The sequence below is a fragment of the Sardina pilchardus genome, chromosome 17, assembly GCF_963854185.1.
Source record: "Sardina pilchardus chromosome 17, fSarPil1.1, whole genome shotgun sequence".
Taxonomy (NCBI): Eukaryota; Metazoa; Chordata; class Actinopteri; order Clupeiformes; family Clupeidae; genus Sardina; species Sardina pilchardus.
The window spans coordinates 28,885,456-28,954,964 of NC_085010.1; the positions used below are offsets into that span (position 1 = coordinate 28,885,456).

A 69,509-nucleotide genomic window follows, 5' to 3' on the forward strand; every position below is an offset into this window, starting at 1 on the left:
ACACCTTTAAATATCTGTAAATTATTTCAGGCCTTTCTCCAATCTTCCTCAAGTCAGCCTCGAACTGGAAACTGTTGCCTGGCGGGGGCGGTAGGACGACAGACTCCTGGTGGCTTGAGGTGGCGGCGGCCTGTTCTGAGGCGTCTGGGAGCCTCTCTACTGGCTTACTCCTTGAGGCTTTTGAACCATCACCCTCAGGTCCCCTGACGCAGAGTAAAACAGGAAAACATGGTTTTTAAGAGTATGTTAATTATCTGTTTAGCATCCATCCTATTAAGAAGTGTATTGCTTAATTATCAATTTACTTACATAGTGTTATGTGTCCTTTCAACATGAACATTTAGGACAGTGCAAGTATCAGCGCGCAAGTTCCTACATTAGGAGGCGAGTAAATCCCTTTACTGAGTTTCATAGTAACTACAGTAACACGCTACAGCAACACGTTTCAGTAACCAGTTGAGCAAGTGCTCAAAAGGTTGTGTTGACATTTCTTAAAATAAATCTTCCCCCTGCACAAGTGAAGTGTTACCTTCAAAAGCACCCGGTGGCACAATACGTACTACGTTAAAATACCCACCCTTCTACTTATACAAAGCATTGAACGTGTTACGTGTTGCACACAAAGGTCATTCAATGGAGTCCACAACTCCACCTCTCCCAGGATGTTTGTGATGTACAGTATGGCTGCTTAGCGCACCGAGTTGAACTGCAAGTGACCTGAAACTAGCCTGAACTGCCATCTGTTCTATTTACGACAATGACATTAGCCACGTTTACATGGACCGTTTTTTGTCATTCCGATTAAACTATTCCGATTGAACATTTTTGCGCCGTCTGTTTACATGGGCTACATTCTATTCCGATCAGACGTCTGTAAGCGCTTTAGAATCTTTGATCGGAATAGCCGTTGTTTGCTACTTTTCATTGGGAATATATTACGGTCAATCCGAATGACCGTATACATGAGCGTTCATTCGGAATAGGAATGGACTACACCACCTCTTCTATTCCGATCACAATTCTGATCGGATCAGGATTTTCATTCCGATTGAGGTGTTTATATGACGATTTTTATTCCGATTGAGCTGTTTCTTCCGTTTCTAATCGGAATAGAAGTGTCCATGTAAACGGGGCTATTGTTGACTTTTAATAGTGAGGATTTATACAGATATTTATGCACATGAACACATTAGACTATTTGCATTTAAGCAGCTTTACTGTATTTGTTATTAACCGTTTCAAATCCTCAGCCACACAGTGTACACCATTAAAGGCCTGAAACACATTTTATGACCGGCTACTTAATGCCTGATGGTACAAGAATGAACCTTTCAATGAAGGTTTCTGTTGGCAATGGTTGTTCTCCTCACTTGAAATCCTTGACAATCTTGGGAAAGTAAAGAGGTGGTGATAAGCAAACCACTCAACAATCCAGCAAACACTTTGTTTCACTGGAGTTGAGTACCACAAAACTGACCAACTGCAGGAAAGCTGGTGATTTGGCTCCTTTGTGTGAAATTTGAACGAATTTGTGACTCACTTTCTCTCTCTTTACAGATCACTGAAATGTACATACTGTAACACAATGGACACATCAGTAGCTAGGGAGGAACTAATAGTTGATCACAATCGTTTGATTGTAACAGAATCTTACTTGGTTGGAGATTGTGGAACTGGGTCCGGCAGCTCCTCAATCTTCTGTATTTTGGCAGACGGGGATGAGCCTAGTGATGACCCTTCACCTTTCGCCTCACTCTCAGCCTGAACTGCCAGTGGTGATGGGACCCGAGGTTTAAGGGGGACAGATGCACCCTCCGTGCTAAGGGACCTGTCGGACGGGGCGATATCTCCTTTGATCTCCTCAATTTCCACCCTTCTTAGTGGCTTCTGCAAAACACATAGGCAGAATCAGAACAAAATGTCGTCAACAGCACTAAAAAAAACACTCAAACTTTTATAGAAGCAGCAGAGTGGAAACTTGACTTACAGTTGAGCGCAAGTGGGGTGGCTTGCTTATTGGCTGGACTACTCTTCTCTGGGTGTGCTCGCCGACTGACGTTCGGCCCGCATTAATATCCTTGGCAACATGAGAGGAAATTATTACTTATGACTAACAGTTCTGAGTGAGGCTTGAAAATCTTAAATAAACATAACATTTAATTACAGGACACGTGCATCTAAATGTCAAAACAAACGTGATTTATGTCAGCGGGGTTGTACTGGTTCAAGTAATTTGTGAATTTACCATTTTAATCTTGTTGAGTTCATTTACAGCTAGCTTGTTTCCAGGCTCCAACTTCAGCACTTTTTCAAAGTCTAAACAAGACACAACAATTCTCTGAGTAAATAATCTGCTTCTAGACTGAAGCAAAACATAAATGCACACATTCACCTTAAACATTACAGACATTCACGGACTGCATGAAGACAACACATATTTCTTTCAGCAGGCTGGAAGAGGCTCCAAGTCAATTATCAGTGGTGATGATGTACTACGGGACCAGGATGTTAAGAGAGATGATAGCTATTTGAAAGACTTGTGGAGGGATACGATTGTGTGCCAGCTTTTGTGCCACCTCCACACCTGCTTTGGCTTCTTGCAGCTTTCCCAGGGCGGCTCTGGCTGTTCCCCGTCTGGCAAAGGCTTTGGAATAGGTGCCATCCAAAGCTATGGCTATACCACAGTCATCCTCTGCTTCTGCAAATCTGAAAACAGAGAAGGCCAAGAAAGCATGAAGTCAGGATTCAACCAACACAAACGGAATAACCCTAACTTAAGCAAGACAACTGAAAATGAAAAGAATGAACGTCAATTCAAATTTCCAGTCTCATATTGAACAAAAACTGGCCGTTCAAAGAGTTTCACACCTCTCCAGTTTCAGGTAAGCCATCGCTCGGTTGGCTGGAAGGAGAACATTGGTAGCATCTACCTCCATGCCCTGTGTGTAGCATTCTACGGCAGCTTCATATTTCCCCTCTTTGAAGTAAGCATTGCCCTGAAAAGGTCACACCATCAGAGCAGGCTGCTGTCATCTTTCATAATCATATCAAGATGCCAGACTTCACAAATCAAAAGCATTTTCTTAGTGAATTGTGCAGGTGGAAGAGAAGGCCTACCCGGTCCTTGTGCAACACTGCCTCCTGTCTTTTCTGCTGCTCCTCGAGCTTGCTCTGCTGGGCGGGGTCCATCACAGTCTCCCCCGCTTCTCTTTCCTCTCCTTTCTCTGAGGGTCCCGCTGTAGCCAAGGCCTTAGACATGGTGAGAGATTAACTCATGCTTAGCACACAGCACGTGTTTTTAATTCAATAAAATAAAATCATAATATATAATAATAACAAATTATAATAAAAACTATTCGCAGTGCAGTTAAGAGCTGTACCTCTTTGACTTTTTTCAGCTCATTCTGAGCCTCCAGGTTGCCAGGTTCCAGCTTGAGAACTGTCTCATAATCTTGGAACAGTCAACAAATAAATCAGCTTTAGTGCGACAGCATATATAACTGGTAGCTGACAAAAGTATCAAAGTATGTGTACAAGCTTTACACAATTTATCCTATAACATTATGCAGGAGGATGGTTTATAATTTTAACTATTTATCAGACTTAATGCCCATGCACCTTCTAAAGCGGAGTGATAATTCCCTAAGGCAAAGCGTGCAGCTCCTCTTCGAGCATAAGCTTTGATGTATTTACTGTCCAGCGCAATAGACAAATTGCAGTCGGACTCAGCAACAGCATACCTGTGAGAAGAATTAAGCATAGTATTTTGCATTAGCATATGATAAATAGGAATAGTATCATACATCAACCAAGCATAAAGTAGATGACTTACTTTTTGAGTCTGAGGAAGCAAGCAGCCCTATTGGTAGGAAGGATGGGGTTATGGGGGTCAGCATCCATGCCTCTGGTATAGCACTCCAGAGCTTCATCATACTTTCCTTGCTTAAAAAGCTGGTTACCCTGGAGAGAAACAGAAGAGTTTTCACTTGGCAGACAACAATTACACAGTGTCAGATGCACAGACTGTACACACCAAAATATCAGAAATACCCCAAAAGACTCAGAAATACCCCAAAAGTCCCAAACCTTTTCCTTCTCAGCCAGAGCTGCCTCTTGGTCAACCTTAACCGCACCGTCCTCAGAATCTGACTCGTTTGACTCCTCTTGACTCTCCTCCTTGTCTACTGAATCCAGAGCTTTGTCCTGTCAAAAATAGCGAGAACTGGACTAAGTCTCCAACATGAAAAAGGCAACAATGTAAGAAGAAGTGGCAAATGGCATTACACATACTGTTCTTATTTTATATTTTTCATATTAATATTACCACATCAAATTTCTCCCAGGACTGATAGTCATATGACTTAATGCGACTTGATTTCTTGTCTTCAGTGTGAGCATCCTTGTCTGATATTTTGCATTTTGTTTTACGCTTCTTCTTTTTGAAATCTTTGTTTCTCACCGGAGGTATATTTGTCTGCCAAAAACAAAAATAGAAACAACTCGAGTCTTTAGATGTAAGCTAATCGATAATGGCCATTTAAAAACCAAACCAAAAATCCAGGCATACTGTGCTGTCTCCCTCGTTCGCTGTACGCAGATGTTCGTCCTTCTTCTTTATGTCAGCTTCCCAGTTGTCAAGTTCTCTCATGAAGTTTTGGAGATCTTCAGTATTCTGACGCATTTGCATCTGAAGTTCTATGGCTTTGTTCCCACTGCTCATCGCTATCTTATAACGTTACCATAGGTCCAAATGGCCAATGTTAGATATTGATATTACTAAATCATAAGACCAAATGGAAGTTTAACAGATTATCTGGACATTTACTAATCAAGCTCTATTTTTTGTCACATACCCTGTCAGAACCAGGTCAGAACCAACAGTTAGCATCAGCCAATGCTAGGTTTCTGACACGTGAGTAATGTTAACGTTACTTGGCTACCCTAAACAGACTATGAGAAACGTGACAACTACAACCAACTACACATTTATACCTGCAACGTTACAGTAACTATATAATGAACACATACACCAACAAATGATACAGGGTAAATAGAGTAAATACTTTGTTATCACCAATGCAACGTTAAGATAACGTTAGAAGGCAAGCTAAAAGCCAAGTTGACATAACATTACTAGCTGGCGTTACAGCTAACTTTTTCAGCCAGCATTTTTTCACAAAACCTTCCTGAAGCAGACACTACCTACTACTGTGGTGTAAATGTCTTTCAATGGAAAGCCACGGTGATGCTGTTCTGTAAAAACACGGTTTGACGCATCCGAAACTAACAGAGTTTCTAGAAATGCGCTGATAGCATGGTAGCTGTGTCGACTAGAATTGACGTTTTCTGTTTTGAACTTGGCGTCATGACATCCACGTACCAGAATACTTTGCGCGTTGTTCAAGGAATCTGCAAGCGCATTCGGCATTGCTGCCTCCCTGTGGTCTATGGGCGACACTGTAAAAGCTTGCCAAATAATGATAGCGCTCAAGGTAAGATTTTCACCTGAATAGAACAAGTCCTAAGAGCATTTGAAATTAATTGTTAATTAATATGACCAAAGTCCAAAGACGAGAAGCTTGAAGACAAGCGCTCCACTCTAGAAGCTGCTACTGATGTTACTGACTCCAACACAGCAGGTGGCAGACATTCCGTCCAACAAATCAGTAAAAAGAAAGAGAGGAAGAAGAAGAAGAAGAAGAGTTCCGTGGAGCTGGCAACAGTAAGCGACAATTTGAAGTTCAACAGTGTGTCAAAGTAAGTCTTATGTGACTCGGTACTTCGTATGGCCTGGGTCTACAAAGGCGAATTTGGTATTACATATTCTGAAAGTACATTATAAGGATTGTGTGTCAATAGCAGGCCTATACATATAGTATATGGCCTGGTATAGGCTACCTACAAAGGCAAATTTAGTATTGTGATTACTTATCTATATTTTAAAGTACATGTTGTAAGGATTCCATTTAACCCCCTTTTACTTATGCACAACTTATTGCTTTCACGGCCACACAATTTGAAGTTCAACAGTGTGTCAAAGTAGCCTGAAGCTTCGGCCTGTACCTAGGTGAATTTTGTATAGGCTATACCTTCGGCCTGTACCTAGGTGAATTTTGTATAGGCTATTCTGAAAGTACAGGATTCCATTTCACCCCCCTTTACATTATGCACAACTTGTTTCATTTTGAGTATGTGTCAATGGAGTTAGTATATGGCCTGGTAGTAGGCCTGCTCACAAAGGAATAAATTTACTCTTAAAGTAGGCTACATTGAAATAAGCACAACTTTATTGTTTTAGCAGTCACACTTCAACATAGGCAAGGTAGGAAAATAGCAGCATTCTAAGGTGTGTTCTAAGGTTCATTTCATTATTTTCTAACTTTACCTTCCCTTTGGTAGCACAATAAAGTTTTAAATGAATAATTTTCGTCCTCATGAATTGAAAAAGCAACGAATATGTTCTGACTTTTATTTTGAAGGATTCGCGAAATAGCGGTCATATTGGCATTTTTTATACTGTCGCTAGTTTCACACCACCAAGCAGAAGCAAAAGCAGAGGCAGCAGCAGGAGCGGCTGCAGATGCAGAAGCAGAAGCAAATATTACGTGAAAACTCGCAAAAATGGGTAAGGTTAATTACACTTTTTACCGCAGTTGCAAAGGTTTGGCTGTCTAAACTTGCGGCATAATTAATGCTTGTGAGGTCAGTGTGCCTGTTTAGCTTCAGTGTAACGTTATCCATATGATCAGTACGTTACGTTTATCTGTGCATTAAAAAAGTCGAACACGATGGATTAGAGCAGGAGACTATTTGAAAGTTGTGGACAACGTGGGATTTCAGACCTTGATGCACACTTGGGTTATTTTAGGCTGTACGTTGCGTGGCTCAATTTGGAAAACTGTATATCAGATTGCTATCGAGATTATGGATTGTGATGTTTTTCTGGGCTAATTCTCTGTCCCCTCTCATTCGTCTTTTATCTATCCTCCCTCCCTTCCTTCCTTCCTCCCTTCCTCCCTCGATCCTCCAGCTCGTTTCCACTGATCTATAAAGAACACTGCATAGATAGACTATGCCATTGTTGCCGCCCCATCATTCTTTATCTAGATCAGTGGGAGGAAGGAAGGGAGGATCGATTAAAAAGACGAATGAGAGGGGCTCATTTTAGGTCTAATAAGGGGGTAAACCTCCTGATAGAAGATCTGTATGGCTTCATTCTCCTAACAAAACAATGCCATAGGTCTGTTGTTGTAGGAGGTTTACCTGTTAACTCCAGGTTGGACCATGTACTTGGAATGCCCCTCAGTTCACAGCTAGTTTGTTAGGCTGTAATTGGTCCACATTATAGCCTAGTCACTAGTCACCAATCCTTACATTTTGAACTTGTGGAGATGATGTACATTTGCTATGATTTGTGTAAATGATTATTCTGTCTTTTTCCCAGATACGTCTCCGTCTGTCTTGTCCATACGCCTTCTGGTTCCTCCACTACGACTTCTAACCGGTTTCATGTGGCAGGTTGCACATCACCAACATGTAGAGCACTTTGGAAAATTGGAACATTTTGTCTCAGTTGTTTTGAAGAGGCTGCCGGACCTTTTGAGCCCCAGACAGAAATCCACGCTAATTATGGGACTTCGAACAAAGGTGAGACCTGAAGTCACCTCACAAAATCAACACTATCTATGTAAGGCCTACTTGGTGCTACTTGGAGAAAAGATCCAAGATGCGATCCAAGATGCGATTTTCCATTTGTGACAGATTTTGCAGTTGTGATTTGATTTGTGTTTTATTTTTGAAAGTCGGTTCAATATTCATTACAATGACTGAAATATTAATTTTGGGCAAGACCAGCACTACTTTTTCTTGCCTTTTTTGCTGCACATTTATCGTACAGCTGCCTTTGGGGCTGTGAAAGGAAGTCGCAAAATACTCGTACATGATTATTTATGGCTAATTGGGGCCATAGCAATTTGCTTAGTTACTTACAGTAAATTTTAATTAAACATTGATTTATATTTCGGCCGTAATTTATCACTGTATGTTTATGTGTGGTTAATGGCCATATGTTTTTTTAGATGTTACTGGAGAATTGCAGGGGTGATGTCCCTGCTGATCTACAGACCATCAGGAGTCATTTAAGTGAAATCCAGGCTCGACTTCTAAGGAATGTAAGTGAGGGAAATCATTTTACATTTATGTCTCGTAATTATTATTGAGGCTGTGGAGAGGTTTGACAGTTTTCGAGTTCAAAAAGCCAAAGCAATCTTTTACAAAACGGCATCTTGTAAATGTATATCAATAATGCATGGCACACAAATTGGTTCATTCCTGACCATTTAATGCATGGCAGTACTGGCGTGGTCATCATTTGAGCTATATCTATTCAACAAATTAATTATATAAAAATATATATTATATAATGGTGTCTGATTTTATGTCCTGCAGTCTAAAAATTCAGAACTGGAAAACTTGCAAAGACGTTTATTAGAGCTTGTGTTAAGTCTACTGGAGGATCCCGTTGAAAAGGAGTACTTTTTCAAGGTCAGTCACACTTATGGAAAGGGACATTTTTAAATGTGTTTATTGGTGCAACCAGATATGTTTTCATTTTGATTTGGATAGATTGATACTAGTTATGTACAGCAATTCATTCACACAAGTTTATGTCACAAACCACTTGTAGGTGCAAAAAATATCTAGGTTTTGGTTAATTGGTCTATCAGTTATCAACTCTGAAAAAGGCGCCATACTTTGGATAGACAATAGTAATATACCATAGGAGTGATTATTGTCATAGAATCTAGACTGGAGTAATTCGACATTAGGCGCCTGCGTCTCCGATATGGTGTCAATTAGCTCGTTACAGGTACCAAAATGCCTGAATGAGTGAATACGCTTGGATAGCTATAAAAATTGTGCTTTCATTATACAACTAAACAAACATGGCAAAACCCCATAGAATGGAAATATATATATTTTCTTGGTTTTCATGAATTATGAGAGGTTATGCATAAACAAAGAGCTACCATGAACATGAGGCATGGTTGTGCCCTCCTTCATATGAAAATCTTGAACTTAGAAATAGACACAAAAAAATGGGCAAATTAGAAAAGAGCCTGCTTGTGATGTTGGACATCGCAAAGCCATTGAAGTTCAATTGGGGTTGCCAAAGAGGGTGCCATTTAGTCAAACAGACCATTTCAATACCCAGCCTAAATATATGGTTTTAATTAGTCTTGTAAAATTGCAATTGAGTTTTTTTTTTTTTTTTAATCAAAGTTGAATATATACTATTTTAACATCAGAGAACACAGTCCTCTTTAAGCCTGTTCTCTTTTATGTGGTTTAAGTGGTTAGGCAGCTTTTATTTGCACCTTCAACAACATGGTATACCTGTTGGCGCCCACAAATATCAACAAAATACTATGTCTGTGTGAAGGAATTCCTTGGAAGTTCTCAGTAACATCTTCAGTGACTAGAGATGGTCTTGTTTTTGTTATCTAGAAGGTGTATCCTGTGGAATATGGGCCTGACTTTGACAAAGCGCTCCAGGTCCTGGTTGGCTATTTCATTTCAAGACTGGAAAAGTCCCTACCAGTGCCAAACTTTAAACAAGTATGGAAGAGGAATTATTTTACATCCAATGCAATGCACTGACATTTGTCATGCAAAAAGACATGGCTTTTATCAATTAAACTATAATGGACCATACAAATAAAAAGCTCCATTGTTGATGTCCTAGGTGTCCTCCTTGATAGACAGTTCCTCTCTCTGGGATGAATGTGAGCAGCACCTCAATCAGCTGGAACAGCTTCATACTCTGCATCAGGATGCTTTCAGTGGACCTCTGGGGGAGAGTGGTAAGACTTGACATATAAATGTACAATTAGAACATACATTTTCTACAGTATCTTTGTGGTTGTTTGTGCGAGTCGTGTGAAACGATCATTGCAAGAATGTAATTAAAACGTTGCAGTGAGTTTTCGCACAAACAGTGGCATGCCAACCATTTAAGATAATAGTAAATTTAATAGGCACTTCCTGATCCCACTCCCAATCTCTCTCCCACTAATTCCCTCTAACTTATAGGTCCTTAATGACTCCAGTGTCCTGCGACACTTGTAACACTGCAACACCGTATTATGGGACCTTTCTGCACTTTGATATTCCAAGATGTCGTATTGATTAGGCCCTTAAATAGGCCAAACATATGAATGTAAATAGTCTCATCTGATTTGATCATTTTGCTTTTTTAAATGTTTCCATTATTGCCATTGTTGATGGTAATACTCTAGCAATTACACATTGTCCCAAAACGGATAACCTTGAAAGCACCCAAGGTGCAGCAGTGCAGCCATTTGTGTGTGTGTGTGTGTTTGTTCAAGTTATTTTTTTATTGTCACCATCTACAGATCTTCCATCTATAGTAGAGGATCGAATCATGTCTTCCTTGTCATTCCAATGTGCCTCTGGTGACGGCCACAGTCGGACTAACTTGCAAAGGATGCCCAGTCTGGATTCACAACTCCCTACCTCTAAAGGGCCTCGAGATGCCAAGCAGAAGTTACACAGCCATGACCAGAGCCACAGAGACCTTAATATGACTTCAAATGTGCTCAGAGTCAGAGATGTCCAAAAACAGGCTGGAACTTCTATTAACAAGAAACAGGGTGATGTCTGTGTTGAAGATGGCACAGAATTTGACCGGGATAAGAAGAGTGTTATGGACGAAGACAATGATGGAGCACCTGTAGAGCTGACCGCCAAGCATCCTAGTCTCACAGTTGCTCAGAACACTGAGGAGAATCTAACCATGGCTCCTCCTAAGCCTGAAGTTAATCCAGCCTTGTTACAACAGGAGTAAGTACTGAATAATTTAATGTTTTTTTTTTTTTTATATATATATATATATATATATATATTGAGATACAGAGAAGGTAATGTTGTGTGTCATAGGTTCATTATGAGTTTGGTGTTGTTCTGTGCAGAGAGGTCTTGGTGCTCCCAGACGTTTCCTCCAACAACAGCACAAATAATGCTGTGAAAGGTAGGATGCTGCGGCAGCTTTGAGCACTTTTTTTATTTTATTTATTTGTTTATTTGTCAGGGACAATGCAGCGCACATTATTACATACATAGCCATCACAGTCAATGCCATAACAATGTCTGTAGATGTGTTACATAAAAGGTTTCTAGCCAGTTGGCTAATTTGCAACCCCAGTCCCTGGTCAGACCTTTCTAAAAAACATGTTGTAGTCTAAAAGTAATCTAAAAAGTGTAGTATATGTGTGCAAACACCTCTCTATACATATATAGACCAACAAAAGATCAAGGTAATTTTAGTGTTCATACCCTGACCATACACAACAGAATAACCACAACATACAAAGGAGCATCACAACCAGTAAGTCACATAACATAACCCCCAGACACCCAGCTGCCCACATACTCTCACTTATATGGACAGCCAGTCACAACATACCCCAATACACTAACACAGACAGCAAATCACATACAATACAACCCCCAGATATACCTAGCCGCCCGCAAACTCTCACCAATGCGAACAGCCAGTCACACACACACACACACACACACACACACACACACACACACACACACACACAAACACACACACACACACGCACACACACACCCCAGACAGCAAAACATCACATCACATAAGACACAGTCCCCAGATACCCAACCGCCTGCAAACTCTCACCAATGCGAGCAGCCAGGCATCAACAGACAGTACAGTAAAATATAGACAATAGAGTGTGCGTGTGTGTATGTGTGCATGCGTGTCCTAGTGGCTGCAACCCTGATTTACTTTCAGCCAGTGTTTTACCTTACTGCTAAATGTTTTCAGTTCAGTTTGTGTTTTTAGTTCTATTGGTAAGTCGTTCATACTTCTGTATGATGTTGTTCATTTGCGGTATGACTTTATTTTTGACGGTCCACACAGGGGCGGTAGCAGAGGTGACCTGCCATAATGCTGTCCAGCAAGGCCAAGACACCTTGAGGGTCGCCGTCAACAAGCCGAAAGACGTTTGTAAGCAGTATAAGTGTGTCACCTGTGGGCTGAGACTGCCATCCCGGGGCAAGTGGCACAGACACCGAAGAATTCACCTGGCGGACAAACCATCGTTCACGTGTGCTCACTGCGGCAGGGAGTTCACACGGCAGAGCAGTCTCACGAATCATCAGCAGTTCTGCTCACAGCCGAGCAGACTCCACGACACCACAAACTCAGAGTCCAGCCCAGCCAGTGCCCCAGCCAAGACAGACACAGGTCAGTGCCAGCTCTGCGGTGAGATGTTCTCTGAGATTGCTGTGTGTGACCGTTTTTTTAGCACCTCTGTAGGATGTTGTTCATTTGCAGTATGACATTATTTTTGACGGTCCACACAGGGGCGGTAGCGGAGGAGACCTGCTATAATGCTGTCCAGCAAGGCCAAGAAGACACCATGAGGGTCGACATCGACAAGCTGAAGAACGTTTGTAAGCAGTATAAGTGTGTCACCTGTGGGCTGAGAATGGCGTCCCGGGAAAAGTGGCGCAGACACCAAAGAATTCACATGGCGGACAAACAACCGTTCACGTGCGCTCACTGCGGCAGGGAGTTCAAACGGCTGAGCAGTCTCACCAATCATCAGCAGGCTGGAGCCAACCAGGGGGGCGACTCCTCACAGCCACCCTGTTTACAGCCGAGGAGAAACTCGGTGTCCGACCCTGCCAGTGCCCCAGCCAAGACAGATCCAGGCCGGTGCCAGTTTTGCGGCGAGACGTTCTCCGAGGTTGCGCTGAGGCTCCACTTGAAGACACATCCAGAGTACAGGCCCTACCACTGCAGCGAGTGTGACAAAGACTTCACTTCTACAATCGGCCTGAAGACGCACAGGCAGCGGCTGCACACGGCGGAGAAGCCTTACCTCTGCTCCGAGTGCGGACGGTGGTACCAGAACAGGTACATGCTCAAGCGGCACATGGAGTTCCATGCTGGAAGAAATAAATTCTACTGTTCTTTCTGCGGGAAACAGTACACCAATCAGGCGAACTTGACCATCCACATCCGTAGCCACACGGGGGAGAAGCCGTACGTGTGCTCCCAGTGTGGCAAGGCGTTCGGCTCCGCTGGGGTGCTACAGGTGCACATGCGCATTCACACGGGGGAGAGGCCGTACAGGTGTGAGGTGTGCGACCTGCGCTGCATCAACTCCAGCCAGTTTCGAAGACACGCGCGCGTACACAGTGGCGAAAGGCCTTTCACTTGTGTCCAGTGCAAGAAAGGCTTCTCCACCAATTCCTGTCTTAAAAAGCACATGTTCCTCCACACGGGGATGAAGCCATACAAATGCCCCATGTGTCCAAAAAGCTATTGTACTCGTAATCACTTGAATAGACACGCAATAACACATCGGGAAGTAGTCCAGTAAAGGTCAGACATTTGAAACACTTAAATACTAATAATATACAATAATATATAATAATACTTATATGAACATCTGAAGGAACAACATGTCTTCACTTTCAATTCTTTCCTGTATCAATAAAAACAAATTATAATGCATGATGGAAGGGGTTGTTTTTTTTCCTTGTTAGGATATACTGTTGAAAACTGTCCTTTGAATACGGCTGACTATTGATGTTCAGCTCTGTGACAGCCTTTTAACACACAATTCGTGTGAGTGACAACACCAGAAAGATAAGTGTGCATATCTTATATGGGTACAGTGGATTTGAAACGTCCTTTTATGTCCTGTGCATCAATGGGCTCAATGCGTATTTAGATTAAACTCCCTCTTTTGTTTTTGGCGCGAGGTATACCAGTAATTTTTTTATTTACCTTATTCTCCTGTCTTGAGTCATGTAGAGCTATTCACAGTTGAAGAGTCAACCATTTATTTAAAAAAAAAAAAAAAAAAAAAAAGATATAAACCGGAAGACACCACACAGGTTCCATCTCATCACTATGGGGCACCTCTCCAAAATTCATTCCTTTCGGTGTGGACCAGCCTGCCCTGCGGCTGCGTAGGGGTTTCGTGTGTGGTGTTCAACTAGCCTGACGAGCCAGACCCACATCAAGATGTAGGGTCTGGACACTCACCGTAGACAGGGCTCAATCGAAGGGGTGGGATAAACAGTTGTCTTTCAAATTCCCTCCCCGCAATAGGATAACGCTAAACGAATCATCTTCTTGTTTTCAAATAACAGGATGCGTTACCGTCGCAACTTCTGGTCGCATGTCAGTCACCATTATGTTAAGCCCTGTGATTGGGCCGCTGGTGCTGGGGGTTCTCAGCTTCCTGGCTCAATGGATCGTGCCTAGACTGCCCCGCCAGCCAAATTACATTTGCTGCCGCTAGGGGCGTATAGATTTCTAGGCTAGTTTTCAACAGTTAAGTAGCCAAACTTACTTCATGTTCTCAAATATGGTATTAATCTACACATCTACAAGGTGGTGGATGATGATGGATTGAGAATGACTTAGGTTAGCGACTATGTTGCAATTGAGACAGTCGCTAGATTTAGCAGCATAGGCTACTTGATGACAACTTGTATCCAAGTGTTGACCAGTGTATGATAAATATTGAATGATTGTCATTAAGGATAAAAAAGACCAGGTGGGTCCTGCATGAAAATGGATATGAGAAAATCACAAGAACAGGCTAAATGTGACCAAATTACTTTTTTATTATTATTATTATTACTATTGCACTACAATTATATTTAGTATCTCATTGTTATTCCTCCACCTTTGCTCCACATCACAGTTGTGGCACACATAGTCCCCCATTCCATCTGTGCAGACCCCGTGTGCCCAGCCATAGCAGAGAAGGCACTGCATCCACACCTCTCCAGGCACGGAGTCGCTGAAGGACCCGCAGCACACCAGGCACTCCTCAGTAAGGGTGACCTCCACAGACGGGCAGGTGTCCGCGGCGGTGGCAGCTGCAGCTGCAGCAGAGGGCCTAGCAGCGGTGCAAGTGGTGGGGGGCGAGAAGAGCTTTTTTGTCTGTGCCTTTGCCTTGGAGGATGGCTTAGGTCGACGCTGGTGTCTCGCCTCCTCCCAAGCTGCCCTCACCGGAGAGTCCGTAAGTATTGCAGTTGTCCTGCAAAATCAAGTTAGACATTAAGTTTGGTTTAAAATGATTAAAGGGACACTTCACCGATTAGCATTAAGCTTTGTATCTTCAGAAAACCAGTCATGTTTTTGAATGGTCGTGCATCATTCCCTCAGTTTGCCTTGAGATGGGAGAAAAACGGAACTCTACTTGCCTCCTTATCCCTTTTCTCATTGTATTTTTTCTAGGGCCAGCCTTGGGGAAAGGATGGACAAACTCCGGGCTGTATTCTTGGGCAGCTTCATCAGAGACTTCAATGCATCCCAAAGGAGAGATTAATATATTAACTTTCTGATTAACTGTTGTGTTAATGTATTTATGTATGTACTTATTGACTTAATGTTGCCTACCTGTTGAATCACTGGTGTTTTCAGCCTCTTGGACCTGGTCAGTTACATAGGAAGGCGCAAAGTCATCTTTGTCAAATGTCAAGGGGTTGAAGGGCCAAATCCCAGTTCCAGAAAACCCAGAGGTGACATTTGACTCCTGCACCGCCAGAGGTAAGGCCGATGAGACTATGGATGGGACATCATAAACGGTAAGGTTTGTGCCTGGATGCACCCTCATCCACTGATCTGCGGCCGAGTTGACGTAGGTGTTCAGAGGGCCAAGGACACTGCGGTCCATTGGCTTCAGACGGTGGGTGCAGTAGGGAGGGAAAGACAATAACACAATCCCATTTTCCCTGCAGTAATCGATGGCTCTGAGGGATAGATGAGAAGGGTCCAGGAGGAGCAGCAGCTTGGACTCTTTGCTGACCCGGGCGTTGCCTGCAAAGTGGGCCAAATACTGCAGGAAGTCGTCCTCCTGCATCAACCCACTGCCATTTGCTGATCCAGTGCAGCCAACTGGACCACCCTTGAGGAAATGCGACTGGAATTGCTTCCTGGGGAAAATGAAAAAGGGAGGGATAACTCTACCCAGTGCATTTCCTGCCAGGGCAACGGTGACCAGTGTCCCAGTCTCTGCAGAAGTCACTGCCCCGACCGGCGCCTGGACGGTTGTAACTCCTGTAAACATGAATTTATTATTTTTTTTTAAATGAACTTTAATGTAATAGCATGTGTATGTATATAGTTCTTATTTGTTTCATTTTTTTAAGGTTGATTTACCAGTCTCGTCCATGTTCCAGATGTCCTTGGCCTGGAAGCTGTGGCGGTCAAGAACAATCTTTAAGTTGGTAAAGAAGGCTGCCACTTTGGTCTTGTGAAAACTAGTAAAATGGGAGTTACTAGTTGCCTGAGGATTGCGTCTGGAGAGGCTTCCACTGCGCTCCATGAAGGAGGCAAACCAATCCTTCCCTGCCATCTTTTTTTCCTGCCAAGATGGTGGGAAGCTGCAGTTGTACCCCACTGCTAGCTCAAATGCCAACTTTCGTACCTGAAGGGTTCAGAAAATGATTTTATGAACTTTATGAACTATCCTAAATGGTTTTTTTTTTATTATTAACTTTATGAACTTGCCTATTTATCTATGCATTTTTCTATGTATCTATTTATATATTTATTCCTCTATTTATTTATTTATTCATTTTATTCTTAAATGCCTGTTGCCTGTGTGAAGACCCATGTTGACGTTTCTCTACAACACTAACCTCTCTAGGGCTCAGGCTGAAGTCCGCCCTTTCTAGGCAGGCGTACAGTTTCTCCTCCTGACCATCTGTAAAGACCCTATTGGTTGGGGTCCAGTAGCCTGGAGGGGTAATAGCTCTTCCCGGCTCGGCCTCTCCTCTCCTCTTGACATAGCGAGCAAGAGTGCCATGGCTCACGCCATACTCCTTAGCCACCTTCCTAATGCTGGCCCCCTCCACCACTGCTGCATATGCCCTTTCATATATTGCTGGTGGCACCAGCCCTCTGTTTGTCCTCCTCACTCTGATTCTTGGCATTCTCTGTTGCACTGTAAAAAAGGAAAAGTCAGGGCATAGTCAAATGTATCCATATCACGTTACAATTAAATAAAACAAGTCTAGTTTTGAATGAAACACAGCCTTATTGTGTTCAAATATTCATTTTGATTGAGTAATCCATTTTTCTAATTGAATCAAGTAAGGTAAGCGTATATACTAGGGGGAAAAGGAAAACAGGGTTTGTCACATTTACTACGCCACGAAACATGAAGTTAAACTAACTCCCGTTTTTCTATCAAACACAATGTTACTACGTTGAACTGACATATTTTGTCACAGCAATGAATGTATCCAACAGATTCATTTTAGATCAATGTGAAGCACCAAAGTACTGAACCAGCCTAAGGCAAAGGAACACAAAAGGCTCTTCTCATTCGTCTTTTTATCTATCCTCCCTTCCTTCCTCGGTCCTCCGGCTCATTCCCACTGATCTAGATAAAGAATGGGGCAGCAACAATGGGGTAGTCTATCCAGTGTTATTTATAGATCAGTGGGAACCAAGGAAGGGTGTATGTTTAAAAAGACGAATGAGAGAGCCTAATGTCTTGGTGTCACCATTTCATTGTGTTCCGATGAGCCTTTGCAAGCTTACTGCGATAATCATGCAGCTGTAACCCTCTATCTCTCTGCCTTACACAGCTAACAGTGTTGCCAAAAGTTTTCACATTAGTTTCTTAACTATGTTTAGAGATCATGTTATGCTTTTAGATAAACCATGCTTTGTTCCCACCATGAATGTGTTATGTATTGAGCATGCACAAAATAGCCTATTAGTAATTTAAAGCACATGTTTTCAATTAGCAATCAATTAAGCTAAATGCTTCTTAATGCGGAGGCACAACATTACAAGTTGTCCTTTGATTTGAAATGGTAGCCTATTGCCTATATCTAATTGCCTATTTCCCATGCCACCTGTATATTACAATGACGTTGGAATTACATAAATAGGCTAGCCTCCTTCATAAATGTCACTTAATCAATTTCACTGAAGGGTAGGCTACTTGATCAAATTGGGTTATGCAGCATGAATCAGTTTCGTAACCTATTCATTCATGTGCAACCAATGTAGGCTACATGATAAAATCAAGTAAAATAGTAAATCCAGCAAATATGTATTTTCAGTGTGCTTTATGTGATGCACTCTTGCTATTCAATAAAAACTAGGCCTACTTGTTATTCATGGCAAACAGGTAGGCTACATTCCATCATGCATAGCCTAGCCTACAATGTGTGATGGCGGGACGATTGAAACGTTTCATTTGTCCTGACAGCAAATTCGACAATTAGGCTAAACCTATTTTGCTCCTAAACTAAAAAACTATTAAATTCCACACTCGGATTTTTTTTAAAAAAAAACGAATGAATCTATCGTATGAACATGATAATGGTACATGAAACAGTAAACACAACTTGTCATTTTTTTTTTTAAAAAGATGACCGTACTTACTGCACTCTTATTCTTTTTTTGTTTATTAGCAGATTACATATAATTGTTGTATACCGCCACCTACTGTTCAGGAGTGTGTAGAGAGGAATTGCATGGTTACTCAGTCAGGATGGTTTGAAAAATAATTGTATTAAACTAATACTACTACTACTACTACTACTACTACTACTACTACTACTACTACTACTACTACTACTACTACTACTACTACTACTACTACTACTACTAATAATAATAATAATAATAATAATAATAATAAAAATGATGGTTTAAAATAATAATAAATAATATCAAAACAGAAACCAACAAATAAACAACCAATCAAAACAAAACAGAAAAAACACCTCCAGTCCTTTAGGGGGCAATAATAACAAAACCTAGCCATGTCCAGCCCCAACTATCTACCGACACCCGAAGCAATTTGCCGCCGCTCAGTCAAGGACCACCATGGGTATGTTTGTTTTGGAAATGTCGCTAAATATGACCAAAGTTTAAAGTTTGTGAACTCTGAGTCTGGACATCGCCAGCTGTAACATGCAATTACGATGTGGTTGCAGTTGGTGTAGTTTCATGGTAGCTTAAATTGCCTGGATCTTTAACAGTAGTGTGACTGACTACAAAGCGAACGTTAACGTTAAACGACATTTCTACCAATTTACTCGGCCACTAAAAATAAGTCGGTAACTTCACGAAATCTATCACTACCTGCTAATGAAGGCGAAGTCTGTGATTAATGCCTATTACTCTCAAATGAACATCCTTTCGCTGTTGTTCCTCCTTGTTGTGCTCAGACTCCATACCCCCTTCCCTGACATCCCTGCGGCTTTTGGTTCCTCCTCTGCGGCTGATGACTGCTTTCATGTGGCAAGTTGCACACAAGCAGAATGTTGAGCATTATGAGAAGCTGGAGAGCTTCGTCTGCCTGGTGACAAAGATGGTCCCAGACCTTCTTAGCCACAGACAGAAAGCCACTCTGGTTATGGGACTACGTGCGAAGGTAAGAACGCTAGTGTTCACCATTTGATTGGTGATATGATCAGTGGTACTGTGAGTGCATTCATTTTTAAATTTTTCCATGTCCCATTCCCATCAGGTGATGTTAGAGATGTGTAGAGGCGATCTGCATGTTGATTCACAGACTCTTAAAACTCATCTAATTCAAATTCAATCTGCTCATCTTACCAAGGTTAGTAAACCAATGTCAAATTTCTTAACATCAGATCTTACAAATACCAATGTTTTTCGGGGGGGAAAAAAACATCCATGTGTAAAATTATCCAAATTGTTGGCCCTGTAGTCTTTATTTGACTATGGTCATTAGCCAGACGTTGTTATCCAATACAACTTACAACACTCTGATGTGGTGGTTTTCGTTTTATTTTTTAACTTGACCTCAAGATTTGTTTTTTCTTTTCTTCACAGTCTAGACTTTCAGAAATTGATAATTTGCAAAGAAACTTATCCAGTCTTATTTTAAAATTGCTGGAAGATCCAGTTAAAAGGGAAGACTTTTTCCAGGTGAGTGACTACAAGCTTGTGATTGTAACATTATTTCTTAGCTTCAGAATATGTTTTAGTTCATTCAGACATTATTCACTGGAAACATTTCTCCCCATTTGTCATTCACAATTTCTCATGTTCCATCTACCAGAGGGTGTATCCTGTGGAGTATGGGCCTGATTTTGACAAAGCTCTCCAGGTTCTTGTTTGTCAATTCATTTCAAGGTTGGAACAGATTCTCCCAATACCAAATTTTAAACAAGTATGTTGAGGCATCCCTTTAACCTTTAACAAGAATACATTTGTATAGAAACCTCAAGTGCATGTCTTTTTACACTGTAATCTGAAATACATAGATGTTTACTCTGTAGTCTGAACTATTTTTAGGTTGCCTCCTGTATTAGCAGTCCCTTGCTCTGGGAAGAATGTAAGCAGTATACCGATGAGACAGAGGGCCTTCAGGGCCTCCTGCAGGACAACTGCCACAGGCCTTCGGATGACAATGGTATTCTTCAACATGTAAACATACCATATACACGTATGTCTAAAGTCTACCTTACACTGACACACTTTAACAAGATTTGGGAAAGATTCTTGAAAGATTGTAGTCTTTTAACTAATGCCCCTCTTTCAAGCTTTACTCAAAAAACTGCAATCTTTCAAGAATCTTTCCCAAATCTTGTCTAAGTCTGTCAGTCTAAGATAGGCTTTAGCTGTATTGTGTAGCCTAGGGTATCATACTTCTAAGCCATATACTGTATTTGTATTGCTTTGACTGGCCAGAATTATGGGTTGTACATTTAGCTGCACAAAGTTCACTCTTATTCAACACATTGATGTATTGCATGTATTGCATCAATTCAACACATTGATGTATTGCCTGGGGGGGGGGGGGGGGGGCGTCCGGGAGGGCTCGTGGCGGAACGTAAACACAGACAACAATGGTGTGCGTGAACTCCCTCGGCATGTAATACGGTCGAAGGCTCACTGCTATTAACTCCACATCCTTACAACATGCAGTCTCTTTAACTGTAACATGACCGGGGTTGCACCACCTGTCGTTAATGTAAATCACCAGTCCACCGCCCTTCTTCTTGCCAGACAGTTTATTGTCTCTGTCCAAACGGGCCACACTGAAGCCAGGTAGCTCAACGTTAGCGATGCAGCTAGTATATAAGCTTTTACAACTTGTGAATGTCAACTTGAAATAGCCTACTATTTTAATGAATTCATATTCGTCACTTATCTAACTTCTCACTTCTTCATCCTTCATAGGTCTTCCCTCAATAGTGGAGGATAGAATCATCTTGTCCTTGTCACTAGCACACACAGATTATTCACTCAGCAGCCATAAAAAGGAGCCCAGTTTGGACCTACAGAGCTCCTCCTCTCAGACACACCAAGACAACCCAAAGAGACAGGGGTTTCACCAGCAGAGGTGCCACGAAGATGACCCAACATTAAGTGTGGAAGAAGAGGAACATGGAATGTCCAGCGAGCAGTTTGAAGTTGACCATGACGATGACGTGGAGATTGAACTTGATCTGAGTGAGTGTGAGGTAAGGGAGAAGAGGATTACAGAAGACACCAGTCTGTCAGACTCTGAACATAACTGTGGAATATCAAAAGGAGTACCTCTGACAGCTTCAACAGACATGGCTGATTTGGAAGACATTGCTGTAGAGAAACGGACCCTTCCTGACACCTCTGGACACAGCCACAGTGAGTCATTCTCGGAAAAGGCTCTAAAGGAGACCACTGTGCCTTTAGAAGAGTTCTGTGGGACTTTTCCAGTCAACGGAAGTGATCAGATGTTGCAGGAGGCCCCAGCTGGGACTCATCCTGGCAAGAAAGTTATCCTGAATGCCAACCTAAGAGCACCAACCGAAAAGTCATCCCAGCAAATGTAAGATCAACAAATAGTAGGCTACACAAATAATTTCCAATGCCATGATTGTTTTTTTTTTTTATATACGTGCATGTTGTTTACTGATTTCAGAGGTCCCCTGGTGCTCTCAGACATTTCCAACAACAACCAGGATCATGGGGATGGTAGGATCCATTTCAGACATATTTTAAAATTCGTTATGATTTTTGCTTTGCTCTTTTATGACTTCACTTCCTTCTAATTTTCTCAGGAACTGTAGAAGAAGGGCTCTTGCAGGATGCAGCTAACTCCCAAGACGGGCCTCCCACAAGGACTAGCGTCTCTTCAGCAGCACCTGCCAAGAGACTTGTGTCTCAGCGGGCTAAAAAGAAGTGCTCTCACTGTGACCGGTGCTTCACCCACTATTCTACCCTGCTGATGCACCAGCGCTGCCACAGCAGGAACACAACCTACCAGTGCTCCCAGTGTGGACTGAAGTTCCAAAATGCCTCACTCCTCGCTGTCCACAAACTGAAACACGTGAAAGGTCCACTCACCTACGTATGCACAACTTGTGGGTTAAAATTAGGCTCTGTGAGCAGTTGGCGACAGCACCAGAAAGCACACAGAGGTGGAGCACATCGGTGCGCTGTCTGTGACCGTACGTTTGAGCGTCTCTCCGGCTTAATGAGTCACATGCGGACCCATCGTGAAGATTCATCTGCTCCTTCTTCATCTGCTCCATCTTCGTCAGTGGATTCATCTGCTCCAGCTTCATCTGATCCATCGTCGTCAGTGGATTCTTCTGCTCCATCTTCGTCAGTGGATTTATCTGCTCCATCTTCGTCAGTGGATTCATCTGCTCCATCTTGCTTTCAAGAGACACCAAAGGAAACCGAGGTGGCTGTGGCACAGCTCGGTCCAGCTGAGTGTAAATTCTGCGGAATGCATTTCTCTTCCCTGCTGGAGTTTGAGAGCCACCTGATGACGCACAAAGGAATTCGGCCCTACCTTTGCAACCAATGTGATAAAAGCTTTGCGACCAAACAAGGCCTTCTGGGCCATTTGTCCCACCACATGACGGATAAGCCATTCCTTTGTGAGGTCTGTGGCAAGAATTTCGGCACTCCTACCCATCTCAAATCTCACCTGAGGGGATCACACCCCACTCAACAGCACATCTGCCCGTACTGTGGTAAATTGTACAGCCAGAGGGGAAACCTCAACACTCATATTCGCACCCATACTGGAGAGAGACCCTTCCTCTGCTCCACGTGTGGGAAAGGCTACATATCTGCGGGCGACCTAAAGGTGCACATGCGCGTCCATACGGGTGAGAGGCCGTTCAAATGTGAAATTTGTGACCGAGGGTTTATCACCTCCAGTCATCGCTTGATCCATCTACGATTACACACTGGTGAACGGCCTTTTTCTTGCACTGCGTGCGGGAGAGGTTTTGCACGGAGAGAGTGTTACAAAAAGCATATGAGGATTCACACAGGGGAAACGCCCTACAAATGCCCAAATTGTCCCAAGAGTTTCCCTCGGACTTCATATCTGAAAAGACATAGAGAGAAGCATTGCAAAAATAAGTGAACTTGAGGAAAGTTTATGTGAACAGAAAGTTTGGGCAACGTTGTTCAAAATGGCATGCTACTTGTGAAAAATAAAATCTGTTAAATGTTTTATTTCTGTTTTTGGCTGTGTAATTTGAATCCTGTGAGTAACAGTGAAACTGACCACATCCGCCTAGAACCTCCTTTCAGTGGGATACCAGTCTGGCATATGACAATATAAGGATTGGTTAGGCAGGACCAATGATTTCAATGAGTTCCCAGACTCTATTCACTCTGTGAATGAGTCTGGATTTTTACAGGCTAGTAATTAAATAAATAATGGAAAGTAATTATTTCAAAGTCAACACCTATTATAATGCTAGATCTGGAAATATTTCTCAATCATGAGAGGCCAGACTATCTTCGCAAAGTGTGGGCTATGAGTGGTTTTTACCAAGGTAACATACTGTTAGCACTACTACCAATACACCAACTGTAAGCAACTTATGTCATTAAACTCTGACTAAATAATTTAGGAAATCCAAGAATCACATTGTTCATTTTAATGTAGGTGTTTTACTCAATTCCAAAGAAATAACATGTGACTGGGTTTTGGTGAAAACAGATGTTAATGGGTTCCTTTCCAGACTGAAATTCAAATTTGGTTGTGGTTAGTCCAGGTTCACCTAGGCCTACCTCAAGATAGAACAATGTTTGTGTCAATTATTTTCCACTGCAAATAATGTCATATTTGTTCATTTGCTCTTATTACATGATTTATGCCTAGCAAAGCTGTCATGGTGACTCAGGTTGACAATATTGTGGCCAGTGACATTTTGTTTTACAACTATCAACAAATTAGCTTTTCCCCCCATAGCCTGAGCCAGATATATCCACTTTTTAAACAAGTATACAAAACGTCACCGTTTTATTTGTATCTATTCAATAGGTGTTTACATAGCTTGCTCAATAAGCTGCCATTGCTTAAATTGTACAGAAAATAATGAAGCATGGGGAAATGGGAAATCCATGAACAGTTAAAGAAAATCTGACACTCATTCATCAGCAATACTCCAACCCGGTAGATGGCAACAGTGAGTATCTTGACTTCGCTGTGTATGCTCATGTAAAAAGAAAAAAATACTTTTTTAGGGCCAAAATTGAAATAACTGAGAACGGACGTGTATGCTCGTTCTTCTATACTTTGATCTAAAGTCTAAATGGTAAATTGGTAGAAAGTTGCGAAATGCAACCACAATGTATAGCGAAAGAAGGTAAGTAAAAGTGTAGTGCTAATGGCTTTTGGTTCCAGAAAGTTAACCTTACGTTAGCGTGGCAGGGAATGGTGTTTAGCAAACATTAGCCAGCTAGCAAACAAGTTTGTGTCATCTCTGTTCCGTGGTTCTCCTTTAAACGTTAAGACACGTAGTTTAGTGATATTTTAGTGTTATGTGTTATTGTTATGACGATTGTAGTGGGCTCGTTGTGGATAATGACAGTGATAAAACTTGTCAGTCAGTAACTCACGTCAGTGTGGCTGTGTAGCACCTTCCATCTGTCCTATGCTCAGTCAGTATCATTCTGCAATAAGTCAGTTTGCTAATAAGTATCATCATGGTAGTCAAACTGTTGACGTGACATAGGACATTATGTTGCACTTTCCCCGTAAATTAGGAAAGCCATGAGTCGCGTGCATGTTTTGACGCTATGCATTTGGCTTTGTCTATCACTTCATTTGCATAACTTTTTATATCAAAACTCTCTTACATTAGCCATCGACCTCTACTCAATGCCATTATGTATTGTTATCTGCGTAGAGCCAAGCCCCCACTCGTCAGTCCTTCGCCTGCTGACGTCCCCTCTCCGACTGCTCTGCGCAACCATTTGGCAAGTTGTCCAGGAGAGGGATGTGTTGAATTATGGGATGTTGGAAGAATTTGTCACGTTAATGACTGAGTCGGCCCCTGAGTTGTTAAGTCACAGACAAAGGGCCCAGCTCATCCTTGGGTTGCGAGCAAAGGTAAGAACTCAAACAAGAGACAAGAGGTCATTCAGGTGAATGTTGCAAGTACCACCGTACAAATCATCATACCTGGCAGAGATTAAAAAGTGTTTTAAAAGAATGACGACAAAGGCTAATATGGCCCATGTCTAGTGTTTACTGGTTGTAGACTGGCATACATGCATGTTATACAAGGGCAGCCTTGTTAGGCTATAACATCAGCATACTTTTCTAATTTCAGGTGGTCCTTGAGGTGTGCAGGTCTGAGAGCTCAGCTGACACAGAAACCATCCAATATCACCTGGAAAGAATCCGACTTCCTGCTGCTCTTCTTGCAGAGTCTTCGGTTAGTTGGAATGCTGAAATATGTGTGGGAAAGCCATGCTCATGAAGTTGTACACATTTTTGAATCTCAACTCATTTTCATCTCAAACTCCTTCTATGTGTTGTACATTCATTTAATGTAACCTGAGTAAGGACTGATTAATGCATTATACATAATTTGACATTTATCATTTATTATTATTAAATAGTGTTTATGAAATTGACATCAGTGAACTTTTACAGCGACTCATTTGATTGGCCCTCAGTTCACACATTTTTGTCCTTGGTTACGTGCTGTTGATCAGCATATTGTGTTTTCCCTTTCAGATAAGAGATGCGGACGTTGAAACATCAGAGTCTAATTTCATAGCCCTTGTAGATATTCTGCTGAATGACCCTATTGAAAGAGATGTCTTCTTTCAGGTAACTGAAACAGCTAAATACAGTTTATACGATATCATGGACATTCTTATAACTAAAGACATATTGATAAAAGTATGAGCTAGTGTTACGATTTGTGTACTATATTACAATGTAGAAGTTAAATGGCTGTTAATCCCATGTTTTAGGAGGTGTTCCCGGTGGAGTATGGTCCGAAGTTTGACCTTGCATTGCAGAGATTGATCTGGATATTTGTCTCCAGGCTTGAGGAAGTTCTTTGCGTCCCAAGCATATATGAGGTATGAACCCTGCTGTGTAGATTTAGATAACATGGCAGGGAAATTTTACTGGCTCACAGATTAGTGGGCAGGGTGGGAATTTCGTCATTTTAGGGGCAAGGCCATTTGGCCTTCACCTTCTTTTTTTTTTAGGGGCACCAAGGCCACATGATAGGGCACAAAGGCCACTGAGTAAAATCCGATGGTTTTACATTTCAGGGTTATCTCGACACAAATACATAGACCCGCTAGCCGCTGTAGGCTTTGAGAAACACTAACACAGCCTCAAACTTCTTTAAGTTGAGGCCCAATCATGGCAGACTTGCGTGATCAATTGCGCAGCAAATTATCAGGTGAAGCACCGGACCTAATTTCACTCAAAGAGCAAAGAGCGTTCCGTATCAGTTCAATACGGAACAAGACTTTTACGTGTCAAATACGGGACGATTCCGTATTATACTGAATGGTTGGCAACCCTAAGTCAGGGGCATAAAGGCCACTGTGGCCTTATGATGGGTTTTTTTTCACAGGGCATCAAGGCCAAAGTGTAGGGCAACGGCGGCCATGGCCTCATGGCCTTGGTATAATTCCCACCCTGTTAGTGGGTCATTTCATGTCAATTCAACTGGGACCCATGCACTTAGGTCTCAAAGAATTCTGAAAGAATTTACCTTTTTACCTACATAGGTGTACCTACTGTATGTTGCTCAGGAGACACACTGTAAAATTACCTTTTTGTAAGATAAACACTTTCCAAGATTTAGTTGACATCAAACCTTATCAGAGAACAAAAAGTCCAGTAAATTCATTCAAGCCAGCCTCTTTGGACACCCATACATTAAGCTAAGCAGACCTTGATGCCTGAAAAAGTAATCTGAAGCTTTACCAATATGATACAATTTGATTCGTCCTCCATATATACAAGGACACATCAGTATAACTCGAAGTTCTGGATGGGAGACATGAGCTGACGCCACGCTTTACTACGCCCCGTTGTTTTATAACAACACTATTAAGAAACTGCCCTGCGAAGAGAGACTACAAAGCAAAATGTTGTTGGCCTATGTTGAACATAGAGGCACATTCACGGCTGACTTACAAACTTTTGCCTCTGTACCTGTGTACCTTGGGCCTTTCCCTCACGGGATCAAAGAAGTATATATTCTATTCCTTAGACTCAAGATACCACTTATCTTGTTTTGGATACCCCTTTGGAGTTTGTAACTGGTTACATGGAACAACAAGGAGGTGCCTTGCAAGTTTGTTTTGTTTAAATTTGTCAGATAACAATGGTTAACATGAAGCAATGCATTTTGTTTCAGGTAGCTTCCATGTTAAGTCTAGCTCCTTCTGTGATGGAGGAATGCTTTCAAGCCCTTTCACATCCTCAGGAATTGCTGAACTCTCTCAACCACCACAAAAACCATGCAGATAAACAAACCAAGGGTAAAAACGACTTCCATCTTGTATTCTGCACTGCATTTCTTACTTATGCATATTCATATTACCACAAGAGAGATTTTAACAGTTGGTGCAATATAGTCTTGATAAATTGTAGTTTCTTTTCATTTGAAACTCTATTCTGATTCATGGCCATCTTTTCTGACCTCTCTTCATTACAGCTATTTTACCAGAACAGCCCTCTGCAGATGATGACTGCATCTTCTCCTGCCTCTCACATCCCCCTTTGGTGCGAGTAGTGCTGGACCCCGAGCGCAAAGCCTCTGAAATTGAGTTGGAGTCCTCCTACTGTGAGGAGGTCTCCGTGGAATGTGAAGAAGTGAGTGCTCCGGCTACTGAGGTGGACATCGAGGATGTCAAGTCCGATGAACCAATGAGCGCTGGCAGCGATGCAGAGGAAGGGCCAGGGCAGTCGGCGGAGTCTGCTGAACGCCAGCGTGCCGGTGTGAATGTGGACGGCGAGCGCCATGAGGGTTGGGTTTGTGAGGAAGCGAAGGACGTTCCACCCAAGGAGATGCCGACACCTCCTGAAGAACCGGAAGAACCGGAAGAGCCCTCAAGCTCCGGGAAGGCCACCAGCCCAAGCATCGGGTTCATCAATGAGGACGGAACGGTGGACTACACTGAAAGAGCGACGGTCGAGGACAGGCCGGAGGGGAGCGAGACGACCGAAGACGGGGAGGGGATCCCGAGGAGCGCTGAGGCACGGCCTGAAGAGCCTGTCCACGGCTCCAGTCAGGCTGCACCCGCACACGGAGCCAGGGTCATCTATCTGCTGCGCCAGCCCACCGTTAAGCTGGAGAGAATCGATATCTCGGGAAAACCTTTGCCACCCCCTCTCCCAAGACAGAGCGGCAGGGTTCGGAAGAAAAGACTTCAGTTGGTCTGGAGGAAAAACAGAAGGCCTGAGATCGTTTGGGTAGATTCACAAGATGAGTAAGTAGTGGTCTGTTTAGCATTGGAAATTAATTGAAAAAAAAAGAATGGTTTGTCTTAAAACGTATTTGTTTTATTTATTAATTTGTTAATTTATTTATTTTTCAGGCCTGATCCAACTCAAAAGAATGTGAGCTCTGCTATGATTCCAAGAACAGATAAAACAGGTAATTATTTTTTTTTGTGCTTATGAAACCCATTGAAACTGTTCATTTAATTCGTAATGGAAGCTAAACATGGGAAATGCAGTGAGAATAGATTACCTGTTGAAATAGCCTGGTAATCACCTCAAAGTCAGTCATAAGAAAATCGATCTGGGAATGCTTTGTGCTCTTCTAATTCCCAAAGGGCACAGCCAGATTGGTAAATTGACAAATTGGTACATTCAACTTTTACCTTATCTAGTACAGCAAACTTCAAATGCAGTTGTCTACACAATTCCAAAGAGCATTCAAGTCCATGCAGTTTAATACGCCATTAGTCATGTTCAACAGTGCAGAGGTAGAAAAGTCCAGCTTCAGAAAGTAGTCCAACCAAACTATTGCTAAGATAACTGCATCCAAAGTTGACATGATTCTCCTGTCACAATATGCCAGAAGAGGAGAAATCACCTTTTTAAGCAGCGTGGACAACGGGAATGACTGCAAATGTGTTGAATCTTCGCCGGGTTCAACAGTCAAGACGTATGTTTTTCCGTGAAATTAGTTAACGATATGAAACTGTAGACTGTATACTTTCGAATTATGCGAAAACGTGAAATTCAACATTTTAACCCGGAAGTTTGTTTATTGTGGATTTTCTCAAAATAACGTTGTGCGCAAAGGGTCACATACAGTATGTGGTAGGACTTTTACTTTCTGAAGCTGGACTTTTCTACCTCTGCTTCCTAGCTGTTCTCCCCTGTCTGATCATATTAAGCCTGCCCCATGCTGGTTTGGTGGTTGTGATCTATTTTTTCTCACTTTTCTGTAATATTGCAAATAACCAAGAATTATTATGTCCTCATGTGTAGACAAATATTACTGAAAGATGGGTTTTTACAACCATACTTGCCAATAAGGGTCGTTTATATCTTTCGTTATGATGTAAGAAGGCTGCAAAGGATGTGAACTTGATACCTAAGTCAAGCAACTGTGTCTGCACCTGTGTAGTTCACTAGAGAAACCATCTTATCAGTTGACATGAGATGAGATGTCCTGTGGGTGTTTCAAGTTGGTGTATTGTATTCTTGGACATGAATGCACATGAATTCAGCAGTGGTAGGGCAACTAGGGCAGTCACCAGGGGAGACTGTTGTACAGTATTGACATAGCAAGTTTATACGTTACTTCTCTAATCACTGGGAGCTATTTGACACACTCTTAAACACCTCAAACATTTTGTACTGCATTTTTATTTTTTAATTAATTTATTCTATTTATTTTTTGAAATACACAAACAACTTTTTCATGACTGTATAATCTTTGGCTTTGCATATTTCTATATCCTACAGCGCCACACATGTTTTACAGCTCTCTGGTAGTAAATTGTTCCATTTTTTGTTGTGTAATAGTAGTGGTAACAGCTTTTAGGCACAGTGCTGCCATCTTCTGGTGGTAGTAGCATTTTACTGTCAGGTGCTGATAACTGACAACACAATAGTTATGTAAACTATTATTTTATTTTAACTATTAACATTCAAAAGTTATGATCCAGTGCCAATGGCAGTCATTTGTATTTGTATAACATTCCTAGAATTTAGAACCATTAAATATAGCCCAGGATATTGCAGAGCCATGTTATTCTCTTATCAGTATAAGGTCCCATTATCATGTGGGGTTGACCTCAACGTGATTAGATTTCACTTCCCCGTACTCTAGGCACATGAACATTATGTCATCTACAATTGCATCAGTGCATTGTTGTTCTTAACCAATACCTCCTGAATTTAATGTGGGTCCTAAAAATGAGGGATTTCTGCTTGTTCTGAACCATAACGTGCCAACAATTTATTTTGCTTAGCACTGCGACAAATGTAGCCTTGCTTGCTTCAGAAAATCCAAACACCGATGTAGATTTTGTTAGAACGTCAAAGTGTGAACATGCGTGAGAAATGCCTGATTGGCTAGAATTTTCAGTATACTGTGCTTTTATTGTCTCTGATTGTTTCTGTAATACACATTCTAGTGTTTTGTTAACAAGGACTTGTGGTCTTTCAGCAGAACAGTGTATAGCTCAACATTATGTTATATTCTATTATGATGTTGTATTGAATTATGTTATTACAGCCTATTTTTTCCAGGAAAAAACAAACAAACATTGACCCAAGTTATTAGATGCACATATTGCTTTGGGCTTTTTGAAATTAAAATTCTATTTATTTTATGTTTGTTAATGAGGTCGTTGGCATGCTTCAGCTTATGTAGACGATACAAATTGAAAAGGCAGCCCTCCCACAAGTCCCAGTCATGTTCACAAGTGCTGCTTAAAGAATATGCGGCCCAAACCACCTCAAATGTATCAAGGTCAGGCCAGGACCCGGATGTCAATTTAATATCGCATAGGAAAATTAACTATTTTAATACCATGGAAGAATGGGTATTGTAAAATAAAAGGTCAAATTGAAATACAGTTTTTTTCTCAGATCCCCAGAGTATTAAAAGCTGTAATAGCTGTTGTGCCGTTTTATTGAAATCCTATGTTTGCTGTGCTAATAACTCTAATTGGCTTTATTTATTTATGGGAAAATATGGGCCTCATGCAACGTAATGGGTAATATAATATATACTTCAGAATATGTACTGAAATAATGTTCTAAATACTGCTTATTTGTAAAATGCACAATTTTGCTCTCTTGTTATAATGTGTCGTTAACATTGTTTTGAAGATTGTGGCGTGAAGCCACCAGCTGTGATCTTCGCCTGCCCCAGGTGCTCTTTCCAAGATGTCACCGGAGCTAGCCTGGAGCAGCACCATAGGAAGAATCACCTAGACAAGTTCAGCAGGCCCCTGTCGGTAGGCATTATCCAGACAAGCGGACCTGGGTCTCCAGCCAAACAAACCAATGCTCCAGTCCGTCCAACCCAGCCTGCCAAAAAAGGCCAGATGTTCAAGGCACGGCCCATTGGCGCCAGCACTGTCTCAGACAGCGGGCGGTATCTGCAGGACCACCCATCGGAAGGCTTGAATAGACACATGTCTGAGTGCAGAGACATGATTGTCCCACAACTAAATCAGGCTCTAGGGTCTGGGGAGAGCAGCATTAAGCCAGGGTCCACCCGTCTAAATGAGGAAATAACTGAAGTCCAAGATGATGTCAAGAACCTCAAACAAGACTCTGGGATATCGCTCAAGGAAGATACGGTGGAACGCGTTGACACTTCTCACAGAGGTTCGGATGTTCCTGAAAGTAAAGGTGCTGAACGTTCGAACATTCATGTTGAGCATTCGTACAGTTCGTACAGTGCCAGGCCGTCGGTCAAGCACAAGAAGGTCCCGGTGAAGTGTACCATATGTGAGGATACTTTCACTGAGCTGGCCAGCCTCCAGCAGCACTTCCTGAAAGCTCACAGTCACCACATCAAGAATGACTCCCCGGGCTCTCAGTGTGAGGTGAGCTGCACCAAAATCTTGCCTCCGCATCAGCGCGCAAACACGAGCGAGCGTTCTCACCCATGCTCACTCTGTCCCATGAAGTGTTGGACGCCTAGCCACCTGGCCGCGCATTTACGCACTCATGGCATTGCCATTGAATACGAGACGGCTGAGCAAGATCGCCAACACCTGTGCCACCAATGTGGCAAGTGCTTCTCTTCGGCTGAAGTGTTGCGTAAGCACGAGCTCGTCCACGGGAAGGAGAGACGGTGCATTTGCGCTCGCTGCGGCAAGGCCTTCAAGCACCCGCACAACCTGTCCATTCACATGAAGACGCACAGGGAGCCCCACGAGCGCACGCGATACAGCTGCTCTCACTGCGGCAAGGTGCTCATCAGCCAGAAAAACATGATGCGGCACCTCATGAAGCACTCTGGAGAGACCACCAGACGCCACCAGTGCCTCCAGTGCAAGAAGAGGTTCCTGTCCCCCGAAGAGTTGAAAAAGCACATGCGTTACCACGAGGTCGACAAACCGTTCAAGTGTGAAGAGTGTGGCAGGGGTCACGTCCAGGCGAGCTACCTGAGGGAGCACATGCGCTCACACACACACGCACGAGCGGCCTTTTCCCTGCGCAGTGTGTGACAAGCGCTTCGTGCACCGCACCAGCTTGATGCGGCACATGCGCATCCACACGGGGGGGTCAGACCTTCAATCTGAGGAACAGACTTCACCCCAAACAATGCACCACTGACTGACCGACTGACCGACTGACCGACGGACGGACGGACGGACGGACGGACGGACGGACTGACGGACTGACTGACGGACGGACTGACGGACGGACGGACTGACGGACTGACTTGCGGTGCAGTCAATGTGGACATGGGGACAACCATATTTGCTCTGTACCATCTAGCAATCTGAAATTGCCAGCCACCACTGTAGCTGCAATACACAGCCATGGTTGATTACTGTACCGGCTAATTAGTTCTCCTATGTATGTCATAATGCACAGTGCATTAATGTTTTGTGTTTATTTATACCCTTGCTGACCCCCTAAAAACGTGTGTGGATGTACAGTTAAGCCCAAAATTATTAGCCCCCCTTATGAATTCAGACATAATCCTTTGTTTATACATGAAAATGATAATTTCCAAAAATGTGCCTAGTTTATATGATTACAGAAGTGCAAAGACAGTATGCCCACAAAGTTTGATGATCATTGTTTACTCATGCTCTGATTTGTGACAAGAAAAGCAAGAATTGACATGTTCAAAATTATTAGCCCCCAGACCATTAATAGTCAATAGTGTAGCCTTTCTTTGCTTCAACTGACAACAACTTCTTTGAATAGTCTTTTACTAGGCTGGCACATATCTCTTAAGCACTCTTTAGCTCCAGCTCGTTCAAACTGCATGGTTTTCTTCATGGACTCTTGCTTTAAGCACGTGCCACAGATTCTCAATGGGGTTGAGGTCTGGTCTCTGTGTAGGCTATTCCAGCACCTTGATTTTGGTATCCTTTAGGGCGTTTTAGACCACTCTTCACTATGCTTTGGGTTATTATCATGCTGAAGGACCTGGTGGTGACCTAAGCCTAGACTAAGAGCAGGCGTCTTGATGTTATCCCTCAAAAGGTCAACATAATCTTTCTTTTTCATGATCCCATGCACCCAAACAAGGCTCCCTGTGCCTGAGACAGCAAAACAGCCCCATAACATGATGCTCCTAACACCATGCTTCACTGTGGGAACTGTATTTTTATGGTTGTAGGCCTTCCCTTTTTTCGCCAAACATAGGCAACATCCATGTGCCCAAACAGCTCCAGTTTAATGTCATCAGACCAAAGGACAGTTTTCCAAAACTCATTTTTAGCTTTTAAATGTGCATGGGCAAAGTTCAGTCTGCCTTTGAAGCGCCCCTTTTGGAGTAATGGGTTTTTTCTCAGCCGATGACCTTGGAGGCCTCCATAATAAAAATCCCTCGCTACTGTCTTCCTCAAGACTTTAACCCCAGAGGTCTCAAGGTCAGCAACTATCATTTTGGCGGATGTGCAGGGTTGCTTGCTAACATCCCTAATGATTTTTCTCTCTAGATTGAGATATTTAGCATTTTCATCCACACTTAGGTTTGTTATGCACAAACTTGGAACTCTTTGTACTTTGTAATGATGCCTTGCACGGCTGTTCTACAGACTGTGAAGCATCTAGAAATTACAGTATAGCCTTTCTCCATATTATAGGCCTCAATGATGTTCTTTCTGAGGTCCAGACAGATTTCCTTTATCTTCAGTATGCCTGTAAAGGCAGTCCCCTCTCAGACAGGTGTTCAAGTGCCTGTAGGCCTGTTCCTTGAAGTCTTTAGGTAAACAATCAATGCTGGTTGGGTGTTCAGGTGTTGTCTGGACATTAACTAACTGCAAAGGTGTGGCTTGAAAGGTGACAGGTTGGTCGTGTGTGTTTAAAAGCAAAAAAATCACATGGGGGCTATTAATTTTGACCACTCCACTTTTCACACAATTTGAGATTAAGCATTCCTAATAATATATTAACACTCCAAAATGCACCAGATTCTACATAATAACACTGGCGAATGTTTGATTTTTAAAATTTGATCAGGGATGAAATATTTAGGGAGAATTTTAGAGTAATGTTCCAAAATTTCAGGGGGGCTAATAATTTTGGGCTTAACTGTATATAAAATGCCATCATGTAAAATATTGTGTCAGTCACTCTATTATTACACATACTGTAATAAACATGTTACTGTATTTGAATAATTTTTATTTTATTTTGTTCAAGTATCCTGGCACTTAACATATTCAAACGAATGCAACTTATACATCATTAAAAATGTCTCTGATTCCCATATCTCAATTTGTATAATGACCTTTTTTGATTTGCCTATTTATTTTCTATTTAGGCATGACCGCAAACAAATATATTTTAAGGCTAGCCTCTGTCTTTTTGAAGGAGTGCAAAGCCCATGGTACTGATCCATGCATCACTACGATCACAAAGCAGCAGCTGTAAAACCGAGATGCACTCCTTTTTGTATGAACTGAAAAAACATTATTTATCTGAATAGGTTTTTGAACTGAACATGTATTTGTGTAGATGCGGTCATAATGACTTGACTTTGTCGTTTAAGGTTGGAATGGGAAGTCACCCGCTGTGGTTTACGCCTGCTCCAAGTGCTCCTTCCATGACGCAACCGAGGCTAGCCTGCACCAGCACCTCATGAAGAATCACCCAGACGAATTCAGCAGGCTCCTATCGGCTGGCATTCGCCAGACAACCGGTTCTAAGCCGCTAGCGAAGCAGACCTCTGATGCCTCGGTGCAACAGAAACAGTCTCGCAAAAGGGACCCGGTACCGAAGACGTGTCCCGTGTGCTCAAAGACTTTCACCCGTGGCACGGACATGAGGAGGCACCAGAAGAGCCACGTGGGAGAGCCTCTGCACTCCTGCCTTGGCTGCGGCAGATGCTTTCTGCACCTCAGCTACCTGAAGAGGCACACTGCTGTGTGCAAGGAAATTATCCCTCAGCCACATCAGGAACCTCTCCCTGAGCAAGTCGTCGATAAGCCAGGCTCCACCGGTCCAAATGAGGAAAGTACCAAAGTGCTGGACAACAGCACAGAGGTCCCACAGGACTCTGAGAACGCGCCTCAGGCAGCCGAGACGTCCACCTCCGCAGAGCAGCCAGAGAGTGAGAGCGCAGACCCAAGATGGTGTCCTGTGTGTGGTGTGACTTTGGCACGTGCCTCCGACATGGAGAGGCACATGAGATCTCACTCTGTGGAAAAGCCATATGAGTGTACGCACTGCTCCAAAATGTACAGGTATCCATACAATTTGAAGAAACATGTTGACCTATGTCACAAAGGGTTGGGCTTACCTGAAAATGAACTTGCACAGAATACTGACAATGGTTCCGAGATTACTCTGAAGGTCGAGTCAGGTCCAGTTCTTTCACCAGGTGACCTGCGGTCAAAAATATGTCCGACGTGTGGCAAAACGTTCACCCGAGCCACCGACATGCGAAGACATCACAGATGTCATGCAGTCCATCGCTTTGAATGCTCAAAGTGTGGCAAGGGCTTCCACTATCCTTTTGACCTCAAGAAGCACGAGCAAAACTCCTGCGCCGAGCCCACCACCCAACCTCAGGCGGTGGCGTCTGCCAAGAAGCCAATAATCTGCGGTACGTGTGGCAAGAAATTTTCCTTCCTGACTCACTTCCAGAGACACATGAGGGCCCACCGGCAGGCCAACATGCCCACCAAGCGATGGCACAAGTGCGCCAAGTGCGAGGAGATCTTCCGCACGCTGTACGACCTGGGCAAACACTCGCGCCGCCACTGGGGCGACGACCCTCTGCGATGCACCCAGTGCGGCCGCCGCTTCTCCCACTCCAGTCAGCTGACCAGCCACAAGCAGATCCACTCGCTGGTGTGCACCATGAAGTGCACCATGTGCGCGGAGATGTACACCGACCTCGGCAGCTTCCGCCTGCACTACCTGCAAGCTCACAGCGTCAAGGGCGCCTACCCGTGCTCCCACTGCGAGAAGAGCTTCACCGAGCTCTGCCCGCTGGTGCGCCACGTGCGCACGCACACGGGCGAGCGCCCCTACCGGTGCCCGCAGTGCCCCAAGAGCTTCGCCACGCCCACCAAGCTGGCCCTGCACAGGCGGGCGCACGGCGAGCGGGCGCCGCGGGAGCGACGGCACCTGTGCCACCAGTGCGGCAAGTGCTTCTACACGCTGGCGGAGCTGACGCGGCACGAGGTGGTGCACCGCGAGGAGCGCCCGCACGCGTGCCCGCACTGCGCCAAGGCCTTCAAGCGGCCGCGCAGCCTCACGGCGCACCTGGAGAGCCACATGGAGAGCGAGGTGCGCGTGCGCCACCCGTGCGACTACTGCAGCAAGAGCTTCATGAAGGCGGCCACGCTGGTGCGCCACCACCGCATCCACACCGGCGAGCGGCCGCACCGCTGCGGCGAGTGCAACAAGAGCTTCCTCACGCACTCCGAGGTGCTCAAGCACATGCGCTTCCACACCGGCGAGAGGCCCTTCAAGTGCGAGCAGTGCGGCAAAGGCTTCACGCAGTCCTGCTACCTGACGGTGCACACGCGCTCGCACACGGGCGAGAAGCCGTACGCCTGCAAAGTGTGCGACAAGCGCTTCTCGGACAGTGCCCATCGCAAGCGACACACGCTCATACACACTGGAGAGAAGCCCCACGTCTGTGAAAATTGTGGTGAGGCATTCAACCGTAAGAACCTTTTGAATGTTCACCTGAAGAGATGCAGATGATTTGATCGTTGAGTTACTGAAACAAGCACAGTCTGAGGATTCAAGGACGCCCATTGATCTGATTGCGCTCTTTTTTGTAGGCTTAGGAATAGGAACACACACAATTGCAGCTCATGTTATTTACTCTCCTGGGAAACTGAAATTGATATACTTATCATTTTGTGGTTATATCTCAGATTAGCCATGCAAATCATTCACATCAATTACTCTCAAGCCATGCCAATGGACATTGAAATGAGAATGTTTAAGTGATTATTTGGTTATTTTGCCTAGGAAACAAATGATCCTAGGAAACGAATGATTTCCACTGTAATTTGGTTTAGCATACAGTATTTCTGCATTTAACTGTGCGAATGTTTCTTGTCATGGTTTCTTAAAATAAACACTTTCATCGCCATAATCTTCCTTTATAAGATATTTGTTTATTTAGCTCAAAGCTTTTGTGAATTTGTCTCATTATTATTTATTAAATGTTGGTCAGAGTTTGATTTAAAGTTCAAGTTCAAGTTTATTGACATGTACTCATAAAAATATAATAGTATAGTGTAAAAGTAATGACATTCATTGTGCTCAAGTGTCCAGAAATAAATGAGAAAGAATAATAAACTAGAAATGCAATTCCAAGGAATTACCAGTGCATGAAAATTTTTATAGATATATAATGTAGATATGGTTACTAAGGTGTAGCTAGGGTAAACATGGTGGTTGCATAGTTTAAAGAGAGTTGATAGTGTTAAGGTAGACATTTTAAAGCTTAAACATTCCTGGTCTAACTTAACTAATGATTTCTAACAGGTATTCTAAAATGTTAACTATGCTAACAATGCTAACCAGGTTGATAAGCTAACTTAGCTGATGATTTCTAGCAGATATGCTAGCTAAGCTAACAATACTAACCACGTTGATTAGCTAACTTAGCTAATCATTTTTAGCAGTTATGTTAAAAATGCTAACCATGCTAACTAGATAACTTGCTACTAACTGAGGACTTCTATTTTTAAACAGTTGTTGATAGGGTATCCATGGCTGCCACTATCAGGAATAAAGAAGTTACTGTAGTAAAATCATGTTGATTGCTATGGAAACAGATAATCTACTCCACACATCCTCTGTGGTAGGCCTACTTCTAAATGCTGATTGGTTACTGATTAAAATATTTAAGAAATAAATGTATTTTACATCTGTCACACCAATATAACTTACACAGAATGCCATAATCTTATTCACTGGTGCTTGAAGAAAGACCCATCCAAATGGCCAGTCCTGGAGGAAATCCTCCAGCACAAGTGGCTCTCAGCCGACTAGGGTTACGTTACAGCAAGGAGAGAGAGGAGGAAACTGTAAGACAGTCTAATCGATAGTGAATCAAAATGTTACACATTTCACCGATGAAAAACATTTTCTTTTTCTTTTTACCATGTGTGTGTTATCTAACATCTTTCCATGCAAAACCATTGAAGGAGGTTGCTTAAGCCTTAAGGAACAGCCTTCCTTAAAGCCTTACAACATCTGGACAAGGAAAGCCATGGGAAATACAATCTCCACAAGAACTGCAAGGAGGTGTACTAGTCCACAAGCAGAACATGTCTAACATGTAAACAGTATTCCTGTAAAATTGTGGAGACTAAGTAGAGTTGGTTGGTTGAGACTTTGAGCAAATACCATCTAATTTCGGGTGGGTTCATCTAGTAAGTGTTTTCAAAAGAGCATTTAAGTGAAGTAACAGATTATAATGATATTTTGTATTGAAGGTCGGATAAAAGATTATACTAAGCACATAGATCACACATAAGTTACTCATTGTAAATGATCTTCTTCTTAAAGGCCTGCTCCCATTATGAACACTCCCATGAGTGACGTACTGTAGGTTCAGTAGGGCTGGTTGAATGCCACTGTCTCAGCCTTGCTCTCGGCTGCACACCTAGCCAGTATGCCTGTGTCAGAAGTACCACGGACTGGGCATGTTGTGGGAAGCACTTTTCATGTCATGAACAAGTAAGAAGTTACTGTACACTGAGTAACTTTAAAGAATAATTTAAGTATACAGAATACTTTAAAGTACAGGTATACTTTGCCACCTAGAATAATGCAGAGCTCTTTATTCCGTTGAAGGATCATTTCAAGGACTGTTCCAGAAGGCTTCTCTCTGACAGCTGTTGTTGTCCTCTCTCTCCACTGACCACCACAGTTATCAATTATATCATTTTCAAAACATTGAATATTTCAATGAAAAATAAATATTGTTGTTGTTTTTTTTATTAAAGGTTAAAGAAAACAAGAAAAGAAGCATTTTTTTTTTTTTTTTTTTTTTAAGAAATCTCTAGACCACTGAATGTAGGCAATCAGCAGTTGTTACAAAAAACAATATCAAATGGGCTTTAAGTTGACAAGCCTGACAAGAATATTCAGAACTGATGTAAATGATGTTCAGAAAGGAAAATGTAGGCCTACGTGCAGTACCATTTAAAATCACAGTCACCAAACCTGGGGCCCAAGTATCAAATACCTTTCAGGCTCTTCAGGTAGCCTAATATTACTAATAAAACAATTGCTAAAACTCTGAACCAAATTATCAGTTGCCTGAACAGTTTCTTGAATTGATCACTCTTTTGGCAAAGCTATACACAGTTTTCACCTAGCATGTAGCCTAAACAGGTTGCTGAAGAGGTTGCTCTACTACGAGGAACAGCTCCATGAGGCCCAAGATGTCAGCTATGGCCTTAGAGAGTACTGTAAGTGTGAATATGGACACACACTTGTGCACACACCATTTTATAAGCATATTATTGTGCTAATCTGGAGGGGTTTTTAATATGTGCATACTGAAAAGAAAAAATAAGGGGAATACATCTTATGGTTGGTTGGGGCTCTAGGAGATATTTATTTAAGATTTATGAATGCTGTATGTTAAATCAATTTGTTAAATAGCCATGGTCTTTTTTGACATAGTTGCAAAAATACAATTATGAACCATTCAGTTATAGCTGCTTTGTAACTTTTCATTACCTGTACACTGTTGTGACGGAATTAATAGAACTCAACTCATCATTTCACTGGTGTGTTATAACTTTCTCATTTAGGTGAGTTATCATATTTTCTGGATAAGAAACTGAAGGCAGTCTAAGGGAAAGTCCACAGGTAAGCTATTTAGGATTGCATTAATTTTGCTTTAATGAAGTCTGGGGTGGCTCTGTCCATGTATTTTACTGTCTATGGGTGAAGCACATGAAAACACACAGTCAAGCTTCCTTTTTGCGTAACAAAACATTTATTATTAATGTTGAATCATGATTAAATGGCAGAGCAAGTATTGTCTGATGTATGTACTGTAAATGAGTATATATGTTTGTATTTCAGTATGTGCTTCAGTAAGTCTTGATTAAACAAACTATTAGCTATTAGAAATCAATGGCAAAGCAAGCATTCAAACTCATGGCCTTGTAGACTTAGATGAATAGTTGATGTAGAGGGGAGGAGCAGAGGGAAACTTGTTATGCCAGTGTGGGTAATGACCATTCATGTTCACTGATTTAGGCAAATTGATCTTCTTCTTTTTCTTTATCTATGAAAGCACTTTGAACAATTGCCTTCACTTTGTTTGTTTCCTCCTTGCTTGGTGGAGGCATTACTGCAAGTAGATCTTCCTCAATTTTCTTCATTTATGAGTACAGTATGTTTGTATATTTCTGTGAAGTCTTGATTAAACAAACTATTAGAAAGCGATAGCAAAGCAAGCATTCAAACTCATGGCCTTGTAGATTTAAAGGAATAGTTGATGTAGAGGGGAGGAGCAGAGGGAAACTTGTTATGCCAGTGTGGGTAATGATGACCATTCATGTTCACTGATTTAGACAAATTGATCTTCATCTTCTTTTGTGAAGGCACTTTGAACAATTGCCTTCACTTTGTTTGTTTCTTCCTCGCGTGGTGGAGGCATTACTGCAAGTAGATCTCCCTCAATTTTCTTCATTCTGTCTTGCGTCCTCATCTCAAATTTCCGCTTGTTTTCAAGGACAAGTCGTCTTATTCCATCTTGTGCCTCTTCACAAGCGTTCTGGAGACCTGTTCGCTCTGCTGTGAATTGTGGGTTGCTGGGGTCAAGGGCCATCAGCCTGCCCAGGCTACTGACACGATCCATCAGGTATTTGGCAGAGACTTCAGCATAAGTCCCCGAAATCATGTTCACCAGACTGGCAATGTTAGAGGCTTGGAAGGCCTGGTTGTAAATCATATCTTTCATGAACATTCGCGAGGAGTACTTTAGAGATGTGTTTGTGGCCTTTGAGGCTGTTTTCAGGAAATTATCCAGACAGGTTTTCAGGCAGGTCTTGATAATGTTAGACATCATCTGAAAGAATCGCACCATTTTCTCCCATTGCTCCTTCACCCTCCCCATGGCATCCAGACCTTTCACTAGCATCTTGATGGTGGTCTTGAAATCGATCTCTTTGACCTCGCAGTTTCTCATCATCACCAGAATCTCAGTCAGCTCCCGTTTGTTCTTCTCCATGTTGTCAGCGCTCTTCTGATACATCGCTCTCACCGCGTCCAGTTGGGCGCGACTTTGCTCGATGCGCAGTCGGGCGTTTTCGGTGGCCATCTGACTGGCGCTCTTTGTTTCTGGCCCACCAGCTTGGCTTTGGCTTTGGATCAACTGAGGTGGTTTAACAGGGAAGGCAGCTGTGTTGGTGATGTGTTTGCTCTTTGAGTCAAATGATTGAGCCAGGCCATATATTTCATCAATCAGGTAAATGAGCTGGTTTGCAGTCTGGTCGGATGCAGGTTCCAGTTCAGGCCTAGCTTGCTTCTCCACTGCGTATTGACCAAGCTTATCACACAGGGAAATGCCTTTTTGACAGATTTGCACAGCTTGCACTTTTGGCTCACATTCATTCTCAGATTGGATAGATGTTAATATTCTATGGAAATTGTTTTTTTGAAAATCTGATTTAGCTTTTTGACGTTGTTGATCGTAAAGTTCTGCCTCGTTGATCTGCCTGTTTCCACCAACAAACATTTTCAGAGATTCACAGTGAGACAAAAGTTCAGCTGACTTGGAGAAGATATTGTTTGCAGCAAATGGATCATTTGCCTGCCTCTGTGGTTGAATGCCCTGGGGTTGCGAAGTGATTCCAGTATTCGTAGGTGAGAGTTGGCTGGTGAGCAAAGACATTGCACTGGCCCTTGTCATTGAGTTAAGATAAGTCATGAGACCTGCTGAGAGCCCTTCAACCAGGTTCATTCCAACTACTTCCCACCCAGTTGGTAGAGAGTCCATCGACTCATTGAAGCTCCTTTGAGCATCGCTGAGCTGCTTATCCATTTCCTTCATAGCTTTTTCTGCACGTGCGTTGGCTTCGTCCGATGCCTTCTTGCGTAGCTTCGCCTCCTCTATCTTGCGCTTGACAGTTTCAAGTTCCTCACCGTAGCTCTGCTTGGCATTGGTGCACGCCTCAAGGAGCTCCTGGATCAACTCAATGACGTTCATGAATTTCTTTTCCGTCCGCTCAGCTAATTGCAGGCAGTCCTGTGACATGTGGTCAATATTCTCAAGCTGGTCAGGGAGAAGGGCCTGGACCAGCTCATCGTCGTCCTGAAGGAGGATCTTCACTGACTCCTTGATGTACTTTGGCACATTCCCAGTGTGGAGGCGGATTTGATCCATGTTCTTGTGCGCCTCGTTGAAAGCTGCCCAGCCAGCATTGCAGACTTGCATCAGGCAGGCTCGGAAGGATTCTGGGTATCTGATGTGCTTGAAGCCGTCTTTGGGTGGATTTTTGTTGATGGAGAAATCGACATTGGATGATATGAAGACTAACTCTCCCATTATTGCAATGGACAGGGGCCCAGGGGTCAGGTACTCTTCCCAGTTGGCATAAGGCTGCATGAGCAGCTTTGTGTCATCTCGGCCATCTGATGCTCTGGAGAGATGCTGGGTAGCCTTTGTAATTGCTGATGCCATAGTTTATCCTGGGGAAACAATACAATTTTGTGATATGTTTTAGCTGTAGAGAAATGCTTGTTTTGCAGTTGTCAAAAATGCAATTACTACTTGAGTGAATGTGTAGTCTGTAGTGTGAAGAGGTGAAGTAAAACAGTGCAATCATGGTATTGCTTTTCATTGAACAATTTTTTCAGAACAATTATTGTTGACTGTTTTAAATTTCTTTTGTAAAGATTCTTAAAACCTTAACACCTTATAGTCCAAGTTATGTTTTAATGAAAACAAAAAAAACAAATAATACTTAATTTTTAAGGATTTTTTTTTTTTGTAATGTTCATGGAACTAAAATGGTATTTGGGGTAGCTATAGGAACACAAAAATCTATATGGAAATAGCTCAGTGTAGTCATTTTGTGTAAGTAAGCGCCAATGGTGTACCATGTTTCATTATGCATAAATACATTGGGTAACATTGTATGCCAATGCATTTTTCTTTTTTTCTTTAAATGGTTGACTCTATTTATTTATTTATCTATGGTAGCCTACAACATTGGCACTTTGTACACTAAATGCCCAAACACTAAGTTACTTGAACATAGATTTTCAAGCGCCTATATTACCTACCCCACATACTATTTTCATCCTTTGAAAAATGACTGAAAAGCACAACCTTCCTTTGAAGCCCATCATATGTGAACAGCTCAAATATTGGTACAAAATAATAAATATATAGTAAAAATGGAATGATCGATACCAAATGCATACAAAACAAGTTACGTTTGTCTTCCACCCTACAAAGTTTAGGCAGCCTATGAATAATACAATACTTTTCATGATATTAATGCCCAAACATTGCCTCCAAGATAATGTGATTTTCAGGCTGTAAAACTGAAATATTTAAGAAACATAGTAATTTACATGTTGACATGTTGTTTACATCAGCAATTGACATCTATTCTTTCTTTCTATTGTTTCTATTGTTAATCTGTTTTTTTTGTCATCCAAAAAGCTCTAAGCACCACTTAAGAAAACTTTGCCTACCAAAAGTCCACTTGAGGATTCTCTGTAGATTCACCTTGAAGTGTTGTGGATGTTCAGTTCTGGTCAGACGTAACTTACTTAGAAACGGCATGCGCTTTTATACTGATACGTGAGCAGAGCTGCATCAGCAAAGCGGGTGTGACACTGCTACTTTAAAAGCGGCTCACATCAGAGCCCTGTCCTCAGCAGCAGCAGAACATGGCAGAACATTGGTGAATACATTGTTTGTAACTTTGAGCTATTATTGAGTAATGTAACTTCTGTGGAGAGAATAATTTTTTTAAATCTACTTTTCATTGCTATACTGTAATGAAACTGAGTATTTGCGGATTTAGAGTCGTTATCATCTTTAAAGGGTATTCATGCAGTAACAGTATGTTGTAGAAATAGTAAATGCACTAGCAACACATGACATCTTATGTTATGGTGTAGTAGAAATATTTTATAATTCACTTTAGACATGAACGTCATCAGCTTCTGACCAAACCAAAACTTGTCAAGTACCCTTGTGACCTTTTGAACATATGTCTATGATGCAACTGCCTTGTGACCATGTGACTGATCATTGTTGAGGAGCCCTTTCTTCTTGATTCAATCAAGAGGAGGCAAGGCCTTTAAATGCAGAGACATTTGTGTCCATGCAACAACAGTCATTATTTTGTCTGCAAAATGTACTTTTTTAACGTTGAGCCAATAATGCACATGAAGATATTAAGGATAAAACTTTTACTTAATTTTTAAGGATATTTTTTTTTTGTAATGTTCATGGAACTAAAATGGTATTTGGGGTAGCTATAGGAACACAAAAATCTATATGGAAATAGCTCAGTGTAGTCATTTTGTGTAAGTAAGCGCCAATGGTGTACCATGTTTCATTATGCATAAATACATTGGGTAACATTGTATGCCAATGCATTTTTCTTTTTTTCTTTAAATGGTTGACTCTATTTATTTATTTATCTATGGTAGCCTACAACATTGGCACTTTGTACACTAAATGCCCAAACACTAAGTTACTTGAACATAGATTTTCAAGCGCCTATATTACCTACCCCACATACTATTTTCATCCTTTGAAAAATGACTGAAAAGCACAACCTTCCCTTGAAGCCCATCATATGTGAACAGCTCAAATATTGGTACAAAATAATAAATATAGTAAAAATGGAATGATCGATACCAAATGCATACAAAACAAGTTACGTTTGTCTTCCACCCTACAAAGTTTAGGCAGCCTATGAATAATACAATACTTTTCATGATATTAATGCCCAAACATTGCCGCCAAGATAATGTGATTTTCAGGCTGTAAAACTGAAATATTTAAGAAACATAGTAATTTACATGTTGACATGTTGTTTACATCAGCAATTGACATCTATTCTTTCTTTCTATTGTTTCTATTGTTAATCTGTTTTTTTTGTCATCCAAAAAGCTCTAAGCACCACTTAAGAAAACTTTGCCTACCAAAAGTCCACTTGAGGATTCTCTGTAGATTCACCTTGAAGTGTTGTGGATGTTCAGTTCTGGTCAGACGTAACTTACTTAGAAACGGCATGCGCTTTTATACTGATACGTGAGCAGAGCTGCATCAGCAAAGCGGGTGTGACACTGCTACTTTAAAAGCGGCTCACATCAGAGCTCTGTCCTCAGCAGCAGCAGAACATGGCAGAACATTGGTGAATACATTGTTTGTAACTTTGAGCTATTATTGAGTAATGTAACTTCTGTGGAGAGAATAATTTTTTTAAATCTACTTTTCATTGCTATACTGTAATGAAACTGAGTATTTGCGAATTTAGAGTCGTTATCATCTTTAAAGGGTATTCATGCAGTAACAGTATGTTGTAGAAATAGTAAATGCACTAGCAACACATGACATCTTATGTTATGGTGTAGTAGAAATATTTTATAATTCACTTTAGACATGAACGTCATCAGCTTCTGACCAAACCAAAACTTGTCAAGTACCCTCGTGACCTTTTGAACATATGTCTATGATGCAACTGCCTTGTGACCATGTGACTGATCATTGTTGATGAGGCCTTTCTTCTTGATTCAATCAAGAGGAGGCAAAGGCCTTTAAATGCAGAGAGACTATGTTTGTGTGTGTGAGTGTGTGTAACGTTACGCTTAGTGTCTGTGATTTGTGCCCATACATTTCTGGAAAATGTGGACGAGAGTTTGATTCAGATATGAGTTTTTCGAATGTTGACACTGTGCGATGGTAACCTATTTATATAATTTTTTTCACCCGTTTTTAACATATTTCAGTTTGCAAGCATAAACAAACTATGCTGCAACAGTGGGCTATAGCCCAAACCTTGTCTGATTAATTTGTTGTAATTGTGGACCATACGTAGATTAATTTAGTGAGTGATAGAGATCACTCAGAGTGGCATTGTTCTGGGTCTTCTAGCCACTGATTGAGTATGCCCTGATCACATCAAGTTTCCCTTTTAGCGCTATAATCCTCTTTTTACTTCAAACGTTTTTTGAGAATTGTAACTACAAGACATCTTTGAGTGGATGAAACTTGTCAGCCTATGTCAATAGAAACACAATTGTGTCATCGTATCACTACTGATAGCTCATTAGCCTACTCAATCATCTTATGCCAGCGATTTTTGTAACACCCTTGAATGCTGTGCTTCAGCACTCAGACTGTTTCACCTTATGTTTTATAGTTAAGAAGTTTAAATACTCAGAGCCATTTAAAGTCAGTTGCTTTATCACTGACATGTTTACCCTAAATTAGAGAATGATAATGGTTTTAACATGGAACATTTTTTTTTTAGAGAGAGAGAAAGTACAAGTGAGTAGCACCAGAGCAATGCACAACACATTAATTTTATTCAACAGACACATGACACATTGACTAAAGATTTGTATTTTCCATAGACATCTATGCTATCTTTCTTACTTTATTGCCTGACGTTTTCTATGTTCAGTGTTATGTGTTGCTACTATGATACGTTTGTCTTGTCTTGTTGTCTTGTCACTTCTCTTGTCAATATGGGCCCAGGGTGTGTGAGTGTGTGAGTGTTTGTGCAGAACATGTGTATGTGGAAACTTGGTTTAAAATAGTAATACACCGTTTTGTACTAAAGGGAATTTTTCAATTAGGCTACTGCAATGGTTACCATAACCGTGGGTACAGTTCGATATGGGTAACACGGATTTAATTTCTTTAGTGATCTACAATCACGTTTTTTTGTTTTGTTTGGTTTGTTTTTCTATAATGGGTTTGAATACTGTTTTTTTTTTTTATAAATCTCTGCCATGTCAAAGCAGGTTTTGTTGTTGATTTGTATCTTTATTGTTGAACTAATGCTTCATGCAATCAGGACTGACAATTGTTTTTTCTTTTTTTTTAACACTTGTCCCATTTGCCTTTCCTTTCATGTGTCCTTGTCATCCTGACCAGGGCAAGCTCCTTTTTTAACTGCTGATTTATTTTACTTTCATTGGAAAACAATTGAACAGTTTAGTGTTATGTCGTTTCTTTGATTGTTATTTTGTGATTATTTTATTTCATTTACAAGCTGATGGTATTTAATGTCTATAACCAGAACCTCCCAATGTTAGGCCTATTTTCTTTCACACAACGACATCGTCATATACTTGCTTGTTTTGTTATCAATTCAGAGGCGGATCTGGCGGACAAGAGTGTGCCACAGATCCGAAGGGGGATGGTTGATAATTGATAACAATGACGTGTTTAGATTGCCTGTTGAATTAGTTTTGAGGACTTGGGCTCCTCAAGGAATGTTGCCTCACAAGATAATATGGATGAGATGTTTTAACTTAATGAGATGCTTACACTATTACTACCATCACTAGAAATGTTACCACTATCACAGGGAGTGTTTACATTATTACCATTTAATTTAAATGAACTTGATAATACTGTTATGTCCTGAGGTGAGACATGCCTCAAAGTTCATGTACTATATTGTTTGCATGTTTAGAATTTTTGATAACTAAGAAGATGGGCCTGCCTGTGGTTGACGTCGGCTATGAAAACGTGTCACAGCTAAAACCTTTTGCTCAGAGCTATTTTCAAGATCTGTTCCAGACATTTAGCAAAGCCACGATGGTGAAAGACACAGCTTATCAAAAGGGGGACAGGACGAAACCCTTGATCCCAAACAACACCCTGAAGACCCCATCACACTTCACCGTATCCTTGGGAGAGCTGCAACACATTTGGAAGTTCTGTTTACCTCTCCACAAAGGATCTTGGACATCACAAGAAAGATTGGATTACTTTACAGTAGTGGACTTGCTGTGGGCAGAATAACCCCAAACAGCAAGGATCCGGATAGCCAGGTGGTCTACCCTGGTTTTCAGACAAATACACTGATTTGACACATACACATTCCACATGTATGCACCACACGAAGAGGAAGAGACAAACACAATGTTCCCACACCTATACACGTTCTCCACATTTACAGTATGCACCACACGAAAAGGAGGAGACAACTTGCTACGGTTGGCGTTGCCCAACAACACACCCAAAGACAACACACCCAGTTGACCCAAGTGCTTGAGTGCTCGTGAAAGACTTGAGTTGAAAACTGGAATCAAGGAAGATGGCGCGGGCCATGAAACCATCAACCACCAACGACCGTGAGGATCACAGAAAGAGACTTTTGAATTAACTGTCACACTGCAGATTCATCAAGGATCGCAACATTGCATAAACATTTCAACATCAAGGCTACACGTTCACATTGTGCACTCATATGGCTCAAGTTTAGCTGGAACAACACTACGAGTTTGTTTATTTTCTGTCTTTTTGTTTATTTTAGCCTTGGCCTGGGACAAATTCTTAACAGAAGAACTGCCGAAGACAAGTTAGGGTTTTGATTTTTGATTTTCTATAACTGAGCAACAATTCTGACAATTGCCAGTGATTTTGTACTGTACAAATGCATCATCTGTCCTAGTCGATATCTGTTGAACAAACAGCTAGTGTTACACGCTGGAGCAGTGCTCACAGAAAACAACAGCAAGTCTGTATACCACTCTCAAATGTTTAGAATATTTTTGTCATTATTGTGCTTCATGCAACCTGCATTGGATTTACATATTGTGTGAAAGTGTTAAACTTTCAAATGGGGGAAATGTAGTAGAAATATTTTATAATTCATTTTAGACATGAACGTCATCAGCTTCTGACCAAACCAAAACTTGTCAAGTACCCTTGTGACCTTTTGAACATATGTCTATGATGCAACTGCCTTGTGACCATGTGACTGATCATTGTTGATGAGGCCTTTCTTCTTGATTCAATCAAGAGGAGGCAAGGCCTTTAAATGCAGAGAGACTAGACAGCTCAGGAGACCTCAGTAGTGCCATTGCCTTAAAGGGATATTCCGCCATTTTTGGAAATACGCTCATTTTCCACCTCCCCTCGAGCAAAACAATCAATATTTACCTTGTTCCCGTTCATCCAGCCATTCTGTGAGTCTGGCGATACAACTTTTAGCTTCAGCCTAGCATAGATCATTGAATCGGATTAGACCATTAGCTTCTCGCCTGCTAGCTTCATGTTTAAAAGTGACTAAGATTTCTGGTAATTTTCCCATTTAAAACGTGTCTCCTCTCAAGTTAGAAAGTGCAATAAGACCAACTGAAAATGAAACCTGGCGTTTTTCTAGGCTGATTTGACATGGAACTACACTCTCATCTGGCGTAATAATCAAGGCAACTTGCAAACTACTGGCACTACTACTGCTTGTTGTCTATGGGGACTATTTTCAGATACTGCGTACGATATCACTGCGCCTATGGTACGTTTGCAAGTTGCCTTGATTATTACGCCAGATGAGAGTGTAGTTCCATGTCAAATCAGCCTAGAAAAACGCCAAGTTTAATTTTCAGTTGGTCTTATTGCACTTTCTAACTTGAGAGGAGACACGTTTTAAATGGGAAAATTACCAGAAATCTTAGTCACTTTTAAACATGAAGCTAGCAGGCGAGAAGCTGGTCTAATCCGATTCAATGATCTATGCCAGGCTGAAGCTAAAACTTGTATCGCCAGACTCACAGAATGGCAGGATGAACGGGAACAAGGTAAATATCGATTGTTTTGCTCGAAGGGAGGTGGAAAATGAGCGTATTTCCAAAAATGCGGAATATCCCTTTAAGCGGTGTGTTACGCTGGGTCTCCGGCCGTAGTCTTGAATTGTTGTTAGCTAATAAATGCCTTACCATGTTTTATAATCTCTGAAACTGCCTTTGTCTGCATGATACTTCATTTTCTTACTTCATTGGTAACAATGAAAGCAAAAAGCTCAAATCTATGATGTGTTTCCTCTTCTTCTCCTCTTTTCCTCAAGGCAAATGTCACGGTTCGTTGAGGACTTCAAGAGCACAGTGCTTCCGTCCCTCAAAAGTGGACTTGATGGATTTAATGGTCTGACATCCACTCTCTTGGCCACAAATACAGATATAGTCACCATGAAAATGGATTCATTTAGGACACTTCGCAGCAGTATTGAGAAGGTAAAGAAGAACTTGTCACAGTCAGAGGAAGCAGCAAGTACTAGGCTGAGACAGGTAGATAAGCTCACTGAGAATTTGACTGCCAAAAAAGGAGATCTTGAGAGGAAGCAAAGTGATAAGAATCAGAGGCTAAACAACTTAAAGACCAAGTTGAAGTCAGATAGAGCCGTGTTAGAGATGCATGAGCACTCCTTAAGCAAAGCCATAAACCACATGCGCGAAACTCAGTGGAAACTTCAAGATCTACAAAGCAAAAAGGAGAAGGCAGAGGAAATGCGAGATATTGGGATTGGACTCGCATTCATTCCCATTGTTGGGTGGATTCCTGGTGAGCAATTTCACTCATGTCTCACACGTTGATAATCAGGGTTGTAGTGGAGGCTAAATGTTAATACAGTGTATTCGCCCCTGACATTTCAGAAATAGAGTTTATTCACCTGTTATTGGAGTTTGTCCATCTCTCAAAAGAGTTTATTAACCAACTGCAACTTTTAACATTCAATATCACAATGTATTATCTGCATTCACACTATATAGACTCAGCAACATTCTAGGAACCATTTGATCCACTGGTATTGTTATAAACATTGGATAATAACCTCCACCATCATCAAACATGTTCTGAATGCCTTTTTTAAAAAAAATACAATACGGCATGGCGGAGTCCACCTTACCGTGACCACAGAATTCATAGTTTACCCACCTCTTATTTCACCACTACTACACCCCTGTTGATAATGTCTGTAGGCATGAAGTTCAGTGTTTAGATACTTTGTAATGTTCTTTGTACTTTGCGCTTTTTTTTTGTTCCGCAGGAGGGATAATGATTGGTGTTGGTCAGGCAGATTTAGACCAGGCGTCCTGGGCAGCAGAGCAGGCAAAGCAAGAGGTGGATGCGTTTGAGTCTCAGATCAGCACCATCTTCGGGAAGCTCTCCAGTTGCGAGAAGCAGATCGGCCAGGTGAGGGGGGAGATGAGTCAGGTGAGTGCTGATTTGGAGCGACTACGCCAGGACCTGAAGACGGTGAAGAACCAGCGCACGACCGTAGCGAGTTTCCAAAGCAAGATGAGGAGCGCCGTCAGCCTCCTGGGCCAACTGGCCGGCACGGCATCAGTGGCGGAGGTCCAGACAAGAGTCCTTGTGCTTCTGGGTCCAGTCATCAGCGTGCTGGAGAATGTCATCGACCTGGCTGGTCAGGTTACTCAGCAGTCTCTTCTCTCTGACAGACACCTGAGGGCTCTTATTGTCACTCTGCAGCAGAATCACCACAGGCTTAGGGCCATTGAGGCCAATAAATCTGCAGACCAAGACAATGATTTTTATTAGGGCTGTCAAATTAACTGATTAATCTCAATTAATTAATTTTAGAAAAAATAACTGATTAAAAAAAATAATGCAGATTAATCGACTGTGACCTTTGACCTCTAAGGCACCAAATCTATGCAAAGAAACAGTGTTGACATTGAGGCCCTGAGGAACTTTTGAATTATTAAGTCATATTAAAGGTTGTCATGGCCATTACTTGAACAGTGAAAGTAATAATAAAACAGTTTTTGAACTTTAATGTCACTAATGGTGATTATTCAATGATTCATTTGATTTGAGATATTTAAAATGTTTTAACAGCAAAAATTCTACATGCGATTCATTTAGATTAATTAATCACAGAGTATGTAATTAATTAGATTAAACATTTGAATCGATTGACAGCCCTAATTTTTATGTTTAATCAAAGAATCTGTTATCTTCTCAAGTTTTAGGAACCCTGATACTTAATGTATGTGGAATATGCATATCATAATTCTCAGTTGTAATTGTGTCATTTTATCATGCAGTTGTATAACTTTTTTGAAAAGCCTGTTATCTGTATAACTCTTTTTAACTCTTGTCATACAAACAAATGTATTTGCAATTCTCTCAATAAAAGCATATGTGTTACTTTCTCCACCTCTCTATGCTTTTCACTCATTTCTCTGAAGGCTAAAAAGTATGACAGCGAGCATACAGTGCTGTGAAAAAGTATAATATGACCCCTTCATATACAGTATCATAATAAGATCTATATGTGAGAATTATACAACAGTTAGGCCTTCGGCTTCGTGCCTGCGGCGAACCACAGCCGTGGCGATATTGGCCAACAACACCACTCCCACTCGTGCGATAATGCTTAAATACAGTATGGTCAATTGTAGAACAGTAAAGGTAATGCATGATGTTTCAATTGACTTGTTTTATTTTAGTTGATCTGTTTAAATGCAAAGCATCTGATATATAAAAAAATAGTGTGCATAATAAAAGCATTTACCAGAAGTTGAAAGGAATTAGCATGAAGAAAACCCTGTCCTGTCCTTTGTGACTGACTTGCGGGGCTTATGGGACTTCCAGGCCTATAGACTTTGAAATAGGTGTGGGTTTAGCTCAAGATGGAAGTTTAGTAGAGTGGCTGTGCGCACATTCCACCTTTCTTTGGGCCAGTTGCAGGACAAAGTAGACGGGCGTGAAGCAAAAAAAAAGGAACTCTCCGCACACCGGAGTTTAGTTTTTAAATTTGCTGTTTTTTTTTTTGTTGTTTTGTCAGAAATGTGGGAGCTAAGCATTAGGTGGACATTATATTTTTTGTCTTAATCAGAGATCCACACATTAATCTTAAGAAAGTCTATTAATGCATGTGTCAAATTAACTTCATAATATAAGCTTCATAAAACATTTTGCAACCATTTTTGTACTTAGCTAAACCTGTCTTAACTAGTCAGTAGGGGGATTTACAAGGCCCTTTAACAGATGCACACACACACGCACGCACGCACACGCACGCACGCACGCACGCACGCACGCACACACACACACACACACACACACACACACACATTTTGATGTGGTTGGATGGCTGGATGCCACTGTCCCAGCCTTGCTCTCGGCTGCACACCTAGCCAGTATGCCTGTGTCATAAGTGCCACGGACTGGGCATGTTGTGGGAAGCACTTTTCATGTCATGAACAAGTAAGAAGTTACTGTACACTGAGTAACTTTAAAGAATAATTTAAGTATACAGAATACTTTAAAGTACAGGTATACTTTGCCACCTAAATAATGCAGAACTCTTTATTCCGTTGAAGGATAATTTCAAGGACTGTTCCAGAAGGCTTCTCTCTGACAGCTGTTGTTGTCCTCTCTCTCCACTGACCACCACAGTTATATCAATTATATCATTTTCAAAACATCGAATATCTCAATGAAAAATAAACTATTATAGGCAATTTAATGTCTGTTGTTTTTTTGTTAAAGGTTAAAGAAAACAAGAAAAGAAGTAAAAATGTTTTTTTTTTTTTTTTTAAAGAAATCTCTAGACCACTGAATGTAGGCAATCAGCAGTTACAAAAAACAATATCAAATGGGCTTTAACCCTTAAACAGGCAGAAGTGAAAAATGAGTTGAAAAAAATCATTTCATGTTATTTTTTGGCTCATTTGCACCTAAGGAAATCATTCCCATACTCATTTTGAAAATATTTTGTATATTTTGGATTTTATGAGTTGTATCTCCCAGGATACGTTGCCCTATTAAGGTACGAAAAAAATCAAAATGGTAAACATTTTAATGTTTTATTTAATAAACATAACTGATACAAGCTTTATTTTCTTAGCCATTTATTTAACAAATATTATCTTTAAAATTAATTTTAGATTTTTTTATGAAGCTCTTCAAAGTATGAATAGCAAAATTTGTAAAAAAATAAAATAAAATAAAAAATTCCGAAATTTTTGAAAAATTCCTTTTTTTTTTTTTTTTTTTTTAAATCCTGATGATCACAATGCTCCACATTTCCTCTATAAACAGTCAACATCACAAATCTTATCTACTTTGTCAGTATTTGTGTACACTAATCTAGCCTGGAAAATCCAGACCCTGGCAATGTAGAAAGGTTAAGGGTCTGGCCAGGAATAATGGCCTAACTCGAGGGACGGCACCAAGCATGCATTTAAAAATTTCACTGCACGCAATTGGATAACACTACGACCAATGTTTACTCTGACTGATTCCGGACTTTGATGCAATTGGATATCACTATGACCAATGTTTACTGACTTCCAATGTTGCAGCTCTGTCGTCATCTGTTTAGCTCGCCTCTGGGCCGCCTATATCAGATACACCGATGTGATTGCTTCTCCGCAATGCAAGGGACAAAAATAATGTGCATCATTACTCATTGCCAGAGTCTGTTGCAGACACAATTCAAAGTGTGCTCTCGCGAGGACTCTGAATTTACAGGGTGACGTTAATCTGCAAGATATCAGCAACGTATAGCCTATACACACTCTAACAGTGCTGTGTTGAGTATATGACTAGGGAAAGTCACAGTTTTAGGAAGCTATCCAGACCAATAAGGGGCAGCATATTGGTTAAGATGGTTTGCCTGCTCACAAAATTTGTGACCAAGTGTCCATCGATGAAGGCACTGTCACCTAAATTCCTTAGCTTTTTTGGGCGTTTGTTCCAATGCCCCCCCCATCAGAACTATCCTCCTTTTCTAATTCCTCATTCTGCCTGATAATTGCTTCCTCATCTTCATCCTCATCACTACTGCCCGAGTCTAAAGAGCCTTCAGGGTTAGGGTTCTCTGTCACACTCGTCCCTCTGTTGCTATAAAATGGGCTAACTGTGATACCCTGTGGGCATATATATATGGTTATACTGTCATAATGTACATACCTGTACCTGAAAACATTTGTTTTTGCAGTGTATATTAGTTTTTCTTCCTGTCTGAAACAAAATGTTCAATACCACATAGAATACACAATATTACACATTGACCACATGTTATACCGCTAATCTGGCAACGTATCTCATGGGATACATACATTTCAAAGTTGCTAAACTAACACCATGAGCATAATAGGCTTTATTTCCCTTCATAAATATATTTAGACTATAGTTATAATCAGTTATAATAGTTAATATGGTTGTTTTATTGAAAATAATTATGTTTTATACATAATTACTCATCTCATGGTCAGCCTGTGCTCCAGCACTGGTGGCCATTTTGATTTCTGATCAGGCTGACGAAACAATGACTGATAACCTGAACCAAGTCATGTGACCTAGATACTGATAACAGACAAGACTTTTGATAACCAATAACTTGATTTGAAAAAAATATATATTGTGGCCCCATACAGGATGTTAAAAAGTATGTATCTCGTAGTGCACATTGCCTGTTTAAGTTGACAAGCCTTCAGAACTGATGTAAATGATGTTCATAAAGGAAAATGTAGGCCTACGTGCAGTACCATTTAAAATCACAGTCACCAAACCTGGGGCCCAAGTATCAAATACCTTTCAGGCTCTTCAGGAAGTCTAATATTACAGTTTTAAAACAATTGCTAAAACTCTGAACCAAATTATCAGTTGCCTGAACTGTTTCTTGAATTGATCACTCTTTTGGCAAAACTATACACAGTTTTCACCACTACCATGTAGCCGAAACAGGTTGCTGAATAGTAGAATGCACAGTTTTCAACACTAGCATGTAGCCTAAACAGGTTGCTGAATAGTAGGTTGCTCTACTATGAGGCCCAGGATGTCAGCTATGGCCTTAGAGAGTACTGTAAGTGTGAATATGGACACGCACTTGTGCACACACCATTTTAAAAGCATATTATTGTGCTAATCTGGAGGGGTTTTTAATATGTGTATACTGAAAAGAACAAATAAGGGGAATACATCTTATGGGTGGTTGGGGCTGTAGGAGATATTTATTTAAGATTTATGAATGCTGTATGCTGAATCAAATGGTTAAAATAGCCATGGTCTTTTTTGACATAGTTGCAAAAATACAAATATGAACCATTCAGTTATAGCTGCTTTGTAACTTTTCATCACCTGTACACTGTTGTGACGGAATTAAAAGAACTCAACTCATTATTTCACTGGTGTGTTATAACTTTCTCATTTAGGTGCCAGAAGTTATCATATTTTCTGGATAAGAAACTGAAGGCAGTCTAAGGGAAAGTCCACAGGTAAGCTATTTAGGAAAGCATTCATTTTGCTTTAATGAAGTCTGGGGTGGCTCTGTCCATGTATTTTACTGTCTATGGGTGAAACACATGAAAACACACAGTCAAGCTTCCTTTTTGCGTAACAAAACATTTATTATTAATGTTGAATCATGATTAAATGGCAGAGCAAGTATTGTCTGATTCTCTTAATGTATGTACTGTAAATGAGTATAGTATGTTTGTATATTTCAGTATGTGAAGTCTTGATTAAGCAAACTATTAGAAAGCAATGGCAAAGCAAGCATTCAAACTCATGGCCTTGTAGACTTAGATGAATAGTTGATGTAGAGGGGAGGAGCAGAGGGAAACTTGTTATGCCACTGTGAGTAATGACCATTCATGTTCACTGATTTAGGCAAATTGATCTTCTTCTTCTTTTTCTTTATCTGTGAAGGCGCTTTGAACAATTGCCTTCACTTTGTTTGTTTCTTCCTCGCGTGGTGGAGGCATTACTGCAAGTAGATCTCCCTCAATCTTCTTCATTCTGTCTTGCGTCCTCATCTCAAATTTTCGCTTGTTTTCGAGGACAAGTCGTCTTATTCCATCTTGTGCCTCTTCACAAGCGTTCTGGAGACCTGATCGCTCTACTGTGAATTGTGGGTTGCTGGGGTCAAGGGCCATCAGCCTGCCCAGGCTACTGACACGATCCATCAGGTATTTGGCAGAGACTTCAGCATAAGTCCCCGAAATCATGTTCACCAGACTGGCAATGTTAGAGGCTTGGAAGGCCTGGTTGTAAATCATATCTTTCATGAACATTCGCGAGGAGTACTTTAGAGATGTGTTTGTGGCCTTTGAGGCTGTTTTCAGGAAATCATCCAGACAGGTTTTCAGGCAGGTCTTGATAATGTTGGACACCATCTGAAAGAATCGCACCATTTTCTCCCATTGCTCCTTCACCCTCCCCATGGCATCCAGACCTTTCACTAGCATCTTGATGGTGGTCTTGAAATCGATCTCTTTGACCTCGCAGTTTCTCATCATCACCAGAATCTCAGTCAGCTCCCGTTTGTTCTTCTCCATGTTGTCAGCGCTCTTCTGATACATCGCTCTCACCGCGTCCAGTTGGGCGCGACTTTGCTCGATGCGCAGTTGGGCGTTTTCGGTGGCCATCTGACTGGCGCTCTTTGTTTCTGGCCCACCAGCTTGGCTTTGGCTTTGGATCAACTGAGGTGGTTTAACAGGGAAGGCAGCTGTGTTGGTGATGCGTTTGCTCTTTGAGTCAAATGATTGAGCCAGGCCATATATTTCATCAATCAGGTAAATGAGCTGGTTTGCAGTCTGGTCGGATGCAGGTTCCAGTTCAGGCCTAGCTTGCTTCTCCACTGCGTATTGACCAAGCTTATCACACAGGGAAATGCCTTTTTGACAGATTTGCACAGCTTGCACTTTTGGCTCACATTCATTCTCAGATTGGATAGATGTTAATATTCTATGGAAATTGTTTTTTTGAAAATCTGATTTAGCTTTTTGACGTTGTTGATCGTAAAGTTCTGCCTCGTTGATCTGCCTGTTTCCACCAACAAACATTTTCAGAGATTCACAGTGAGACAAAAGTTCAGCTGACTTGGAGAAGATATTGTTTGCAGCAAATGGATCATTTGCCTGCCTCTGTGGTTGAATGCCCTGGGGTTGCGAAGTGATTCCAGTATTCGTAGGTGAGAGTTGGCTGGTGAGCAAAGACATTGCACTGGCCCTTGTCATTGAGTTCAGATAAGTCATGAGACCTGCTGAGAGCCCTTCAACCAGGTTCATTCCAACTACTTCCCACCCAGTTGGTAGAGAGTCCATCGACTCATTGAAGCTCCTTTGAGCATCGCTGAGCTGCTTATCCATTTCCTTCATAGCTTTTTCTGCACGTGCGTTGGCTTCGTCCGATGCCTTCTTGCGTAGCTTCGCCTCCTCTATCTTGCGCTTGACAGTTTCAAGTTCCTCACCGTAGCTCTGCTTGGCATTGGTGCACGCCTCAAGGAGCTCCTGGATCAACTCAATGACGTTCATGAATTTCTTTTCCGTCCGCTCAGCTAATTGCAGGCAGTCCTGTGACATGTGGTCAATATTCTCAAGCTGGTCAGGGAGAAGGGCCTGGACCAGCTCATCGTCGTCCTGAAGGAGGATCTTCACTGACTCCTTGATGTACTTTGGCACATTCCCAGTGTGGAGGCGGATTTGATCCATGTTCTTGTGCGCCTCGTTGAAAGCTGCCCAGCCAGCATTGCAGACTTGCATCAGGCAGGCTCGGAAGGATTCTGGGTATCTGATGTGCTTGAAGCCGTCTTTGGGTGGATTTTTGTTGATGGAGAAATCGACATTGGATGATATGAAGACTAACTCTCCCATTATTGCAATGGACAGGGGCCCAGGGGTCAGGTACTCTTCCCAGTTGGCATAAGGCTGCATGAGCAGCTTTGTGTCATCTCGGCCATCTGATGCTCTGGAGAGATGCTGGGTAGCCTTTGTAATTGCTGATGCCATAGTTTATCCTGGGGAAACAATACAATTTTGTGATATGTTTTAGCTGTAGAGAAATGCTTGTTTTGCAGTTGTCAAAAATGCAATTACTACTTGAGTGAATGTGTAGTCTGTAGTGTGAAGAGGTGAAGTAAAACAGTGCAATCATGGTATTGCTTTTCATTGAACAATTTTTTCAGAACAATTATTGTTGACTGTTTTAAATTTCTTTTGTAAAGATTCTTAAAACCTTAACACCTTATAGTCCAAGTTATGTTTTAATGAAAACAAAAAAAACAAATAATACTTAATTTTTAAGGATTTTTTTTTTTTGTAATGTTCATGGAACTAAAATGGTATTTGGGGTAGCTATAGGAACACAAAAATCTATATGGAAATAGCTCAGTGTAGTCATTTTGTGTAAGTAAGCGCCAATGGTGTACCATGTTTCATTATGCATAAATACATTGGGTAACATTGTATGCCAATGCATTTTTCTTTTTTTCTTTAAATGGTTGACTCTATTTATTTATTACAGTGCATGAAAATGCACTGTACTGTTCTTCCAAAACTTCTTCTTCTTCTTCTTCTTCTTCTTCTTCTTATTCCGCTGATCAAATTCATTTTTTCTATTCAGCTTGAACCGTTTAACTTAGAAACTTCATTCAAACGTCGCAACGTAGGTCTTAAATAGGGGAATGCTGCTAAGTATTTTTCAACTTTGCAACTTTTATACTTTTTAAACTATAAATTAAAAACTATTACAAATTTCCCCATAGACTTAACATTGGCCTCTATGACATCACAATCGGATCATTAAGCAATTAGAATCTTATGCCAGGTGGCCAGCCCCACCTGCAGCAGCTCTCTCTCTCTCTCAGGCTACATACACTGGCTCTCTTAAGACTAGACAGTTAAATTGATTACACCTGTATCTGTATCCACTACTCTCAGTGGAGAGCTGTGTCTCTCCAGTCTACAAGAATATAAGGCACATTCCATCCAACTTTCTATCCATTCATCTTCTTCAGACCATTCACTCATCCACCCATTAAACTGTCTATCAACATCTATTAAACAATCTGCCTATCAACATCCATTAAACTCTCTGTCTATCAACATTAATTAGACTATCTACATTCAACTTTTAAATGATTTACTCTGTCTCAGGCTTTAAGCACACTCTCTCTTAAGACTAGCCAGTTAAATTGATTACACCTGTATCAACTACTCTCAGAGAGCTGTATCAGTGTCTCTCTTAACAAGAATATAAGGCACATTCCATCCAACCTTCTATCCATTCATCTTCTTCAGACCATTCACTCATCCACCCATTAAACTGTCAATCAATATCTATTAAACAATCTGCCTATCAACATCCATTAAACATTCTGTCTATCAACATTAATTAGACTATCTACATACAACTTTCAAAGTATTTACTGTGGGTGCCTCTCAAGCAGCGTTTATATGTCCTACCTCGCTCCTCGATCCTCAATGATCTACATAAAGAAAGATAGAAGAAGGGCTAGACTATCCCATTGTTGCCGCTCCATCATTCTTTATGTAGATCAGTGAGGATCGAGGAGCGAGAGAGGACGCGTAAATGCTATATGAGAGGCACCTTCTGTCTCAGGCTTTAAGCATACAATCTCATTTAGACTACAGATTCTGTTTCACTACTTCCTCTGTCCACAACTGTTTCAAAATAAAGGTCCTCACTGCAATAATACACTATTAAATCATTTAACCATTGTAACTACTCAACTATTTAACTGTTCAACCATTCCAACTGTCAGTTATCAACTATGCCTCCAGTCAACTACACGAAACCTCCATGTACCTAGCAATCAACATACCAACCATTAAAATTAAGCGTTTATGACCGTTTCCATAGCAACCAACATGATTATGCTGCAGTAACCATAGACTGGTCTATATATACAGTCTATGGCAGTAACTTCTTGCTTCCTGATAGTGGCCACCATGGATACCCTAGCAACAAATGTTTCAAAATAAAAGTCCTCACTAGCAAGTTAGCTAGTTAGCATGGTTAGCATAGTTAACATTGTTAGCATAGTTAGCATTTTTAGCATAACTGCAAAAAACATCTAACTAAGTTAGCTAATCAACCTGGTTAGCATTGTTAGCAATTTTAGCATTGTTAGCATTTTTAGCATTATTGCTAGAAATCATCAGTCAAGTTAGCTAATCAACCTGGTTAGCATTGTTAGTTTAAGTTAGCATTGTTACCATAGTTAGCATTGCTAGCATAGTTAGCATTTTTAGCATAACTGCTAGAAATCATTAGCTAAGTTAGCTAATCAACCTGGTTAACACTGTGAGCATAGTTAGCATAGTTAACCTTTTTACCATTACTGCATGAAATCAGTAGCTAAGTTAACCAATCAACCTGGTTATCATTGTTACCATAGTTAACATTTTAACATGAATAGAAATCAGCAAATCAAAATGTTTCAGCTTTAAACTGTCTACCTTCACACTATCAACTCTCTGTAAACTATGCAACCACCATATTTACCCTAGCTACACCTTGGTAATATCTACATTATCTATCTATTTTTGCATTTCATGCACTGGTAATTCCTTGGAATTGCATTTCTAGTTTATCTATGGTAGCCTACAACATTGGCACTTTGTACACTAAATGCCCAAACACTAAGTTACTTGAACATAGATTTTCAAGCGCCTATATTACCTACCCCACATACTATTTTCATCCTTTGAAAAATGACTGAAAAGCACAACCTTCCTTTGAAGCCCATCATATGTGAACAGCTCAAATATTGGTACAAAATAATAAATATATAGTAAAAATGGAATGATCGATACCAAATGCATACAAAACAAGTTACGTTTGTCTTCCACCCTACAAAGTTTAGGCAGCCTATGAATAATACAATACTTTTCATGATATTAATGCCCAAACATTGCCTCCAAGATAATGTGATTTTCAGGCTGTAAAACTGAAATATTTAAGAAACATAGTAATTTACATGTTGACATGTTGTTTACATCAGCAATTGACATCTATTCTTTCTTTCTATTGTTTCTATTGTTAATCTGTTTTTTTTGTCATCCAAAAAGCTCTAAGCACCACTTAAGAAAACTTTGCCTACCAAAAGTCCACTTGAGGATTCTCTGTAGATTCACCTTGAAGTGTTGTGGATGTTCAGTTCTGGTCAGACGTAACTTACTTAGAAACGGCATGCGCTTTTATACTGATACGTGAGCAGAGCTGCATCAGCAAAGCGGGTGTGACACTGCTACTTTAAAAGCGGCTCACATCAGAGCCCTGTCCTCAGCAGCAGCAGAACATGGCAGAACATTGGTGAATACATTGTTTGTAACTTTGAGCTATTATTGAGTAATGTAACTTCTGTGGAGAGAATCATTTTTTAAAATCTACTTTTCATTGCTATACTGTAATGAAACTGAGTATTTGCGAATTTAGAGTCGTTATCATCTTTAAAGGGTATTCATGCAGTAACAGTATGTTGTAGAAATAGTAAATGCACTAGCAACACATGACATCTTATGTTATGGTGTAGTAGAAATATTTTATAATTCACTTTAGACATGAACGTCATCAGCTTCTGACCAAACCAAAACTTGTCAAGTACCCTCGTGACCTTTTGAACATATGTCTATGATGCAACTGCCTTGTGACCATGTGACTGATCATTGTTGATGAGGCCTTTCTTCTTGATTCAATCAAGAGGAGGCAAAGGCCTTTAAATGCAGAGAGACTATGTTTGTGTGTGTGAGTGTGTGTAACGTTACGCTTAGTGTCTGTGATTTGTGCCCATACATTTCTGGAAAATGTGGACGAGAGTTTGATTCAGATATGAGTTTTTCGAATGTTGACACTGTGCGATGGTAACCTATTTATATAATTTTTTTCACCCGTTTTTAACATATTTCAGTTTGCAAGCATAAACAAACTATGCTGCAACAGTGGGCTATAGCCCAAACCTTGTCTGATTAATTTGTTGTAATTGTGGACCATACGTAGATTAATTTAGTGAGTGATAGAGATCACTCAGAGTGGCATTGTTCTGGGTCTTCTAGCCACTGATTGAGTATGCCCTGATCACATCAAGTTTCCCTTTTAGCGCTATAATCCTCTTTTTACTTCAAACGTTTTTTGAGAATTGTAACTACAAGACATCTTTGAGTGGATGAAACTTGTCAGCCTATGTCAATAGAAACACAATTGTGTCATCGTATCACTACTGATAGCTCATTAGCCTACTCAATCATCTTATGCCAGCGATTTTTGTAACACCCTTGAATGCTGTGCTTCAGCACTCAGACTGTTTCACCTTATGTTTTATAGTTAAGAAGTTTAAATACTCAGAGCCATTTAAAGTCAGTTGCTTTATCACTGACATGTTTACCCTAAATTAGAGAATGATAATGGTTTTAACATGGAACATTTTTTTTTTAGAGAGAGAGAAAGTACAAGTGAGTAGCACCAGAGCAATGCACAACACATTAATTTTATTCAACAGACACATGACACATTGACTAAAGATTTGTATTTTCCATAGACATCTATGCTATCTTTCTTACTTTATTGCCTGACGTTTTCTATGTTCAGTGTTATGTGTTGCTACTATGATACGTTTGTCTTGTCTTGTTGTCTTGTCACTTCTCTTGTCAATATGGGCCCAGGGTGTGTGAGTGTGTGAGTGTTTGTGCAGAACATGTGTATGTGGAAACTTGGTTTAAAATAGTAATACACCGTTTTGTACTAAAGGGAATTTTTCAATTAGGCTACTGCAATGGTTACCATAACCGTGGGTACAGTTCGATATGGGTAACACGGATTTAATTTCTTTAGTGATCTACAATCACGTTTTTTTGTTTTGTTTGGTTTGTTTTTCTATAATGGGTTTGAATACTGTTTTTTTTTTTATAAATCTCTGCCATGTCAAAGCAGGTTTTGTTGTTGATTTGTATCTTTATTGTTGAACTAATGCTTCATGCAATCAGGACTGACAATTGTTTTTTCTTTTTTTTTAACACTTGTCCCATTTGCCTTTCCTTTCATGTGTCCTTGTCATCCTGACCAGGGCAAGCTCCTTTTTTAACTGCTGATTTATTTTACTTTCATTGGAAAACAATTGAACAGTTTAGTGTTATGTCGTTTCTTTGATTGTTATTTTGTGATTATTTTATTTCATTTACAAGCTGATGGTATTTAATGTCTATAACCAGAACCTCCCAATGTTAGGCCTATTTTCTTTCACACAACGACATCGTCATATACTTGCTTGTTTTGTTATCAATTCAGAGGCGGATCTGGCGGACAAGAGTGTGCCACAGATCCGAAGGGGGATGGTTGATAATTGATAACAATGACGTGTTTAGATTGCCTGTTGAATTAGTTTTGAGGACTTGGGCTCCTCAAGGAATGTTGCCTCACAAGATAATATGGATGAGATGTTTTAACTTAATGAGATGCTTACACTATTACTACCATCACTAGAAATGTTACCACTATCACAGGGAGTGTTTACATTATTACCATTTAATTTAAATGAACTTGATAATACTGTTATGTCCTGAGGTGAGACATGCCTCAAAGTTCATGTACTATATTGTTTGCATGTTTAGAATTTTTGATAACTAAGAAGATGGGCCTGCCTGTGGTTGACGTCGGCTATGAAAACGTGTCACAGCTAAAACCTTTTGCTCAGAGCTATTTTCAAGATCTGTTCCAGACATTTAGCAAAGCCACGATGGTGAAAGACACAGCTTATCAAAAGGGGGACAGGACGAAACCCTTGATCCCAAACAACACCCTGAAGACCCCATCACACTTCACCGTATCCTTGGGAGAGCTGCAACACATTTGGAAGTTCTGTTTACCTCTCCACAAAGGATCTTGGACATCACAAGAAAGATTGGATTACTTTACAGTAGTGGACTTGCTGTGGGCAGAATAACCCCAAACAGCAAGGATCCGGATAGCCAGGTGGTCTACCCTGGTTTTCAGACAAATACACTGATTTGACACATACACATTCCACATGTATGCACCACACGAAGAGGAAGAGACAAACACAATGTTCCCACACCTATACACGTTCTCCACATTTACAGTATGCACCACACGAAAAGGAGGAGACAACTTGCTACGGTTGGCGTTGCCCAACAACACACCCAAAGACAACACACCCAGTTGACCCAAGTGCTTGAGTGCTCGTGAAAGACTTGAGTTGAAAACTGGAATCAAGGAAGATGGCGCGGGCCATGAAACCATCAACCACCAACGACCGTGAGGATCACAGAAAGAGACTTTTGAATTAACTGTCACACTGCAGATTCATCAAGGATCGCAACATTGCATAAACATTTCAACATCAAGGCTACACGTTCACATTGTGCACTCATATGGCTCAAGTTTAGCTGGAACAACACTACGAGTTTGTTTATTTTCTGTCTTTTTGTTTATTTTAGCCTTGGCCTGGGACAAATTCTTAACAGAAGAACTGCCGAAGACAAGTTAGGGTTTTGATTTTTGATTTTCTATAACTGAGCAACAATTCTGACAATTGCCAGTGATTTTGTACTGTACAAATGCATCATCTGTCCTAGTCGATATCTGTTGAACAAACAGCTAGTGTTACACGCTGGAGCAGTGCTCACAGAAAACAACAGCAAGTCTGTATACCACTCTCAAATGTTTAGAATATTTTTGTCATTATTGTGCTTCATGCAACCTGCATTGGATTTACATATTGTGTGAAAGTGTTAAACTTTCAAATGGGGGAAATGTAGTAGAAATATTTTATAATTCATTTTAGACATGAACGTCATCAGCTTCTGACCAAACCAAAACTTGTCAAGTACCCTTGTGACCTTTTGAACATATGTCTATGATGCAACTGCCTTGTGACCATGTGACTGATCATTGTTGATGAGGCCTTTCTTCTTGATTCAATCAAGAGGAGGCAAGGCCTTTAAATGCAGAGAGACTAGACAGCTCAGGAGACCTCAGTAGTGCCATTGCCTTAAAGGGATATTCCGCCATTTTTGGAAATACGCTCATTTTCCACCTCCCCTCAAGCAAAACAATCAATATTTACCTTGTTCCCGTTCATCCAGCCATTCTGTGAGTCTGGCGATACAACTTTTAGCTTCAGCCTAGCATAGATCATTGAATCGGATTAGACCATTAGCTTCTCGCCTGCTAGCTTCATGTTTAAAAGTGACTAAGATTTCTGGTAATTTTCCCATTTAAAACGTGTCTCCTCTCAAGTTAGAAAGTGCAATAAGACCAACTGAAAATGAAACCTGGCGTTTTTCTAGGCTGATTTGACATGGAACTACACTCTCATCTGGCGTAATAATCAAGGCAACTTGCAAACTACTGGCACTACTACTGCTTGTTGTCTATGGGGACTATTTTCAGATACTGCGTACGATATCACTGCGCCTATGGTACGTTTGCAAGTTGCCTTGATTATTACGCCAGATGAGAGTGTAGTTCCATGTCAAATCAGCCTAGAAAAACGCCAAGTTTAATTTTCAGTTGGTCTTATTGCACTTTCTAACTTGAGAGGAGACACGTTTTAAATGGGAAAATTACCAGAAATCTTAGTCACTTTTAAACATGAAGCTAGCAGGCGAGAAGCTGGTCTAATCCGATTCAATGATCTATGCCAGGCTGAAGCTAAAACTTGTATCGCCAGACTCACAGAATGGCAGGATGAACGGGAACAAGGTAAATATCGATTGTTTTGCTCGAAGGGAGGTGGAAAATGAGCGTATTTCCAAAAATGCGGAATATCCCTTTAAGCGGTGTGTTACGCTGGGTCTCCGGCCGTAGTCTTGAATTGTTGTTAGCTAATAAATGCCTTACCATGTTTTATAATCTCTGAAACTGCCTTTGTCTGCATGATACTTCATTTTCTTACTTCATTGGTAACAATGAAAGCAAAAAGCTCAAATCTATGATGTGTTTCCTCTTCTTCTCCTCTTTTCCTCAAGGCAAATGTCACGGTTCGTTGAGGACTTCAAGAGCACAGTGCTTCCGTCCCTCAAAAGTGGACTTGATGGATTTAATGGTCTGACATCCACTCTCTTGGCCACAAATACAGATATAGTCACCATGAAAATGGATTCATTTAGGACACTTCGCAGCAGTATTGAGAAGGTAAAGAAGAACTTGTCACAGTCAGAGGAAGCAGCAAGTACTAGGCTGAGACAGGTAGATAAGCTCACTGAGAATTTGACTGCCAAAAAAGGAGATCTTGAGAGGAAGCAAAGTGATAAGAATCAGAGGCTAAACAACTTAAAGACCAAGTTGAAGTCAGATAGAGCCGTGTTAGAGATGCATGAGCACTCCTTAAGCAAAGCCATAAACCACATGCGCGAAACTCAGTGGAAACTTCAAGATCTACAAAGCAAAAAGGAGAAGGCAGAGGAAATGCGAGATATTGGGATTGGACTCGCATTCATTCCCATTTTTGGGTGGATTCCTGGTGAGCAATTTCACTCATGTCTCACACGTTGATAATCAGGGTTGTAGTGGAGGCTAAATGTTAATACAGTGTATTCGCCCCTGACATTTCAGAAATAGAGTTTATTCACCTGTTATTGGAGTTTGTCCATCTCTCAAAAGAGTTTATTAACCAACTGCAACTTTTAACATTCAATATCACAATGTATTATCTGCATTCACACTATATAGACTCAGCAACATTCTAGGAACCATTTGATCCACTGGTATTGTTATAAACATTGGATAATAACCTCCACCATCATCAAACATGTTCTGAATGCCTTTTTTAAAAAAAATACAATACGGCATGGCGGAGTCCACCTTACCGTGACCACAGAATTCATAGTTTACCCACCTCTTATTTCACCACTACTACACCCCTGTTGATAATGTCTGTAGGCATGAAGTTCAGTGTTTAGATACTTTGTAATGTTCTTTGTACTTTGCGCTTTTTTTTTGTTCCGCAGGAGGGATAATGATTGGTGTTGGTCAGGCAGATTTAGACCAGGCGTCCTGGGCAGCAGAGCAGGCAAAGCAAGAGGTGGATGCGTTTGAGTCTCAGATCAGCACCATCTTCGGGAAGCTCTCCAGTTGCGAGAAGCAGATCGGCCAGGTGAGGGGGGAGATGAGTCAGGTGAGTGCTGATTTGGAGCGACTACGCCAGGACCTGAAGACGGTGAAGAACCAGCGCACGACCGTAGCGAGTTTCCAAAGCAAGATGAGGAGCGCCGTCAGCCTCCTGGGCCAACTGGCCGGCACGGCATCAGTGGTGGAGGTCCAGACAAGAGTCCTTGTGCTTCTGGGTCCAGTCATCAGCGTGCTGGAGAATGTCATCGACCTGGCTGGTCAGGTTACTCAGCAGTCTCTTCTCTCTGACAGACACCTGAGGGCTCTTATTGTCACTCTGCAGCAGAATCACCACAGGCTTAGGGCCATTGAGGCCAATAAATCTGCAGACCAAGACAATGATTTTTATTAGGGCTGTCAAATTAACTGATTAATCTCAATTAATTAATTTTAGAAAAAATAACTGATTAAAAAAAATAATGCAGATTAATCGATTGTGACCTTTGACCTCTAAGGCACCAAATCTATGCAAAGAAACAGTGTTGACATTGAGGCCCTGAGGAACTTTTGAATTATTTCCTCAGCATATTAAGTCATATTAAAGGCTGTCATGGCCATTACTTGAACAGTGAAAGTAATAATAAAACAGTTTTTGAAGTTTAATGTCACTAATGGTGATTATTCAATGATTCATTTGATTTGAGATGTTTAAA

At 41.2% G+C, this 69,509-nt stretch overlaps 8 protein-coding genes across 12 annotated transcripts in view; 4 read left to right on the top strand and 4 right to left on the bottom strand.

Annotated features, from left to right (window-relative positions):
• The window catches only part of rpap3 (RNA polymerase II associated protein 3), a 6,552-nt gene extending 1,209 nt beyond the window's left edge, over window positions 1-5,343 (bottom strand). Inside the window, exons 1-13 of the mRNA XM_062518419.1 lie at window positions 4,568-5,343; window positions 4,325-4,474; window positions 4,087-4,203; window positions 3,833-3,960; window positions 3,619-3,740; window positions 3,381-3,451; window positions 3,118-3,249; window positions 2,869-2,996; window positions 2,585-2,706; window positions 2,246-2,316; window positions 1,988-2,077; window positions 1,655-1,887; window positions 5-203 (exon numbers count right to left, since the gene is read on the bottom strand). Coding sequence (XP_062374403.1) covers window positions 5-203; window positions 1,655-1,887; window positions 1,988-2,077; window positions 2,246-2,316; window positions 2,585-2,706; window positions 2,869-2,996; window positions 3,118-3,249; window positions 3,381-3,451; window positions 3,619-3,740; window positions 3,833-3,960; window positions 4,087-4,203; window positions 4,325-4,474; window positions 4,568-4,720 — 1,716 coding nt within the window. The 5' untranslated portion in view covers window positions 4,721-5,343. The remainder of the gene's footprint in view (window positions 1-4; window positions 204-1,654; window positions 1,888-1,987; window positions 2,078-2,245; window positions 2,317-2,584; window positions 2,707-2,868; window positions 2,997-3,117; window positions 3,250-3,380; window positions 3,452-3,618; window positions 3,741-3,832; window positions 3,961-4,086; window positions 4,204-4,324; window positions 4,475-4,567) is intronic.
• Window positions 5,344-5,711: 368 nt separating this feature from the next.
• On the top strand, window positions 5,712-13,490 carry LOC134062550 (zinc finger protein 271-like). Its single transcript, XM_062518603.1, has 11 exons — window positions 5,712-5,757; window positions 6,527-6,625; window positions 7,445-7,647; window positions 8,079-8,171; window positions 8,449-8,544; window positions 9,508-9,618; window positions 9,746-9,863; window positions 10,416-10,863; window positions 10,992-11,050; window positions 11,972-12,298; window positions 12,418-13,490. Exons 2-11 carry the CDS (start codon window positions 6,622-6,624, stop codon window positions 13,440-13,442), a joined length of 2,484 nt encoding a protein of 827 aa, XP_062374587.1. The 5' UTR covers window positions 5,712-5,757; window positions 6,527-6,621; the 3' UTR covers window positions 13,443-13,490.
• Window positions 13,491-14,691: 1,201 nt separating this feature from the next.
• On the bottom strand, window positions 14,692-19,327 carry LOC134062409 (uncharacterized). Of its 2 annotated transcripts, none has more exons than XM_062518400.1 (6): window positions 19,193-19,327; window positions 16,726-17,030; window positions 16,244-16,511; window positions 15,482-16,141; window positions 15,286-15,382; window positions 14,692-15,119 (listed from the first exon to the last, which is right to left on the bottom strand). In XM_062518400.1, the coding sequence occupies exons 2-6, from the start codon at window positions 17,017-17,019 to the stop codon at window positions 14,717-14,719; spliced, it is 1,722 nt and encodes a 573-aa protein (XP_062374384.1). In that variant the 5' UTR covers window positions 17,020-17,030; window positions 19,193-19,327; the 3' UTR covers window positions 14,692-14,716. The 2 variants fall into 2 exon arrangements, with proteins under 2 accessions (XP_062374384.1, XP_062374385.1); XM_062518401.1 differs by lacking the exon at window positions 19,193-19,327 and adding an exon at window positions 17,306-17,379.
• Window positions 18,138-23,590, top strand: LOC134062408 (zinc finger protein 16-like). Of its 4 annotated transcripts, XM_062518397.1 has the most exons (10): window positions 18,138-18,230; window positions 19,279-19,484; window positions 19,581-19,673; window positions 19,910-20,005; window positions 20,139-20,249; window positions 20,375-20,492; window positions 21,263-21,657; window positions 21,688-21,893; window positions 21,987-22,039; window positions 22,126-23,590. In XM_062518397.1, exons 1-10 carry the CDS (start codon window positions 18,176-18,178, stop codon window positions 23,448-23,450), a joined length of 2,658 nt encoding a protein of 885 aa, XP_062374381.1. In that variant the 5' UTR covers window positions 18,138-18,175; the 3' UTR covers window positions 23,451-23,590. The 4 variants fall into 4 exon arrangements, with proteins under 4 accessions (XP_062374381.1, XP_062374380.1, XP_062374382.1 ...); XM_062518396.1 differs by having other exon boundaries at window positions 18,139-18,230; window positions 21,263-21,893; window positions 22,126-23,588; XM_062518398.1 differs by lacking the exon at window positions 18,138-18,230 and adding an exon at window positions 18,888-18,938 and having other exon boundaries at window positions 21,263-21,893; window positions 22,126-23,586.
• Window positions 23,591-24,551: 961 nt separating this feature from the next.
• LOC134062203 (zinc finger protein 62 homolog) lies at window positions 24,552-38,303 on the top strand. The gene is made up of 9 exons (XM_062518145.1): window positions 24,552-24,684; window positions 25,228-25,430; window positions 25,654-25,758; window positions 26,064-26,159; window positions 26,306-26,416; window positions 27,718-27,841; window positions 28,018-28,792; window positions 28,901-28,959; window positions 35,518-38,303. The coding sequence occupies exons 1-9, from the start codon at window positions 24,657-24,659 to the stop codon at window positions 37,683-37,685; spliced, it is 3,669 nt and encodes a 1,222-aa protein (XP_062374129.1). The 5' UTR covers window positions 24,552-24,656; the 3' UTR covers window positions 37,686-38,303.
• Window positions 38,304-41,101: 2,798 nt separating this feature from the next.
• On the bottom strand, window positions 41,102-44,739 carry LOC134062295 (uncharacterized). The gene is made up of 2 exons (XM_062518262.1): window positions 44,670-44,739; window positions 41,102-43,655 (listed from the first exon to the last, which is right to left on the bottom strand). Exon 2 carries the CDS (start codon window positions 43,645-43,647, stop codon window positions 41,533-41,535), a length of 2,115 nt encoding a protein of 704 aa, XP_062374246.1. The 5' UTR covers window positions 43,648-43,655; window positions 44,670-44,739; the 3' UTR covers window positions 41,102-41,532.
• Window positions 44,740-46,322: 1,583 nt separating this feature from the next.
• LOC134062044 (uncharacterized) lies at window positions 46,323-52,512 on the top strand. The gene is made up of 3 exons (XM_062517916.1): window positions 46,323-46,348; window positions 51,020-51,513; window positions 52,001-52,512. The coding sequence occupies exons 1-3, from the start codon at window positions 46,335-46,337 to the stop codon at window positions 52,510-52,512; spliced, it is 1,020 nt and encodes a 339-aa protein (XP_062373900.1). The 5' UTR covers window positions 46,323-46,334.
• A 4,819-nt stretch (window positions 52,513-57,331) lies between these two features.
• On the bottom strand, window positions 57,332-62,903 carry LOC134062285 (uncharacterized). The gene is made up of 2 exons (XM_062518252.1): window positions 62,834-62,903; window positions 57,332-59,725 (listed from the first exon to the last, which is right to left on the bottom strand). Exon 2 carries the CDS (start codon window positions 59,715-59,717, stop codon window positions 57,594-57,596), a length of 2,124 nt encoding a protein of 707 aa, XP_062374236.1. The 5' UTR covers window positions 59,718-59,725; window positions 62,834-62,903; the 3' UTR covers window positions 57,332-57,593.
• Between the last annotated feature and the right edge of the window lie 6,606 nt (window positions 62,904-69,509).

Excerpts from the sequence above, each read along its gene's own strand:
- LOC134062044 (XM_062517916.1), top strand. Across the intron at positions 51,514-52,000 it reads CATTGTTGGGTGGATTCCTG|GAGGGATAATGATTGGTGTT; the intron begins GTGAGCAATTTC and ends TTTGTTCCGCAG.
- LOC134062295 (XM_062518262.1), bottom strand. The coding sequence starts at position 43,647 with ATGGCATCAGCAATTACAAAGGCTACCCAGCATCTCTCCAGAGCATCA.
- LOC134062550 (XM_062518603.1), top strand. Across the intron at positions 10,864-10,991 it reads CCAGCCTTGTTACAACAGGA|AGAGGTCTTGGTGCTCCCAG; the intron begins GTAAGTACTGAA and ends TGTTCTGTGCAG. Across the intron at positions 11,051-11,971 it reads CACAAATAATGCTGTGAAAG|GGGCGGTAGCAGAGGTGACC; the intron begins GTAGGATGCTGC and ends CGGTCCACACAG.
- LOC134062203 (XM_062518145.1), top strand. The coding sequence starts at position 24,657 with ATGCAACCACAATGTATAGCGAAAGAAG. Across the intron at positions 25,759-26,063 it reads CTCTTCTTGCAGAGTCTTCG|ATAAGAGATGCGGACGTTGA; the intron begins GTTAGTTGGAAT and ends TTTCCCTTTCAG. Across the intron at positions 28,793-28,900 it reads TGGGTAGATTCACAAGATGA|GCCTGATCCAACTCAAAAGA; the intron begins GTAAGTAGTGGT and ends TTTATTTTTCAG.
- LOC134062409 (XM_062518400.1), bottom strand. The coding sequence starts at position 17,019 with ATGCCAAGAATCAGAGTGAGGAGGACAAACAGAGGGCTGGTGCCACCA. Across the intron at positions 16,142-16,243 it reads CTGGAACATGGACGAGACTG|GAGTTACAACCGTCCAGGCG; the intron begins GTAAATCAACCT and ends TCATGTTTACAG. Across the intron at positions 15,120-15,285 it reads ATGAGAAAAGGGATAAGGAG|GACAACTGCAATACTTACGG; the intron begins GCAAGTAGAGTT and ends TTGATTTTGCAG.
- LOC134062408 (XM_062518396.1), top strand. The coding sequence starts at position 18,176 with ATGCACTCTTGCTATTCAATAAAAACTAGGCCTACTTGTTATTCATGG. Across the intron at positions 19,485-19,580 it reads TTATGGGACTACGTGCGAAG|GTGATGTTAGAGATGTGTAG; the intron begins GTAAGAACGCTA and ends CATTCCCATCAG. Across the intron at positions 20,250-20,374 it reads CAATACCAAATTTTAAACAA|GTTGCCTCCTGTATTAGCAG; the intron begins GTATGTTGAGGC and ends AACTATTTTTAG.
- LOC134062285 (XM_062518252.1), bottom strand. The coding sequence starts at position 59,717 with ATGGCATCAGCAATTACAAAGGCTACCCAGCATCTCTCCAGAGCATCA.